The sequence below is a fragment of the Ascidia mentula genome, chromosome 4, assembly GCF_947561715.1.
Source record: "Ascidia mentula chromosome 4, kaAscMent1.1, whole genome shotgun sequence".
Taxonomy (NCBI): Eukaryota; Metazoa; Chordata; class Ascidiacea; order Phlebobranchia; family Ascidiidae; genus Ascidia; species Ascidia mentula.
Window position 1 is genome coordinate 15161963 of NC_138569.1, and position 60948 is coordinate 15222910.

At 40.7% G+C, this 60948-nt stretch overlaps 4 protein-coding genes across 7 annotated transcripts in view; 2 read left to right on the forward strand and 2 right to left on the reverse strand.

The window, feature by feature from the left end:
* Positions 1–2289, forward strand: part of LOC145897305 (uncharacterized) — a 2820-nt gene extending 531 nt beyond the window's left edge. Inside the window, exon 2 of the mRNA XM_082985537.1 lies at positions 231–2289. Within this exon, the coding sequence (XP_082841663.1) occupies positions 231–1316 (1086 nt within the window). The 3' untranslated portion in view covers positions 1317–2289. The remainder of the gene's footprint in view (positions 1–230) is intronic.
* Positions 2290–11268: 8979 nt separating this feature from the next.
* LOC145898429 (tRNA (32-2'-O)-methyltransferase regulator THADA-like) lies at positions 11269–30820 on the reverse strand. The gene is given in 38 exon segments (XM_082986873.1): positions 11269–11710; positions 13469–13599; positions 14032–14154; positions 18341–18503; positions 19299–19460; positions 19570–19649; positions 19724–19836; positions 20877–21015; positions 21552–21631; positions 22287–22402; positions 22894–23050; positions 23411–23537; positions 23722–23825; positions 23932–24049; positions 24165–24264; positions 24645–24755; positions 24961–25093; positions 25272–25381; positions 25552–25709; positions 26033–26235; positions 26376–26513; positions 26586–26728; positions 26885–27027; positions 27220–27343; positions 27406–27513; positions 27567–27722; positions 27838–27927; positions 27994–28134; positions 28324–28493; positions 28549–28699; positions 28789–28987; positions 29062–29127; positions 29211–29431; positions 29496–29584; positions 29640–29888; positions 29935–30092; positions 30466–30578; positions 30639–30820. Coding segments are annotated over 38 exon segments (5160 nt in total). The 5' UTR covers positions 30792–30820; the 3' UTR covers positions 11269–11590.
* A 79-nt stretch (positions 30821–30899) lies between these two features.
* On the reverse strand, positions 30900–31717 carry LOC145899487 (uncharacterized). Its single transcript, XM_082988282.1, has 2 exons — positions 31659–31717; positions 30900–31521 (listed from the first exon to the last, which is right to left on the reverse strand). The coding sequence occupies exons 1-2, from the start codon at positions 31715–31717 to the stop codon at positions 30900–30902; spliced, it is 681 nt and encodes a 226-aa protein (XP_082844408.1).
* A 1180-nt stretch (positions 31718–32897) lies between these two features.
* Positions 32898–60095, forward strand: LOC145898837 (ral GTPase-activating protein subunit alpha-1-like). Of its 4 annotated transcripts, XM_082987467.1 has the most exons (51): positions 32898–33102; positions 33432–33545; positions 33618–33667; positions 33728–33785; positions 34077–34120; positions 34290–34467; positions 34602–34717; positions 35368–35509; positions 35793–35970; positions 36219–36284; positions 36831–36981; positions 37379–37513; positions 37906–37977; positions 38082–38144; positions 38465–38587; positions 39261–39365; positions 39670–39867; positions 40186–40308; positions 40442–40560; positions 40827–41056; positions 41722–41883; positions 42276–42386; positions 42619–42773; positions 42970–43057; positions 43162–43272; positions 43535–43888; positions 44632–44713; positions 45017–45291; positions 45360–45434; positions 45600–45784; positions 48134–48235; positions 49137–49298; positions 49527–49652; positions 50859–50984; positions 51257–51427; positions 51489–51599; positions 51687–51755; positions 51860–51976; positions 52181–52364; positions 52807–52982; positions 53492–53545; positions 53760–53910; positions 54177–54355; positions 54494–54675; positions 55030–55209; positions 55378–55501; positions 56403–56558; positions 56909–57067; positions 57487–57614; positions 57934–58208; positions 58667–60095. In XM_082987467.1, exons 1-51 carry the CDS (start codon positions 32985–32987, stop codon positions 59017–59019), a joined length of 7266 nt encoding a protein of 2421 aa, XP_082843593.1. In that variant the 5' UTR covers positions 32898–32984; the 3' UTR covers positions 59020–60095. The 4 variants fall into 4 exon arrangements, with proteins under 4 accessions (XP_082843593.1, XP_082843595.1, XP_082843594.1 ...); XM_082987469.1 differs by lacking the exon at positions 43535–43888; XM_082987468.1 differs by lacking the exon at positions 36219–36284.
* Positions 60096–60948: the final 853 nt, after the last annotated feature.

The window sequence follows — 60948 nt, forward strand, 5'->3', positions numbered from 1 at the left end:
GCTTTAAGATTAGAGGTCCAACTGCTTCGTTTTACACAAATGTTAATGGTTTCATTTTAGTTATTGCTCAATTAAAGCAAAGGCTTGTAACATGTTGCGCATTGTGTTGTAACTTCATTTGTTAGGCTCTTGTTGCGTAACAAGCAGTCGTGAAAGGCTGATAGCTGCTTGCAGTGCTTGGATAGTAAAGAGTAACTGCATTGTTTTACCATTTTAAACATTGTTTGCAGACTTTTCGCAACGGCTTTCCCGATTTACAACGAAGTTTTGAAAAGCCTGAGCTGACTTCCAACACCGCATTCACCGTTGGATTTGCCAACCACGCAGCGCTGTCCCGCCGCCATTCCTCGTCAGTATTCGGCGCAGCCATCGCAAAAACCTTGGGAAACAACATGGCGCCCACGTTCGGCGATTCTGGCAACGCACTCGCCGGCAATGGATTACTTGAGACCGTAGCCGAAGAGCGTTTCCGCAGCCGTGCGTACAGCGAAGGATCCAACCTGAGTTGCGACCAGCAACAGCAGCAGGCTCAGACCACGAGCCGCTACAAGACTGAACTTTGCCGTCCTTACGAAGAGAACGGACGGTGCAAGTATGGCGACAAATGCCAGTTCGCGCATGGCAAGCACGAGCTTCGGCACATGGTTCGACATCCCAAGTACAAGACCGAACTTTGCCGTACCTACCACACCAGTGGCCTGTGCATGTACGGGCCAAGGTGCCACTTCATTCATAACACCGACGACGCGCCCGCTGTACCGCGGCAGAATTCCATGACCGGATTGGGGGTGCAGAACCAGCAAGTGTCTGTGCCAGTCTCAATCAACAGCGTTCTGCAGCAGAAACGACCGAGCAACCTCCAGCTGCTCTCTCAACAGCGCAATATCAATCAAATCAACAACGCCTTCCCGTATCCGACGAACAACAAAGTCAATACCAGCCCACTAGGCACGCCGCCCGGCTTCTTTGGTCCAGCTGAGCCATTGCTTTCGCCGGTGTCGCCTATGACAACCTCGCGCTCGGCCTTCAGTTTCGCCAAGGCTCCGATGTCGCCTATGGAAATTCCAAGTGCCCCGACCAAAACGTTCGGGGCCTTTGACGTGGAAAATCGCCAGGCTACACCGCCGCTGACGAGGTTTGATGTTTTGCAGGGAGCGCAATACATGGACATGTCCAATGAGGATGCTGTTTTTGAGCCACCGACGCCCCCCGATTCAGACCGCGAATCTGAATCAGGTTCTCCGCAAAGCGGTGGCATGATTAACCCCTCGCCGCAGCGCCTGCCAATTTTCAGGTGCATTTCGCAATCGGAATAAGGTGTAAACCCTGCCAACGCGGCTCTTTCCAGACCAAACAGGAAAAACACTTACTTATTTATTCGCGTACGGGGCTGCACAGCACGGTGGCTTTCAAACCCAAATCAAGAGTTGCCTATTTGTCCACCTCGGATTCCCACAATGTGCCTTTGGTCATTTGTTGTAGCTGACTTTCCCGACAAGCGACGCTTGAAAGCTGTATCTATTATCGCATATTTTGTATATAATCACGTTGCCCGTTCAACTTTGAATCGTGGTAATTTGTACAAAAACGTCACTAGACAAGCAAAATCGCCTTCATTGTACAAAAAACCAAACACAACAAACCATGCTGTGCTAGCAACAGGGCACCGCGCCCTGCCTTTTCCGCTCTTGGTGCAAATAGCTTCGTTTGTAAATTGCGCGACTACGGTTTCTGTCTGTGTTTTTTACCCCTTAAGTTATTTCTTGTTTGTCAAAGTTCACGGCCGACGAACGCGAGAGGAAAGGCGTGACGAACACTTCGTTTTGTTCTGTACTTGTCCCGACTGCTTCTTATATGCGTGCGTTATCCGTTTGCCTTCGAGCTGCGTGCACCATCGGTGCTGTAAGCCCCACGGCCGCCGCTGCTTCATGCTTCAAGCTGCCAGTTGTTCGAGTGTCCTTACAGGACCTCATTTTTGTCATGTTCTTGTGTTAATATATGCTGGCGGCTGTGTGGCCCACTGCACCGTTTGTGCGACGCGGCTTGTTAAACGTTTGGTGAAGCCAGGTGTCTTTTTGCATAAATTATTTCAGCGCGACGAGCCGCGAACAGCGCAAGCCGGGCGCGTTTGAGCTGAACTGCACTCAGGCATATTTGTTTCAATAATTTATTATGTTCGTTCTTATCGTTTGTTGTCATTTTTGTGCGACCGTTCATCGTGCAGTTCTCGTTTTTCCCTCTTTTTTACTGTTTAATTTTTTCAACCTTATTACACTTTACGAAACAACACTACGTGTACGCGAATTACTAACAGAGGCTATCAGCTGTGGTACATTGACTCTGTGCCAAAGCGCTGGTAAATGAACAACGGTGTAGTAGGGGATTTCACTTGACATAAAGCGTGCGCTGCGCAGTACCCTATAGTCTGGACAGTCCGTTTGTTGTCTACTAATTTCCCAGTATGGACAGTTTGAGGTACAGTTCGTGATCGGGCATGTCGCGCTTAATTGCACTGCGACATCTCCCGTTAAATATGCGTCACCAGGGAGAACGTGTTCAGACGAAGCAGTAAAAAGAAAACTGAGCGATGGCGAACCCGCGACATCAGCGTCCCACCGTAAGCGAAAAACTGAAACCAACTCAGTTCAAATATTTGTGCTCGGCGTGAGTGTGCGCGCGCGCGACGCGTTCGCTTTATTCCTCAGCCGTCTTTATCCTGCCCAAGATCGCCTCTGTGTCGCTGCAGATAAAGATCGGTTAACAGCGCTGGCTGTTGACGGATTGAAACGCCAACGTTTAGCTCACGGCCGCTGTGAGACCAGCAGGGAACGTTGAAAACCCAGCTGGCTAATGCCGAGGCGACCTGTCATTAATAAACCCGAAGACAAACGCCCAATACTATTGAGGCTCATTCATGCGCGTGACGTGTAGGGTGAAGAGCTGAGTGGAGCCTTTAGACACTGACTAATACAACAGCAATAAATAAACCAGACCATATGTTGAGATATGTTTGCAACCGTCGTTAAATCTCAGGCCGGGAACGTGGGCCAAACTGTATGTGCCAAACGACGCTGCGATTATTTGTGTCGAAACGTCGACATACACCTTGTGCTTTCAGCGAGTTTGGGACTTGCAGTTTGAACAGGAAAGCGCCGATGCGCGTATTCGTTTTTCGTAGGGCGAAAAATTGATAGCCAAAACATCCGCGCGCACAACTTAATTCAATCTTCCACCCACGGCGCTGAGCTTCCTCCAAACAGTTTCCACCGCGCGCCCGTGTTTAGTTAAGAACACGCTCGGCATTTGCGAAAATGTGCAGTTTGGCGCGGTTACGTGGCAACACAACCCTTACGTGTTTTTTGCTTATCAGGGCCGGTGAACTGTATGCGGGTTCATGCAACACCTGCCGCTGCCTGATTTTGACGATCCTTATTGCACCGCATACGAATAGCTTCCGGGTGACGAATATAAAAATTATAAACCGCTTTAAAAGATTCAGCGAATTGTATTTTCCGCACAAGGTGCACGTTCGATACGCGTTTCGCACAATTTGCACCTTTGCGCAAGCTTCTGTATTGGCAACCGTCAACATCGGATGTTGCACATATCCCGTGCGTTACGCGTTGATATAACCATGCAGACAAATGGACGAGAAGCCCTTTACTTGTCCTGTCGTGGCTTTGTATAAAAACAACGCATGCCGACTTGAGGCACGTAGTCAACGGCATTGTTCGACCTGTCAACAGCGGAGTGCACGCTCCATGCCCTTCTGGCTGCCAAGGGATCGCTCGGATTTTAGCCGGCTGCGATATGGGAGCTCAGGAAGCCATAAGCCATAGTTTGTCCGCTAGTGCTCCCTCGAACAGTTCAAGTAGTCGGCCCACCCTTCGCCGTGCAAAAGACATCCGGCCTTGGAGCACGGGTCGCACAAATTCGGCGTGGGAACTGTCCTCCTCGCCGCAGTTGGCCTTGCGTATCTTTTCGCGATGACTGTGCCCATTGACAACGCCAGCCATTAGGCTTGGATTAGAACCGAAATGACTGTGGAAATGTTGTGACCCTTGAAATATCGATAATGTCGCAAACACCCGCACAGCTGTGCCCTCGCTCGTGTGGTAGCGTTTGCCCGTGCATGGCTTCACACCTACGCCCATATCGACTTCATACTGGTTTACATTTTTCCGCTGTGTTTCGGCTTTCGCCAATTCCACTGTATATCACATTTCGCGCGTTTTATTGAACGAACAACCGAAAAGCACGTGTCTATACTACCCGCGCGCAAGCTTATGTGTGTGCTTGTGTGCGTGAGTTGGGAAGAAACGGCAAACACATCGCTCTTCCCGCTTAAGCAGCGTCTCTGTATGCTGCTGATACCATGTGTAACGCTTGGTTGACTGCAGTTTAATCGCGAAACCTTATGATACAGCTCAGGTGGGAGTGGCCAAAGCTCAAGTTATCCTGTAACGGGAGCTTGATGCAGGAAGCAGCTTCCTGGCGCAATGTCGCTTTGATCCTGACCTTCATACAAGCCTTCTTATTTATTTCGCGCTTTTTGTACGTTAGAATATGTTGTTGTTTTTCTTGTTATTGCATTTATTCTTATTTCATTTTATACTTATTCTATTATCCCTATGGGTGACTGTTTTGTGTGTTTCGTTCGTTCGTGCTCGTGTCACATTAAAAGAAGTCAGTCGTTCAAAAAACACGTTTTTACCATTCACCAGCATTTTAGCGAAGCAAACAAATTTAACAACAGAAGAAAAGTACATCGAACGGATCGTGAAAGTTGACATCACGCTTTAACTGGCACCAACCAAGAGCAAACTGTGCCCAGGGGCGTGTGTGTGCGGCGCAGTCTTGTAGCGGATTGGTGTGTGTATGTGCACGCCCTGCGAATGCGCCTGTTTCCTGAATAGACAAACAATCACTTGCCGGCCGTTACGCGCAGATTGGGTAAGATGTAGTAAACAAGTGGGGGGGTAGGCTGAGATTACGCCATGTGGCATTTGTGGAGTGGAGCGCCGGGGATTAATTACTTTCAAAGTTGCCAAAAACACGAAATCTCCGACATGAAATGCCAAACGAGCGTTCAAGGATATCGTTTTCGATGAAAAACCCCTATTTTTGTCGTAAATTTACCCTAACAGTTTAAAACGGTGGCCTTAACTTTTGCGAGAGAATGGAAAATTTTCAACCCGATGAGCGAACGGAAAGCTGGGGCTGTTTTGAACGGTCGTTGCGCGGCGCCTTTGCATGGCACGCACGAAGCCAGTCAACCGTACTGACCTTCTCCGTTTCCGTCCCAAGCAAAGGAGGCCCGCGCGAACCACTGCAAAAGAAACTTGTTGAAGGCAAAGAGAGGAGAACCGTCCGACAAAGCTCTTAAAAAGTGGGGCCGGTTCTGCTCTGCCTCTCCCAAGTCAAGGCTGCAGAGGCTGTCGTGCTTGGCTAAAGCCAACTGCGGCGAGCGATAACAAGCCTGACGTCAGAGCTGCATATGGAAACCTCTCGACACAGGCGGAGGTGCCTTTTTCTCGCACTCTGCAAAGCTGCGAATGAGTGGTTAGTTTTAAAGCACGGCGTGCCCGCGGCAGACTTATGCCAGTTAATCCTTCGTCAGTGAGTCGCTTTGCTTTCAACGTACGCCTGCCTTAAATAACAACTACCATGAGGCGCACCCATGTCGATTTCGCTGACAAAACCTTGTGAAGTTGATGTAATCAATCTCGGTGACACGCTTGGGTGACGTACAAGAAGGCAAATATATGGATTGGTAGCGGGCAAGCAGGAGTGATTTGAAAATCTCCCAAGCGACGGATTCTCGTCAAATTAAACCACAAAAAGTTTCAGTTACGTAATCAGCCCCTTCGGTAATAAAGTCGCGTATATCACGTGTCTTGCGCCCGCGTACTTTTCGTGCCCGTGATTCATCGCCACATCACATGACCTTTCCTCCCCGCAACACCGTCTTTAAATATTGCGCCAAGTCGCGGGTAAAGTGAATTTAAAACGAAAAGATTGTTGTTAGGAGCCCCACGTGACCGAAACAGTAAAAATAGCTCGTATTGACAAAACCGGGCACGTGAAACATGCAGTAACTTGTCGAATACAGATCTTTCCGAAGTCTAAATTTGGACACCATAAAACCAAAGAACATGGAAAACCTCCACCACGATTTCTTCCACTCAGCCTCTTGCACCAATAATAGACATACAGTCATGTTCGAAACGTTGCATAATCTTATCTAGGAATTAAACAGGTTTGGCATTTATTTTGAAAGGCCATACTCGACAAGTATTTTACACCTAACCTCCACCTTCTTCCGCGGTTTTCACCCTAGTGGAGTATGCTGCTATGTAATTGGATCGCCTATAAAAGCTATGCGTTCGACCGGGTTTTAATAATTAATGCACGTAATCCAGTCATTTAACCAATGGCCGCGATATATGCAAATACGAAGTCAAAACATCATAATTTATAGGTGCACTGATCCAGAACTGACAATCGAAGGTACGCAGCTTTACCCGCAGAATGGAATAGATATTGCGCCATTTACGCGAAATTTCGCCATAAACACAGGCAATAATCTTGGACCAGTCGTTTGCGCAATCCGGATAACGTAACCGCTATCGCTGTACAAGTGACTGCACGGCCGTCAAACTTCCTTTCCATAGCATTGTATGGCAAAATGATGTCATTAATCTGACGTTATATCTTTACTCTTTCAGTTAACTCGAGGCATCACGCCACTTGTATAGTTGACCCTCAGTAACCTTCATGGATCATCATTGTTTTTGGTACCCCGGGGTTGCGAAGGAACATAACATATTCTCTGGCCCTTAGTTCACACCCTCTAAAATACATCTTTCGATCCCTTGTGTTGGAATCTATAAAAAACTGGAATTTTTCGTTGACGTTTGGCTTATCTATGTACATATGGGGGATGGGGTGGTGGTTTTATTGAAAAATCGAAACTCCCTTATTTTTTCACCCCATGACGACCAAATTCAACAAGGAATATGGTGTCTGTTTACGACACAATGATAGCTACCTAAATGTACTTTATTTGTCAATTATACGCTCAACACAAAAAACAAACACAATTAAGTTTCAACTACAAATTGTTGGAAATGTTTGGTAGATATAATCTGGACAGCGCCCGTCTGTTTGTGGATGGTGTAAATCTAAGGGTGTGTGGCAGGGTCCTCAAACAAGCAAAACTAATCACACCAACAGGAAGTCCAAACGAGAATCGTTGAGCTGTTGACGACATGTGACAAATGAACCTGTTTACGCCGTGGTAGAATCCAGCGCTCATATCCAGCTATAGCGTATACGCTTCGAATAAACGAGGTTACGTGGGCATCACTGACTGGTATTAAGGTAGATGTTGGAAAAGAAGATGGTATTTTTGGTATGTGCTGACATTTCCGTGCATTTTCCAATTTATGCGGGGCGCTGAACCATACAACAGCTAATCCGTGTTATTTGGCCTGCGAATTTCTTTTCAATGTGAACGGCTGGTGTATAGCTATGTTCTAAACGCCCTCAGTGCGCTAACATATGCTTTTATTATTTGCAAGTTGGAAGTTTGTTCGATTAAGGAACAACAAACACGACTATATAGGTTTAACAATACAGATTTAAAGGCAAAAACAAACACTGGTGATGGATGAACGTTCTGCATCCGAGGTTGCTGCGTATAACAGCTGTTTTAAATGCTGTTTAAGGTTCGTGAGTGTCAATTTAGACACTGTCGTAACTTTTACTTGCCAGTTTTCAAAGGGAACCAGTGAAATGTACCTGGACAAAATGATGCGTTCAGTTGGGCAAAGTCTCTTGTCGTACAAACCGTATGACACCTGGGGCGACTGCAGGAGAATTAAATTTCGCAACGTGCGACGCCAATCTTTTGCAACCGGATATGCGCTTAATGCCCACACAGCCGAAACGCATTAAAAGATTTTGTGACCTCTATTCACGTTTACAGCCACATGAGCCACAGATGACCCTTTCGTGAAATGATCCTCTACTATAAGATCAAGTGGTCTGTGAAAGAAGTTTTGTCTCTTGAGCAATAGGGAAGCAATGCATTAAAAAAGAATGATTGCAAACAGAGCATTTGATCGAATTAAAAGCATAAATCATCAATCATTGCTTTTAAGCATGCACAAGCTTTATTATGTGTGCAACCAAATAGGTGTACTACCAGTGTGCAATATATTGCTGACCCCCTATCATTATCGCGTTTCCATTTGTGGAAAGCATTCATAACGAGTAAATGCGTTCCGTAAGATACGTGTGGTGCTGGGCATGCTGTGCTTCTCAGCGCAGCTTGCTACTTGCCTGACGGCACTCCAGTCCCTTTACCGTATACATTATTAATAGTCAAAGGCGAGAAAAACAGGAAGCAGTCGCAGCTTCATCAGGAACGCGTCTCTGGCCTCGTCCCGCGCTAATGTTTAATGACTCGCACATGTGTACGGCATCTCTATCGGAGCGCAAAATCTTTGCGGCATGCACTGTAACAGCTTGAAAACCAGAACATCAGACAGGCCTAAACGACGCCTCTATGCGCTTTAGGCTGTACAATAATATGCATGTTCTTGCCCAGGGTGGCCACATTTCGTAGGCTCGAAACGAAGGAACAATACTAACATGTACATTTATATCGGGCGATGTTTGTGAACTGAGTTTTGGGCAACGGGTGCACTGTTTCGTAAATGGAGAAATCGAATTCAAGTAAATCTCACATGACTGTAATTTGTTAAGGGGATACGCTTTAGCGGTCCTGTTTCGTCAGCGATGAAATATATTTGTGTGCTGGTGACGGGCACAAACGATTTAAGCAAACTTGATGTGACGCCAGACTTGGATTAATTTTTGCGTAGGTTGTTTGGTAATTGGTTGTCTTTCTTTCATCGTGCGATAAGATCAATCCCACTGCTTACAACGGGCTGACTCATCGCAAAAAGATTGATTGTGGAAGTTGACCGCGTATTGCGCCAACGAATTACAACATGGCGATAGTCTGCTCGCGGAGCGTGAATACGCCGTGGTAAATTGGCGGCCTTTTCCCAGCGGGCATTGTTGCCAATACAAATCGCACAGACAAGCAGAGCTTGGTTACAAATAGCGTCAGACCTGTGTCGCAACTTGTGTAATCCTATTTGCTGCGCTTGTGGCCCGGTTAAAGCGGATCGACGTGTTGTCGCCGGGCGTTTGCAAACCACCACCGGCGGCAAGAATGAACCAAACAAGTCTCGCTTTATTACCAACAATGCCGGTATTAGTCTCGCTTGGACCGGCATGAAGTCGTCCTCGTGTAAACCCTGAAACCACACAACATTCAGACAAAAAGAGTTAGTAATAAAACAATGAACGGTTTGGCGGCGCGTCGCTGTTACTAGACATTGCCTCATACATTTTTGTTTGTTGTCTGTCCGGGTGCTCTTGGATCCTTAATTCAGAAAGGAACCAATCCCTGACCCGGCTTTAGTATCACTAAAAGTGAACAGCGCGTGCAGCCCACTTCCGTTGGCAAATTGCCACGTCGACCAGCGGAACATACATGAGCTTGGCGTATCATCGGGTTGAGATAAGATACGAAACCGCCGAAAAGTTCCCTTGCTTTCACACAAGTGACTGATTGTATCGACAGTGGCGCGTACCTTGCATAGATGTTCCGATGTCGTGGAAGTCGCATCGCATTTTGTACTTCGACACACAAATTTAGGCCCTTTTCCCGTCATAATGGCACCCGTGGTGGCGTTTAATACGCCATTTACCTTTCACTTCAGATATTAACGTAATCCGCACTCGTTGTACTGTATGTAATACTGAGCGGACGATACTTTCGCGTGGTGTTTATTTTCATCATATAGTTTGAAACACGTGTCCCTGCAACGTAAATGGGACGAAGTCACTTCAATGAGAGTTAAAAGTCCTTGCAGGCCATCGAAACAAAAAATGAGGAAAAATGGTGTTAGCCTATATTTAGTCACACATATGATATCATCATGGAAGAAAGGAATGGTCGACGACCGACTGCGATAGCGTTGTGCCTTGGGGTTGTTTGGTTACAAGATGTGCTCGATATTCGGATCGCTAAGTTCTCGCGCCTTACTTTCTAATCAACATTCGAAAATCAATATTTTACCAATACTTCTTGTAACAGACCATGCCAAACCTTTTTGCTCCCGACTTCTGTAACTGGTTAAATTTTCGCGGCCCGTCAGGTTAGTATGACAGTAACGTTTAGATGTTTTGTTGCGATTGTTAACAACTCAAGTAAATGTTGTAGTTCGTGTGTCATTGGGGCATTGCGACTCTCAGTTTGGGAAGACTGGCTTGTAGTATAGTTGCAAGATGCGATGCTCACAATTTGTAGCGGCCGAGCGGTTTCCCTGGATGCGCAAACGCTGGGGTTCGTAAATCACTATTGTGTCAACCAAGCAGTACTCGGGGTTATCCGAGTTCGTGCTGTGTGGATGGCAGGACGTGTAAGAAGCACTTTGGCGCAAACGAACGCCTCAAATAGCACGCCAACGCACTGGACCAGGCAATTATCGAGAAACGAAATGGAGCTGGTGTGTCGTGCGGTATTGTAGATTACACGTGCATGACACTGGGGGGGAACTAAAAAAACCGCCAATTCGGTTTGTTAGCGCTTTAGCTGTCACAAATTTGCCTTAGCGCTTTCAACGACGTACGTTGTAACCTTTTGTAATCAAATTTATCCATGAATTTTAGGTCGCCGTGACACGAAACAAGTGACGTAATGACAAATTTTCGCGCCGATTTTTCTTCAGTATAGGTCAAAAGCCCCCACCTTAAAGAATGGTAAAGCCAAAATTAGAGCAAAATAGAACCACAGGGGTGCCATTGATTGGAGAAACCCCACATTGACAGCGACGCTATTCAGGTCGTACATATTTGTTTTCTTAAGCGGGACTTCGCCACCAACGCCAAATCGGGAGCAGAGAACGGGTAAAACCGCCTTGCTATATCTTCCACGGCAATCGGCCTTGCGGTTGCCGGAAAAACGCACAAGGCACGGGAAGACTTTGAACTGGGTCAACTTCGTGCTCGGCGTTTTAAATCTTCGTTACGGGAGTGTGGTTTAAGATATAGGAAAACTTGTCAAGGAACGTGTTGATGGCGTTCGCACCGCCTTGAGCAGAAACGAGTCTGTTCTGCAAGATTCTGACATGACTAACATGCCTTCGAAGATACACAGATATAAATACGAAACTATATAGCCAACAAGTTTGAACTTTATTTTCGGTGCTAGATAAATAGAGCACGATGTCGGAAATTGAAGGGGGGCTTTCTTCAAATACATTTGAAATCTGGCATATCTTTCACCACAGCACAGTGGCGGATGTCAAATAAGCCAAATACACACATCAGCATTTCACGAGCGTTGAATTGCAACTTTGTCGGGGTCACGAGCGTTATCGTTCATACAACACGTGACTCAACATTTTCAACATCGTTCACTGCATCATAATCAAAACGCCAAACCCGCCATGGCGATAAACCTCTTGGAACCGCCCACGCGCTCCTCAGCAAGCCGAAGATTGTTGTGTCACGTGGCTGCTCCGTCAGCGAATCGGCGGGCGAGGCATTCGATCACGTGACGCTCGGTGTATGTGTTTCCCTCCCCGCGGTCAAAAACCCTGGACTCTTTGGCGCCACCTATATTGTCCTGCAATGTGAAAGCAATGAAATCGCATTTACCATAAAATACTACATATATGTAGGTGAACACACAAGGAGGCTCGTCTTCAACAAACTTAATTGGTTGATACTAACGTTGCATTTGCTGCTGGATTAAGTTTGTTTGAGGCAAAACATAACGCCAAACTCACCAAAATATGCCTTATTAAAAAAACGCGACAAGCAGTAACAGTAAAGCCGTTAATTGAAAATTAGATAAAAATTTAATACTAAGGAACAGTCGACTTAGTACCGAGGGTAAGGGCGGTGTGAATGCTCAAAATGAAAACATACAAGCAGTCAATTTGAGACAATGTAGTAAAAACGTGCCCAGCGTTTCAACTACTCGCTTCAGTGACAATTGAATGCGACTTATCCGGCGTTGTCGCATTCGAACGACTAAAGTCTGGGTTAGAGGCTTGGAACAGGCCAAAACGCGACACACTGCTAGGCAGAGGCAAACACTTGAGCTCGGGCGCAAAGAGGCTTTGTTGATTAGTCATCATAACGACCCCCGACCGCTGACTAAGTTTGCAAAATACGGATGCCGGATCGGGTTTCGCCTCGGCTCGGGCCGATTTTCTGGGATGAGGCAACGCATGGACGTCTGGCACAGGCGGTTTCGGCGCAGTGTCAAACCCGACAAGGGATGCACGGTGCTTTCCGTACATGCGTTGAGGCTGGGAGTGAGTGATCGACACGATAGAAACGCGGTTTTGGCTGTGGTAAGTTTGCGATGGGTGATGCATTGCGACGGTGAAGGGCATTACCGACATACAATAATGTTACTGCAAGGCCTTGGGCTGGACGGTCGCGGTTGGCCAAGACATCATGTACTCAAGTACAATCTGTCGAAATGCCGATTGCCTATTGAGGCAATGTTGCCTGTACAATACATGATAAGAAATCTGTTTTTGGAAGACGTCATTGGCTGTTGAAGGAAAAATAAACGTCTAAGATTTCAACGAAATATTTGAAGAAGCATTCGTTAAACCGTTCGATCGGAAACACATACCTTGATTTGTAAAATACCCAACGCACTTTGGAATGTTGTTTGTGCATGGTCTATATCATTGAACTCTAAATGCCGTGCAATGACAGAGAACAGTGCAACATGAATCACAACAACGTTGTTATTTACAGCACGGCGCAAGAACCTGAAACACCACAAGGTGACAAAGGACCTTCGTTACGTCAGCATACCCACAAAAGGGGCGAATATCCAGAAACCGCGTTTTTGGATGAGCATTGCGCGATGGAAAGGTCGCGTCAAGTTTCAGGCGATATTTTTTGGGAAAACGATTTTGTTTCAAGGACAACATGATACCTACCTCCAGGCGCACGTCAGAACATAAACACGAGATAACAGGGAAAGGGCTCGCAATTTGTGTATTGAAGAATTAAGGATTACAAAACATATAACAAAATTTATTCGGCTTGCAGTACGAGCTGCACATGTACCTGCAAATACCACATGTTACTAATAGTTTAAAGATCATTTTGATTCCATTTAGTTGCAGTTGCAGAAGCATTAGTTATTTGCGTTGTCGGGTTTGGGGGCTATACCCCCGTTGCTGAGTAACGTGCCTGTACACCGAAACAAACACAGACCATTCAGGAGAACATACCGCGCGTAAACAGCTAAGTTCCCGCCGAAACTGTTTATGTCGCCGGGGGCTTGCAATTCTGACCTTTTCGCCGAAAATTCACCGAGCACAAAACAGAGTAACGCCTGAAAATAGTTTACCTCATTGACGGAGCTACAGTTGCTGACGTCACGCAGGATGTTGCGGCACTGTTCCGCATGCTTTGTGCCGAGTAATTTGAAGAGACAGTCGGCGGCCGTTTCCAGAGCCAGGGAGTCGACGAATGGAACGCCTGCGTACAGGGGATGTTTGCAAAACAACTCGCCCGGAGCCAAAAGCACCCCCACCAAAAAATAAATTCATGGTGCCTTAATGGAAGGCAAGAAACAAGTGTTGAAATGGTTGCGGGCTATGTTTAGCCATATAGCATGCGGAGTTAAACAAAATCCTATATAAATTACATTCCGTGACAATTAAAAAAGGAAGGTTTTTAAGGGTTTGCGATGTCTGCAGTGGTTAAAAATGCATTATTTTTGTTAAAACATTTATAAAATGTATAGATCTCCTGCTCATAACTTTATTTGGTCTTCGTTGCACTAAAAATCTCATAAAAAGTAATGTCTAGAAAGTTTTTTTTAAAAAAAATCGATTTAAGGAACTTTATGTCTTCCATCCAAACACAAGACAAAATCGTGTCCAATAGTGACACGTCACAAATACTTGCCTTCCTTTAGGCCGCACTGGAGCGCCACCTTGTGTACGAGAAGTGAGGCTTGCGAACGGGTCGATTCGTCTTCGTCAATTAACATAGCAAAGAGGAGACGCCACGCGACGAAAGGCGAAGGTTCTGCGAAAACAAGAGGTATTGTGTTGCACTGTGGAGAAATCCTATTTGCCAGAAAACATAAAACCGAAAAAATGTAAACAGACCGGAGTCACGACCCACAACACAATACTGGATTTAAGGGTTATTATCTACCGGTCGTACTGTGAAGTTTTCAAAGCAAACGCAAATCTGGACTACGGCGATAATTCACGTTAAATGCGCGTAAAAACATAGAAATGACTGGCTTTTAAGTGCACAAGTTGGCCACACTTTAAATGATTGTTTGTATTTTCTTGGATCGCTCGATTAAGTTTCGATGCCAACCATATCAACGTTCTCCAGAAATAGTACTTACTCAAGCCTTACTCACTCAAGCCGTGGCATATATCCTGCTTAAACTCACGAAATTCAATACACAAAATCGGGTATGGAGAAATTCACTGATGTCACCAAACTATAATAAGACAACACCCGCGTTCGTGTAAGTTTCCACCCACGCACAACTTTTCAAGGGTCGCCTGCGAATTTCTGCGAAATAAGCTTGACATTCAATTCTCAGAAGCGACCTCCGTCGAACTTCTGCGACAATGGCCTCCATACACATTCACAGCCAACAGCTGCATGACGTGATTGGATGAAAGGTTCGTCTGGACACAGCGTTTTGGCGGATTCCGGTTTTGTTCAAACAAAGATGGGATACGTCAATTAACTAATGAGGCAACTCGAGACATCCGTCCAAAAAATCATTTTGTTCTACTTTACATCCTTTTCTTCGGCGCGGCTTCCGACGTCGGCGGGTGAGGTGTCACGACGCCCAGTGATTTTGTATTCCAGGAATTCGGGCCGCATTGTGATGGATTTGGCGGGGAACGCCGCACAAAAAGAGCCGCGCTTCCGCAGTTTCCTGCTGGCGGACTCCTCAGGCTGCGGTGCCAGTAAACACGAGTGCATGGGACGGCAAGTGTCGAAAGGACATATGCTGAAAAATGATCTACGACGAATACCACGCACCCGACCTCACAGCTTTGTTCGCATTCGCTGTGTAGCATTCATTGTGGTAGAGATACGGGACATGTGTGTGTTTTTGGGCCTTTTGTTACGCGGAACAGTTTACCATTGGGATGTGTACGTGTTACTGATCACTCATCTTTTGGAATCGTCGAAAGTCACTAAGATGCTGCTGCCAGTTTTAAATACAACGAAATAGATCGTTACACGCAAACGACACAACCCACAATTTTATTCTCATTCAAGACATGGTTTCACTTTAAAATTACCCCTACACAGTATTATCGATTGCAGGAAGTCAGTTTGTTATATGAAACGCTTTCCTAAGGCCAGGAAAGTTCCCATTTACCAGGCGTAAAGACCGCGGAGCCCAAAATTAATTGTGGGGGTAATCTAAAAACATTCGGAATGCGGTAAGGAACACAACAACGCTTGTTGTGCTGTCTATAAACGCTCGTTTTGTGCGGGGAGTGCCGAAAGGACATACGCCTACAAACTATCTTTGCTACAAAACTAACCCCACGTCTCCTCGTGCCATATACGTGCGGAGGTCGAATAACGGTTTTCACTTCGCTCGAGATGGACCAATAGCGTTTGTATACAACGCAATATTGACGTAAATGTCAGAATTATTTTGCACAAAACACCACTCTGACCTTAATCTGATGTTGGGTTCTCTGGCCCAAATCTTATACGATCGATGCGTGAATGCGAGATTTGGCAGCGATAAAGTTACGGGCCGCGAAGTTTTAATTTGTATGTTAGGGCAGGTGAAAAAATATTCATCTAGGTGCGTCAAAGATTTTCAAAAAGAGACAGATCGCTTGAAAGCTTTTCTGAATTCAGCACGAACCAATACAATGCGTGTTTACAGGTGATAAGAGGACCCAACAATTTACTCAATCGAATATTGGATTCAATCGAGTTCTCAAAAAGTTTTTTTGAAATAAGGTACCTGGACCACCGTTAATAACGAGCGGATGAGGCTAAAATGGCCTGAACTTGTAATAAGCTATTTTCGGAGCAATAAATCCAAAGCCCACGTACTATATCAACAAACCGCACCTCGGTTGTTGAGTGCTTGGGACCGTGACATATGGCTTAAAATCACACAAATATACGATCGTTGTTGTCCCAATGAAAGTTTAAAATGGGTAAATATCAAAACCATGGTAAAAGTGATGAATGGTGACTCCGAAACGTCGAACGTGAAAGAACGAAAACAAGCAATTGTAAGCTTTAGATACTAAAACAATCTGTGGGCGCCGGTGCTGTAGGTGTAAAGTGAGTAAAACACCGAGAGGGTTTATTGTACGCTACATCTTGTAAGAAAATCCCGCGGCAATCGACAAAAAATAGCAAGCAAACATTCAAGAGGTTGTCGTCTATTTTTAGTAACACAACATATACGGACTTTGCTTCGAACACCAAACTGTGTTTGAGGGTAAAAAGATCCTCGCGTTGCTTTGGTTATTACGAAAGGAGATTACAGGGCTTTTTGTGTGATAGGTTGGTGGTGGAGTGGAAACAGCTGACAAGCTGTAATCCCAAGCGTCGGAAAACGCGAAATCACGATGACCATCTTCAATCGTCCTTTACAAGGGCGCGCGTAGGTAGCACGCGGCTCTGGGGAGGAGTGCCCAACGTTTGTAGAGGTTTGTGAGTCCTTAAAAACAATGGATGAAGTGCGAGGGCCGATTTGCGTCCGAAGTTCTTCGCTAAAGGATTTCGGTGACGTAACGTGTGACGCGTGTACTTGCTCCGTTGGATTGCGTTTATGTAGGGAAAGTCTTGTAACTAGCACGCGTCTGCACCAAAAACTAACAACCGCGCGTTATGTTTAAGATCCGAAAGGCAAAGAGCGGAAATCGCGCTTAATATAGTGGTTTCGTAACTATCAATGACATCACGAGTGTTAGCCAAAAAAAATCTTTAATATACAAAGGTCACCAGCTTCCAGCGCGCACACTGATCGCGCGTGATGTAATAACGCAAAAGCATAAGCCGGCAGGTATTTTGGTGACAGAAAACAGATTTAATCGGTGCAATGCACGCGCCAAGGCGATAATCCAATTTGCTATTAGATACGGCCTTTGCGTAAGCCGGCAATGGAGAAAATATCCACGAAAGGGCATTGATTGATTTCGAAGAGGCCGCGCTTGGGTGTAATTCCGTGGAGAAAAACAATGATTTACGGCGGGCTATTGCGTATACGGAAACCAACGGATATATAGGGGGTTTGCGATAATACCCAAAAACGAGTTCACGCCAACATTCAGCGTTGAGTTGATGTGCGATCTACAACACAACAACAAACAGCGTGGAAGTGCCTCTGGCGACTCGGCTACACATTCTTGTTGTTTACCGTGGAGCGGTTTAAAGCTAATCCATGGGTGTTTGTCGCCGTTCGGAGATTTCGCCGAAATTTTCCCGAGGTTTGAATACACATAACAACAGTAGCCCGTTTGTCGGTCGGTTTGTTGTCGGTTAATCTGCGTATCGTGCTGCACCATGGGAACGTGCAAATGATCGTCGAGGCATTTTTTTCTTTTTTGGGCATAGTGTGTGGTGGTATCTAAAGGCAAAACCCGTAGTAGCTTTAAATTTGTCACGCTGCAAAGGTAAGGTACTTTTGCGTAATATTTTTCTCCGGGTAAATTGATTTGTGCGCCTACTTCATCAGCCCTGTCAAGCCACTCGGTCACGAAGTTTTCAATCACATGACCAACAGGAAAAACCCGATACGACGCAATGGTATTATGTAAGTGCTGCAGGGCGCAGCAGCAACCAAGTAAACGGATAGGAAGAGCGGATGGATCGGGCACGGCGTCTGCTTACGTTTAAAAGGGCATCGATAAGCCGACGCGACCACAATTCATCAGCAAGCCGTAAACAGGCTGAAGGCCGCGGCTCGCTTCGCGGTTTCGGGTACAGCGGCCTTTGTTTAAACCCGAGCATGCGTGTGCTGTAAGTTGCCGGTTGGAGCTGTTCGCTTGTAGCTGGACAGTTCCCAAGCTTGTGGTGGGTGCAGATGGGAGCCACCTGGGGCGCTTTTGTAAGGCGCGCGCGCGAAGATCAAGTGCCACTGTGACGTCACAGAGTAACAATAGACGTCTCAGTTTGCCACTTGAGGTCGCACAAAGGAGTGGGGATAGTGTGGTGTGGGTGGTGGGTGGTTGGGTGGATCGCATGATGTTACCTTGAGCAGGGTCGGCACTGAGAAGTTGAAACGCAACTGCGTCAAAGCATCCGGTGATCGCTTGTCTCACATCCGCATTGTCTTTAATTCTGGGGTCGAAAACCTGGGTTGCAAGCTGCATCCACCGACGTTGGTATGACTCCACCACGCGCCCACGACCTTTCTGCGCAAAACATGCTGTGAGGTTTGCGAAGTGTTGGCAGAAAATACCAAAACTGTGTGTATCGGGCGGGTTCAGTTTTATATCAGTAAGCGATTTGCTTTAAGAATTAAAACTGCACTACATGTTTGGTTGGTTATTACATATTTGAATTTTGGCCATACACAACAAACCATGTAAAGTTGATCCACAAGAACAATCGCTGTGTTAATGATAGGGAACAGTGCGTTTACTTCCCGGTGCTCTATAACAACTTACTGTAACTGTAGTTTTCCCGCCTATTTTTTATACATCACATGATTTTACAAGCGGTGTTAACGTTATCCCCCTTTTCGTGTTGGCACGTTTTTTGGCGTTAGTGTGTGCTGTACCATTACCTTGAGGAAGCCTTGTTGAATAACAGGCGAAACGTCGGTGAATAAAGTTACGTTTTATCTTTGCCAGAAGAACAGATTATTAAGTTACATGTAAAGTTGTTCAAGGCACCGATCAGATAATATAACAAATATCTGAAGATTGCACAATATTTTGATACATTACCGGTAATTTAATGCAAATAAAACCAATCTATGGTTGGCCAACCGTCAAAGGAAAAGCCCCCTTACTATTTAATCAGGTTATCTCCAAAATCAAAAACATGACCCCACGTTAACCCGCAATACACATCCCAACTCGAATCGTCGGTGCAAGGGGAATTTTACGTTGCGTAAGGAGCTGCGAGGGATTTCCGCAAACCTAGACGATCGAACAGATTCGTTTTGGGCATCAGTGCAAAGTTAAAAACAAAATAAAGGCTACCTCGTTTTCTGACAGCGCAAGGTTGATGCAGCGAGCCACTGCAACAGCCACAGATGAAAGTAGACAGTTGTTTGGAGACAAATCTTCCGCAAGACGGAGCCCTCGCTCGATTGACAAGCCGCAATTCGACGCGCTTGTCAAGTGAGGTAAATTTTCGTAGGCCTTCGCAACAGAAAATGAGGCGGGAAAATCAAACCGGTCAGGGTACAGGCCGGGGCAAAGCTGTATGCAAATCGAATTGCATAATTAATGCGTAGCGCAGAGTACTTACAAGTCGGAGCGTGCGTTGGTCTTTTTCCGTAGCAGTGAGAGACGCCACGGCCTGAAAAAGCTTCTTTCGATCTGACGGATCTGCAAAGGCGGAGGGTTCATGGCGGTGCAGAAAATGACAAGAGAATAAAGATGACAAAGATACGCTTCATTACCGAGCGGGTTTCCACTGGAAGCTAGATGGAGGAAGGCTTCCAGTGCAGATATTTTGAGGTCAATTCGAGGGCTGATCAATACGCTGCAAACATCTGAAGGCGGAGACAGTTTCCTGCCAAATTTGGATGCAAATGGTGAAACGATAATTCATATTTTTGTGTGCATAAAAAACATCAGCTGTTTTTTTAAATTAATTATGTATATGTGTTCGCAAATCAACAAAAAATATTAAGACTCTATGATTTACATTGCCAACACAACATTCATACACACACAAAATGTTTCTCATCGCACTTTTGAAAACATCGAAACAAAGAGAAAAATAAAAACTGTTGTGAGCATAAAGGGACTAGCAATATGGGCCATCGGTCTCTTTTTACTCAGAGTTATGAGAAAACCCGTGAGTTGTGTTCCAAAAAACTGTTGTTTTTGTAATTCATAGACAGCCTCCGAGGCATACCACGGAATCCACGAACAAACAGTGTTATCTTTAAATAGCAAGAAACCAAGATCTCCATATGCAGGTACAGGAATGAGTATATGTCGAGACACTCAATTACGACGCTAACGAGGCGTGAAGTAAACGTGAGGTTTTCTGAAATGGAGGTGAAGTTGATCCAACCCACACAACAACGTTCCATAACGCGATGATTAAAAGAGGCGGACCACATTACATACAAACTCGACCTAACGCAGCCCCGCGGTTTAAAAACTGCCAAGTTTCACCATATCAATGAACCAGTTGGTTGTGCTGTACGGCGTGTTGGAGGTGTTGTTCGGTAAAAATTACATCACCATTATACATGTGTGCACAGTTTGCATATTTTGTATCAACACCAATTTTGCCTGAAGTATTGTGGTACTCAAGTCAAGGCGTCTGTACACAAATCAAAAATTATTTGCGAAACTGAACTTTATTACATGGACAAAAAAAATTGATTCCTCGGGATGATTTCCAAGAATCGCGTTCATGAGGTATGCGGCTTTATTCAAACCACCATATTTAATATTTAAGGCATGAGTTTCCAAGCATATTTACCCAGAGCACAGTATATGCTAAACTGAAGGTATTTACGAGAGATTTGAATCAATGGGCCTGGTTTAATCGGATCAGTGCACTATTTCAGAACGCAGTAAATTACACTCACTCACCAAATGTAAAAATACACGACAGCTCTCCCCACAGCTCGATCACAGAAACTTTGCCCAACCACCCCTCTTTCCGCAACGCAGCCTTTTACGTCAGCACGCAAATCCGACAGTTCTGACGTCACGCCGTGTAGATCGTTATCTGAACATATACACAAGTCAGTCTGAGGCGCACCTTTCCAGTAACGGGTGTGTCCATATTGGGATGCAACTAGGAGGCTCTGTACAATGAGCCTGTTGATAAGCCAGCATGGCAAGAACGCGGTTACGGCGGCTTGTGCAACTTTCGTCGCTTGGGTCCAAGATCCGAAGCAATGACGTTCGATAACAACAAACACAACTGGAAAGATCATCTCGTTCTTGGTGGTTGCCTCTGTATGGTTTTTTTGTGGTCGTGATAACTGGAATATTCTACTCTTGGTTCACCGAATCACGCCAATAAAAACATGCGAGTTGGACTTTCCCATACGTGGGCAGTTTTTTGAGTTTTGCAAGTAATGTATATAGCTGTTGTATGTATCCATACACTATAACATGATTTTCAATTTCAGGTGTGACCAAATACAAATGTCCTAACGTGAGCCAATATTACCAAGCGTTGCGTTGTGAGAAAAAAATTGTCATGCGTTTGTACGAACAATACCATGCACAAATACCTTGCATAACAATAAGTCTTACCAGAAGAGTTTTTTATGTCCTCCACGACTTGCACGAGCAATTCCAAATATATTGCGCGAGTCATCGGGCACGGGTTACGGCTGGAAATAAACATATGTCAACAAAGAAATGTCGGATCTATATTTAACCATGGCGAATAAAAAATAGCTAGCCTCACCAACCGAAACACTTGTTTCGGAAAACCAAATACGTAACATGTGACAAAAGCAGTTAGTCAAATTTTTATTGAATGGAAATTGGGTTTTCATCAGGGCGTAAGGTGTATAACTCCCAGAATATCCTTCGTTGGGCACGGGACTGTATTTACTTGGCTGTGTGTACGGCATCAGATAAACACACGTCATCGGTTGTAAGAACGAATTGCTTTACCCTCCCGTTGTGCCTACAGCGAAAATCAACTCCGGCAACTGTAAAATCAACCCCCTGAACCGACCAAGTTTTATACCAAAACACATAAATGCTCCTTTGCGAGGCACGGCGTCTTACAAGGCTGAGAGATACGAGGGTGTTGTTAACGCAGTGTACGACATGAAAGCCAAGACCGCGTGGTGAGCGGCAAAGACTCACTCCCAGCGAACACGGAGTCAAACCAACGCACTCTAACCCCACCTACAAGATTACAAGGCCGAGGACCAACTCTGCGCACGTCTTGTCGGGCGGTTGGCATCATTGGCAACTTACCACGGTTTATGGCGCTTCAGGCGAGCCAGTCTATTCACTACATCGGTCGCTTACCGTGATGCGAGCCAGCTATGCGGCAGGAGGTCGGTCAAGAATGCCAGCGCGTGCTCGGTGTTGATAGGCGAATTCTTGCACGAAGTTGAGCGGCGTTTGGCGTGCAGCTGCCCCAGCTGGAATACAAGATTTAAAAATACACAATCACAAACGAAAAGGAGGGGATCTCCCGAAGCGTGAAACGTTTCACAGTCAAACAGAGGGCAGGGAAGTGGTGAAAATCATCTCGTAAGTGACCATCAGGTCCGGTGTGTTACCCTGTTTGTCGTTGAAAGCCAAACGAGCATAAAACAAAACGCACAGATTTTTGGCGCCCACTAGCGGTAAGCGCCCGTAGTGCATTTCTTTCTGCGTTTGTTTAATTAACATACCAAGTATGGCGAAATATGTAACTTTAACCGTGCTTGCCGCTGCAGCATTAAGTTCAAACAGGCGATTTTCATGCTGGAAAGGGGAGGAGCGCTCCTTACGACACGAGAAAAACGTGATCGGGTGGAAACTCCGTGAACAGATTTAATCGGAAAAACGCGCAGTGGTTTAATATTGGCGGCTTTATCCAATTACAGTCACGTGCAAAAATATCACTATCACGATGTCGGGGACTCACCGCCATCAGACGTCCGTGCAGGTCGTTCTGTGACGAGAATGACTTCAGAGAATCGCACAAGAAGGTGATTGTGACGCCGATATTCTCAGTTTTAACGACGCACGATAGAGCGGTCGCGGCCATGCTCCTTATTTTGAATATGGAACTGCCCAGGCACCTAAAACAACATCGTTTTTTAAAGTCAGGCATTTAGGGACTACACGAAAAACGTGACAGGCGGATTGCATTGTGAAATCGATACAGGATCTTCGGATTTTACAAAATGTTTTTTTCACAAGGCGCTCTTAGACAATGGCCTTGTGTAAGAGATTTGGTAACAATACAATTGTTTCGCCTTTGTTTTAAACAATGGTATTATAGAAAACAGAATCTTAAATTTTCCGACAAAAATCTTGGCATTTAACCAGTATGAAGTGTCTCGCCTATTGCGATATTTTGGATAACTTCCAAGTCTTACTTTACGGCCATGAACCTGCAAATGACGGAAATACGCAATGCACACACGAAACGGAAGTACCTCGTTAGGCAGGGCACAAAATCATCGAGGGAATGTGGGGAATTTGAGGAAGGATAAAGACGGGAAAGTAGAAGCAAATCGGGGTAGATTCTGGAGTGCATCTCAGTGTGACGAACCACTTTCAAAGCTTAAAAGTAACATAATTACAATTGGTGTGATTTATACAACACAACATCTGTGACAAAGTCACAATTACCACAATAGTATGGAACAGACAGTGGTGTGAATGACAACAGGACGTAAATGTTACTACAATACTCATACAAATTCCTCATTTACCAAAGTTATCGAGTTTCGAATAGAATAAATACTTGAAAGGGTAGAACTTTCGTCAGCAGTAGTGTTGCGATCGAGATGATCCAAGAGGAATTCCCGGAGTTGGGGGAGACGTGTGAAGAACTCATGACTCGACATCCTGAAACACAACACACGGCGTGACGTAGAATGACTCAGGACGGCTTCTTATCATTACAATGGAGGTAATTAATCAAATAACATGTGGCGCACGAAACGGCACGCACCTGTTTTTGGCCGAACTTTCCAGGTCCTTTTCTCTTTTCACGCCGAAAATTCGGGTCACCAGCGCAGAAAAGAGCAAAGTAGACGAATTTCGAATCGACCAGACGCGACAGGCGATACCTTCAAAAAGAATACGTCGAAACACTTCGCTGGGATTACTCATGATAACACACAAGAGAAACCGTGGTCGATGACCCGTCTGATTGGGGGTCTGGTTTCGGTTTCGGTGACTCACCCTTTATTGCCGTAATCGTGTAGAGTGAGAGGTAGGGGCCGACTTCCTCGCCCAGGGAAGCATCGCGTATTAAACCTTGGGCAACGTTGAGGGCGTGAACCTGAAAGCGGTTTGCCAGTAAACCAGACACTTGAGCAAAACGAAGACAAGGAAGTGGTTTTGCATTCAGGTTTAATGGGACTACAATTTAGTTGACATTCAACGTTTTTTAATATGCGTACTGCAACCATAAAACGAAAAAATCAAAACATGATAACATGATCGAGATTTGTTAAAAAATCACCCACATTTTGTGGAAGGATATATATGAGAGAGGTGCAGACAGGGTGTGTACACGCACTGTTTCGATATGTATGAGCTAACAAAACAAAATTCTTCGACCTTTGGCACCAGTCAGATTAATTTGGAAATAAATCAATTGTTGCAAAAAAACCCAAGAACATACTGTTCGTTAAAAATTATGTCAAACTATTTTCATACCTTGGAAACAGTGTCATAATTCGAATCGCTCTCCAATACCATCAGCAGTGATGCCATGACGTGACGAAGGCAAGCCCGTATTTCATTGCCTTTATCGCTACTCAGCAGCGCCTACATGCGGCACAAAATATCATTAAATGCCTAAAACCCTGAAAAATGTTTTCATGCTGTCAAAATAACAGTTGCAAATTGAACGACGCATTATCGACAGTGGGAATTTTGTATGGATATAAAATACAAAGAAGTTAAGGGACTGTCATTGCAAAATTTTGCTAGCACAAGCCATCTAAATGTACACAACAAAGTGTTATCTCACCTGCGCCAAGAATGGCAATCCGGCACTTCTTCGCGTTGAGCAAAGTAACTTGGACTTCACAGGATCGCAAACATCTTCCACAACCGAATTCAACCATTCAATGAGGTAACGACTCAATTGACGGTTTCTCTTCCTGGGAACAACGAGAAATAATAGCAAAAAACAGTCGTTTATTTGGCCTTTATTATTTGAATAATTTTTTGTCCAACAAAACGGGCCAAGCAGCGGTTTGGTAGAAATATGATTGCGTAACATTGTCAATAACAGTAGAATCATAATGCCAAGGATATATAAAAGTGATTAGGTCTTACCTCCAAAGCAGCGGACAATAGGCCTTAAATGCCGAATAGGCGATTTCGAAAGCACCCCGGTGACGGGCGTTCATCAGCTGACGTCGTAAATGAAGTCCGATGTCGAGTAACTAGCAAAGCAAAAACCGTATTCAAAACACTGGGGTCCCATGCACTGTACATCAAACTTAGGTGTCTTCTAAAAAAATGTTATCGGTACAGACAGGTAATCGTAATGTGCCGTGTTCAAAAACAGCTCTTATTCATACAAATAGAGCTACAGAAAAAATAATATCGTTACCTGTTGCCATGACAACAACGCGTCGCCCAAGTTCTCGGTGGCGTCGCACGGACAAACAGTCGCGATGGTTTGCAAGAGCAATGACGATTCCTTCGCACTTCTCCAACACGAAACTAACACACGTTGCGCAGCCAACCGCTCGTCCACGTCACCTGCTACTGCGAAGACCAAATGTAAAAAAAAACATAACGGAAAGGAAAGAAAGTAGAAGTTACAAAAATTGTGTTTTATTCTAGTGGATATGGCCTTAGGTTTTAGCAAGTTTTCCAATATTAAATTTTTCAAAAACAAGTTTTCGGGGGAACGTTTTTCTCATGCTTTACCTACATGGAATTCTAATGTATTGACATTGTTTCTCACATATTAAAAAGATGTTTAAATGAAAGCAATATTCTAGGTTTTTATCCTAATATTCATTAAAGGAAACATATACACAGTGTTTTATCTATTTATATCAATAAAGGGTTCTGATATTATTTACCATTGGACACAAGAGTGTTGTCCACCAGTGGACGCAAAAAGTCTGGAAGATTATCCCATGAGTTGGATTCTGGGTCACTTTCAAGGACATCAGGTAGATGGCCTTCAGGAGATATGCTACCCACAACAGGGAATACTGCATCAAAGACAGCTATGCTTGCATCGATGCATTTTGAAACACATTTCCGCCATTCTGAGTTTTCCCTGGAAGATGTTGACAGTCATTAGTCTTTGTTCCTTGTAAGTTTTTATGTTAAACCAAATCCTATTTACATTATCAAACACCTTGAACCTGCTTGTAACATATGACAAAACAGCAGAGGTAAGCATTTAGTATAACATACAGCAAAGCAGTGTTGACCAGCAGCATTCGGATGCAGTATAAATTGCCATACAATGAACTCCTTGAAAGTGATTGCAAAAGATTTTGTTTGGCAAGTTGTACATCTGCTTGTAGGTTTGATAAAATCTCACCGATTATCCTGTACAAAACAAGATATCAGGTTTATGTATAAGCTTATGCAGATTTTGAATCACAAAGTGATAATATGAACCTTAACGTTTCACTTGTAGAGTCATCAGCTAATGCAATCACCAGTCGTAAGTCATATGCAGCATCTTTACATTCCTCAGGTTTATACGTTTTTTGACAAAGTTTAATGGCTGAAGCTGTTTTTTTCGCAAGATTATCTGCAAACTTCAAGGCCAGAAATGTCGTATTATTATTTTAGTAACATGGTCAAATTACAGAAAAGTTTACTGACAATAAAAAACAATGACAAATGCTATTCTATTGCCACTAACATCATTTTTAGATAAACTGCTTTGAAAAAAAACAATGAAATACACCTACATGCTTTTTAACTGCAGCAGCATTATTACTCAATAGCAAATGTAAAGCAAGCTCCCTGTTTTCTTCATAATTATCATACATCATTCCACACAATGTTTCTATCCTTTCTTTTGTAATAATTTCACTTAGGTGAGGGCATAAACCTGGTGAAATATAGGTACGAATTCAATAGCAGAGATTGAAGTCAACATATCAAAAAAAAAACATTTTTTCTTCAACAGATTACTAACTACATTCATTTGTAACATAAAATCAACGAGATAAGAAAACCATTTCTTTAATGACATGAAAATAAGGCAAAACTATTGAAAAACATAAGTCTTGTTCCCAATTACCTTTGCCAGGGAGCAATGTATCAAGTACATTGGAAAGTATGGTAAGGCAGATGTTTCGCCGGGAATAACAAGCCCCATCAAATAACTGGTTGAAGCAAGTATCAACCAGCCATCGCACAAAATCCTGTTTCATAATTTTGATTCATATGTCATTATTTCAGCAACGATCGTTAAACTTTTCTGTACCTCATATATCGACTTGACTGAGTTTAACTTAACAGAAGAAATAATGGGGGTCTTTTTAGACAATTCCTTGAAAACTTTTGTGTAGTTTAAATTGATTCGAGAAATTAACTGCAAAAAAATAGTTATGAATTGCATGCAGTTTTGTCTACATTGCATCTCACCTTCTTAAGCATGTTTAACAATTGTTGTCGAAATGCTGGACATTGTGATGTCATACTGTAAGGAAGTGAATTTTTGATAAGATCTAGTTCAACAGCAGATATTAACTCTGAAGGTTTACAGCTTTGACATATCAGTGAATAAGCATCCAAACGTAGCTAAAAATAGATGAATTTTATGAGTGGAAGCTAAACTGTTCACTAATGTGATTACAAACATAGGAATTGTCATGAGAAATTTATTGTGAAAAAATAATAAAACAGAATTGTCTACCTGTCCAGATGGGTGCACAAGTGCTTGTTTTAAAACACTTACATTCACACCAGATTTCCAAGTACCCCTTTCTGCACAATCAACTGTATCCTAAAACAACATCACAAAATCACAATTTGCAACCTTCACCATAAGTTGTTTTTATTCAAAAATTACCTGCAGCAATCCAAGTTGCTGTGCTGTGCTCAGGCACATAATTAAAATATTCAGACCCATGTTCTGGTGTGTTTTTACATTGGATATGATAAAATTCAAACCACCTGTTCCAAAAAGTTTCAGCACTTTTCTCAGACAATACTGCAAAAAAATAAATATCTTCAGAGCAGAAAACTTTTAATGTGAATGTTTTGGAGCAAGCAAATAAGAAATTCAGTTGTAGATTTCTCTATTTGTTGCCATATCGTATCAATTAAGATTTAAGATATAGATCCTGGTTCTCTGGTCTTCTCACAAGTCAATACATTATAATAATACAAGTCAACTTACATCAAGTAAAAGTCGCAAATTGTGTTCATTACTGCTCTTCAGGGCAGTCAAAATAGGCAACAAAAATTCGGTGTACACATTTTCTCTGTTATGCCCATTGTCAAGTGAGGCTTTAGCCAGACCAAGATACAGGTTTGACGCATACGGTACGAGTGACTGATCACTCATTGCTAAAACAAATACTATGAATTAAACACAAACTGGAAATTGACAACTGAAAACTACCTTCAAATAACAGGGTGACAATATCTGGTTTTCTCTGCATTATAGTGCTGGGAGCAGAATGTTTCAGGATGCAGTTTAGAGAAACATAGATAGCACGCTTGTCCCAACTGCCACTGATGACTTTTGCCAATATTTCTTGGATAAAATCTGTCTTGACATCTGTCAAAACTGTAACATAAAATGCACTTTACCGATTACATAAATTTCTCGCCAACATCCAGCAGGATTAAGTTCATAAACCAAAAGGTCCAAATTACAAAAATATGAATTGCCTTGTTTAAAGTTATGTGCAGCCTGGAGTATGTTTTGCAAAACATCCCTAGCTTGGTGGCGAAGAAGGTCTGTTGAATGATCAAGTCCAATGTTTGTGTAAGGTAAAATCCAATGCAGATAACTGGCAAATTCTTCTGTTTTAACATTGATAATTTCAATGTGCGTGCTGAAAAAATATTTCTGGTTGATTTAGTAAAACAAACAAATATTACAGAACACATACAATAGAACATAACAAACCTCAATGCTGTTGACCATTGCAAGACACATCTTCCTATGTCAATTTCATCCTGAACACCAACAACACTGTAACCATTTAACATGCTCCAAATAGATGCATTTTCAGTAAAATATATTGAACAATCTTTACATTGATAATTTTAACTTACCTTGTCAGTACAACGTTTAGCCAGTTGAATGCCAATTTTAGAATTTTATGAAGTGTCGAATTTGTGGATTCTAACATTTCTGAGTCTACTTGTGCAAGGTCTACATTTTTATAAGAGACAAATACTAAAATACCATTGCACACTGCTAGTTTTGCTGAAGAAGAAAGAGAATCCAATTCACTTTTACAAACATTTTTGTCCAATGAAAACAAAATGGTAGCCTAGAAAAAGATAAAAAAACGTTTTTCAAACGATCCCCAGAACTTTATCATTAAAATTTCATACCATTAAATAAAAGGACTTTGATGAAATCAAGAAAACAACAGTTGGTAAAAGTAATGCAGCTGCATTCCAGCAGTTTCCTCTGCAATGTTCTGCAACAAACCCTATTTATTTCAATGCAGAAAAGGAAAAAGAAATATTTTCAACCTTGAGACAACAACGTCTTGCACTCAATTTCAAGTCGATGGAGAGTTTTAACCATTTGACAACTTTTAAATTCTTGATGGCGTTTATGCAGAAATGTGTTGATGCATTTCAAATCTTCGCTTATCAAGTTTAAAATATGAGTGATTTCTGTTGATAGTTTTAGTGGTTCGGAAAGCATGGAGGAATGGCGTATAACAACATCAACTGCACTTGACACTGTAAAATAAAAATGTTAACAAAATGGAAAAACTTAAGGGTTTTAATCCAGTTAGGTTACCAACAAGTGAGATGAAACACTCAGGAGACATCCATAATGAGTTGACACACATTTGGTAAGTTTGAATAATATGACAAGCAGTAACATCAAGTGTTGTGACAGAGTTACATAGGCTCGTAAATGCCTTTTCCACAAATGAACTTTGCATTGTATTTTCATCGCACTGCTTTATTACACTGATAAAAACATATATAACAACAAAAGTTTTTACTTAGTTAAGAGGAAAGTTCATAACACTAATGATAAGCACAGCTGTGTTCAACATGACTGCTTAACAAAGGTCTTCAACTTAGCTATGATTTTCATGACCACGGTAATAAATCACAACTTAAAAAAAAATAGTAATTAAATAAGAAATAAAAAGTAACTAATTTCAAGCTTTTCTCATAAAAGTTAAGTGTTATCTAAGTAAAATCATAAAACAATAATTTCTCGGACTCCCAACTTGATGGAAGTATGTGGTTATATCGGTGCCCATGCCATTTAATTTTTATGTTTATTGTTCATGTGCATAGCAATTTTTGTGCAAAATAAAAATCATTTGATCACCTTCTTAAGAGAGTTTTGCATGGGTGTTTATTTGGAAAAAACACAAAATAATAGGAAACAGCTTCTGCTAAAACATCGTCAAGTTGAACAGTGCTGAAAACATTGGACTTCAGCTGAAAGATAAATTATAACCTCAACATTTGTGTTTTATTATCATACTGTGATTTTCAAACCATGTTGGTTGCATTGGCATTTGTATCATTTTCAAGTAATATTCTCAAAACCTCATGCTGTTTCCAAGCACTGGTAGTTGAAAAACAATCCTTTAAATACTGTCCAACCTTAACGGAAATGCTTGGAACGACAGGTTTGGTATGTGGTGCCATTTTACCAGCAAATAAAAATGTAAACCTAAAACTTTATACATAACCTAAAAACGAAACAACAACACTTAGATAACAAAAACATCAGAAACAAACAAAAATGGTTGGAATTCACTTTTCACTGCCGACCGTATCTTGACTGGCATTACCAGCTGAAACAAAACCTAAGTCAATGCTGTGACTGGCAGGAGAAGGTGGATAAGCCTCAAGAATGCATGGAATAGGATTTCCAGGAGAAAAGTTAATGGGAATAAGAATTGCAGTGGGGACTATATGACCAAAGTGTTGGAATATACTGCTTCCTTCTGCACTGCTGTTTACCTGGTCCTGCATGTTTTGAAATGGCAAAGTTTGTGTATGCGGCAGTGGCTCCGGCATAGGCTCCATGCATTCAAATTCAAACTGCTCTATAGGCTTATTTATGTCATAATTACGAAGAAAATTGTGATGCACATCTCCCAAGCTTTTAAAGTTTCTATCAATGTCACTAGTTTTTAGTGGTGTCTCTGAAGCCTCATCTTGACTGTTAAGCTTTTTCAATAATGAACTCAGAACTTCTTCTAAATGCAGTGTGTACAGTTTTGCTCGATTGACCATGGTAACTCTGTTGTATTTAATTGCAGAAGATGACAATGTTCTGTTAATTGTATCAGGCTGACTTGTACCCTCTTTGGCTGCATTCTGTTGTGGCAAAACATCTCGCAAACGATTGTAGCATGCAACTACATTGTTTCTGTAAATACGCACATGTTATTCCCTTTAAAAACAAACTACACAATACATAAATTGGATTAAAACTCTACTGGATAGTCTGTACACGTGACACTTTTGCCAACATTTTCGCTATATATAATACATCCACAGGGGTACCTGTGTCTGGCATACATTGCCCTTCTCATTTTTCGCCGAGGCGACGGAGTTTCGTCCATGTTTTATTGAATTAGGACGGCGTTTTGATTTCTTGTAGATTCAATTACACATGTGTGATTTCATGACATAGCAGTTTTGAACAATAATAATTACTCAGCAAATAATATCTCTGAACAAAAATTTCAGCAAACTTGTGGTGTCAGTTAAAATTGCAGCTGTAAAAAACATTAACTGAAACAGAAATACTTTGACTTGCGGTTTACATTATTTTTTGTTTGAATATTTTCGATTCAACCAAAATACTGTTTTTGTGTTGCATGATTTATTCATATGCATACAATTACACAAGCATGCCTTTTAAACTAAACTAAAAAATATCGTTTTTATTTAAAACTTTAGTTTTGACCCTATTAAAGGTTGCAAAGTTTTAAACAATAATACAACGCGGTTATTCTTTCTGAAGTAAATGCTATAAACATCCCATGATACATCTGCAAAGGTACCGAGGATTAAAAGGAGTTTGTAATTATTAATTTGGTTTGGTTAAAGAAATGCTGTGGCTGTTGTTTTTTCGGCGATATTATTGCTTTGTTGTGAAGCACAAACTTATCCTGTAAAACAGGATCAGGGTAAAAAGTATGAAGTTGACGACTAGAATTTGTCTTTTTTTTTTTTGAGTTTTTTACGTAGGCTATGATAACATTAGCGTGAGCAAAACCTGTTTATATTTATATAGTTGGGCGTGTTATATGCCTTATATGTCAGCTTTCTTAAGAGCTCTTATTTTCCCATACTGTTGCACCAAACTTTGGCAAATAAAACACTCATCGCTCATTTCATAAAACGGAAACCCAAACAGAATGCATTTGACCAGCTAAGTACAGAGTGTAGCAGTATAAATTTTCCCAATGACATAAAACCATGCCCTGTAGTTTTGTGCCAAACGCTATACTTATTTACAAAATGTTTCAAGTTGATTTATAAAGTATGAAATGAATTGTTTGTTATTATGCTGAGCATTAATTTAAAAAAGTGAACATTTTGTGTGGGCTATATTGATTTTTGTTATGCACAGATTACCAATAAAATGTGGTAAAAGTGTTTGGAGGGTATATCCTTATCTCACAAATTTTTATCCAATCTGGGTTCCTTTTGCTATAAACATTACTGGATGTCTTAGAATGTTTCTGAATTACTTGTAAATTGGGCAATAGTGTTTCAATATGTTTTTACAGTGTTAAGAGTTTCTGTAGATATTAAGTTATGGACTAAACATGCACATCGATGTTGTGCATTTTCCGCAAATCTGTGTTTGAATAGCTTAAAATGTTCAAGAAGCACAGGCAGCCCCAGGGTGAAAGCGCTGTCAAGAAATCCATACAGAAACTACTTGACCCAAAGAAAGATGTGGTGGCAAGATTAAAACATCTCAAAAATGTTATTAGTAAGTTTGCTCACTCTTGGGAGTTTTAATGTGCCTGCCACTTTAATAATTGCCTTAGGCTTGTCAACACAGATATTGTTAACCCACTATTTTGAAATTTCATGAAGGAAATTTTCTTATTCAAACTTCGTAATTAATGTAACCAACTTCCTTGAAATATTTTGTTTTCACTTTGGCATAGCTTTTGAATTACCATGACAACTATATACTAGTATTTCATATTGTCACCTTCCCACATGTAGATCAAATCCCATTCGAGATACCAGCCCGATGATAGACATTAAGCCAGTTTGTAGTATAATTATGATGAGTTCAAAAAATCTTTCCAGCAAACAGCCAGGAAGCTGAAATCCAGCCATTGTTTGAACTTCATTATTCACACATTTACTATATCTTCCTGGAAAACTTTCTACTCACTGAGGCAAATCTACGCTTGAAAGGAGGTAAAAACAGTGCATTTTGTGATTTTTATGTTCTGTGTTGTTGTATAACTCCGTTTGTATTTGTTTTTTCAGCACACCGAGCTCAGCGGGAAGAACTTGATTCTATTCTTGAAATTTTTGAGGTAGCAGTGTTTGCGAATGCTATTTTTATTATAATGCCTACTAAAAATATTTTTTTACAGCAAATACTCGTCAACTTGCCAGAGCTAATAAACCAAAGATGGCAATACCACAGCATAGGTAAAACAAGCTAAAATCCAAATATGGTAACTTTGCAAAATCTCACAATAAATGGGTTTAGCTTTATTTAAATTACATTGGTTTTCATGTCGGGTGTTTTGTTTATGGTTTTAATAATTTATTGGTTTTCTCTCCATTGTGAACAAGTTGTTTGCCTTTTTGTAAGTAATTCAATGGTTAATGTTGATTTTTACTCTTGTACAAATAATGGGTTAACCCATTTATTCATTGTTGGTGGCGTGGAATTTAAAGCAGCCCATACATTATGTTCATAACCATGCCTATTTGCAGACATGGTCATCAAAAGATTGCTACACACACAAAATTCTTTAAAGGTTTGTTTTTGTGGCCTACAGACCTTTACCCTTTTTACCCAATACAGTGTTTGGGACTTCAATCTATCAATGTATTGTTTGTAGAAAAATGAATCTCTTTCAAACATTTACAGACCTTATTAATGTATGAAATACATTTTTGGCTAGTACTTACCAATTTAAACACCAGGTAAGAAGAGAGGGGATGCACTTTTTCCTTCTTTGGCTGCGTGCACTTCAAGAGAATGCTTTACCTCGCACTCTGCTCTTATATGCCTGCCTCGTTCCTGGCTACCCTCCACCAACTTTCAGTGATGGAAAACCCTACAGCTTAGAGTGGCTTGTTAATATGCCAATCAATGAAGAATGTAAGTGCTGTTTTACGCAGATAAAAAAATACCTATGCATAAACATTTTATGTTTGGAAAATTACTTTTGTGTGTATTTACCATTTTGCATTTGTACTAATTTTTGTATAAAATATTCTTTTATTTACATACAGATGGTGTGCACCAGATTGAAATCGCTAGCCTTGTGCCGCCCTCATCAGGTGAAAAAACCCCAAGTGATATAACTAAATATTTCCTTGATGCCTTGCTGGAGTTTATGGTGTTAAAGGCAAGTAGAGTATGTTGTTTTTAGTTGATATATATACTAGACCAAGTTACATGTACCAATAATATTACTTAATATATGTCTCTTGCATAGATCATTTATTCTCCAGTTTTTGGTGCAGTTATCCTTGGTTGTATGTTTATATATTGCAGACAGAAAATGTAGAAAATATTTAATGATTAACTCTATTCAGCTGGGCATGCTCTTATACTTTTGATTTTGTGGATAAGGCATGTTGTCTGGTTAGGTCTTAACTCGTAATTGTTTTGGTCATAACATAGCCTGCACAACAACAGCTTGAACACATTCTCAACTTCCTGTTTTGTTGTGGCAATTGATTTCATACAAAATGAACACTTCCTTGGCTCCAGCCATTAGTTAATGGGACTTTGCAGTATTTACACCAGAACTCAAATTTGTAACTTCCGTAAGCACCATGACATGCAAAGGGTCGTTGCCAGATTTTACGCTACGAGTTGTGGCTGTTTTGTGAGGATACAAATAACAAAGAAAGTGTCCATACTAATTTTATTGCAAATATATGTTTCTTGTAAAATCAATAAACAGATACAGACTCATTGGTCCCATCGGTTCACTGTATGAATATTTCAAATTAAAATGTTCGCTGTTTACAAGTTTATTTTACCATTCAGTCACATGTACTTCAATGGAAGCATGAACATAAGATGGCTAAGCAGTCCTTCAGCTTCCTGTGGAACCTCTTTAAGCAGAACTACCTGCCTAATGCTTTTCCAGACTTCGATCATGCAACCAGCATCTACTGTCCAGTACTAAGTCAGTGAATTTATTTAGATCTTAACTGCACTGGTGTAGAGTTGAGAATGTAAATGTAAACATTACTCTAATATAAAATATTTGTCATATCCCTATTTCACCCAATCGCTGCAGACCTGCTTGTGTTAGGCTTTTTGATAATGCCTAATTTTCAGGTCATAAAACTGTATTTGATTTGTTGATATGGAGAAATTTACATTCTATTAAAGTCCGTAAATTGAGATTGTGTGAAATGCATATCTCATCCTTTTTACTCAATTAACCTCTGTATACATTGTTTCAGCTCTGCCTGAGCCGCGTGATTCAGTAAATTATGTGCTGAATGTTTCTGACTCTGGCTCAATTGACCCAAGGATTGAGGTTGCATCAGGTTGTTCTATGCTTTCATCACGCGTCAGCATCATAAAGTGGATAGTTAGCTTCACAGCCCGCTTTGAGAAAATTGAGCCTGCTGTCAAAAGGTTAGTGCTGTTCCCAACATTTCTGACATGCCCAAACAATTATGTGCTTTGGTCAACTGTAGAATTGCGTGATTTCACTAAAATAGAAGCATGCCAAAAAATGTATATACTAATCATGCATGCCTTGTTTTTGAGCTTTAAAATATAGCGATTGATTGCTTAGTCTTGTATGTGCACTTTTAGTTAACAATGACAGTGATTCAAGGTAATTCAATAGTGCATGCCAGTCACTTGTGAAATTTTCAAAGGCCTGATGCCACTGTGGAGGCTCTTCATCGACAAGTTCTAAAGCAACTACAAGAAATTCATGTCAGGTAGTTTGTCAAAACTATATTACATGCAAGATTGGGTCTGAACAATATTTTTTCACCAGTTATAGCATGCATGGCTTGTTCTTTTTTTCTTTGGAACAAAATTTTGTAGCATTTGTAGTGGAACACAGATTGCATGAAAAAGTGTAGAATTTTATTTTACTTGTTTTCTTGTGGCTGTTTCATATCTCTGAATTTTGGTTGTCTTTACGTTTTTGTGTGTCTCACTATTAACAGGATTATAATTTATCATCATGACCAATCTGCTAATTACACTTGATCACCCAAGTAAATATGCTGGATATTTCAATCTGATACAATTAGTAACATGAAGTATTGGTGATTAGCCTTTGAAGCCCACAATATAGTATCTAAATCTTACTTTCAAACAGAATTAAATTTGACCCTTTAACACCAAATGTGGTAAGTTAATATGCTTTTACATAATGTCCACTTGAATGGTTCATACAGAGATCATATCATTCATGTAAAGATATCATCTGTAATTGCCTGTCGTGAGCATGTCTTTTAATTGCACAATTTCCGCAGCCACAGTGAGAAAACTACTGATCCATCAGATATCAAAGCTCAGAATTCCATCAACATGTCCTCCTCCCATCCTCAGCACATTAGCGTGTCCTCTGTGCAACAACATGACACAGATGCCTCAAATTCCAACACCAGCACCTTGACTGAAAAAGTATGTGTTGATTTGTAAACTTGCGGCGGCATTTGACACTGGCCATTGTGATGATTGTGGATTGGAATGTTGTGCTTTTTAAAGTGATCCTGTACATTGTTTTTTTTATTTTTGGTGCCTATTAAGTTACATAGGAGGAGACGTTAGTTTTGTTTGGTCTTGTACGGTTGGTTGTTCTCATAACGTTTTTTGTATCCAGTATAAAACTTCTTTGTGTCAACTTTAAATTTTTTTTTCGTTTAATTATTTTCTAATTTCAGCTACTTATATGTAATTAATAAAACAAGTTTTTTACACTGAATTACCAAATTACTTTTCCTGTTTTTGTGAAACAGTTACATAAACCATTGAAATCCCATTAAATATACAACATGAAAAAGCTAATTTTTTGATATAGGAACCCAGCATTTCCAGTTTATCAAGTCTTGATGACAAACTTCGTTCAAGTGCCACCATAGAAGAAACTCTTGTCCGTAATGTTCTCTACTCTACGAGAGAAAATGTCAACATAGTCCATGAAATGTTTCGTCAGGTTGGTGTTGTTACATAACAATTGTTTCCAAACTTTTGTGCATGTTTCCATTTTTTCATGCTCAATAATATTGTTTTTTGTACAACTGTATTGCAATGTCATGCACCCTGTTTATATTGCCTTGAAGGAGTTCCAAACTTTATCACTTATCACTTATTACTCCTATCCACAACCCCCCATATTTGTTTGACAGTGACATTAAGATATTTTATTGCAAAGTGCAACTGTCAATTGTAATGAATAACTTAAAATCTCTGAGGAGAAGTATAGTCTTTGAAATTTAAGTCCAAGTAAATGTTATACTTTGTGACATTATATTTGCGCAACCCGTAAAATACAGCGTGCAACCCTCAGTTATGGAAACCCTGGTTTAGTGTTTACTTATGGTTTAGGCGTTTATGCTTCCACTCACTGAGGTTCCCACCATGCGAAGAGTTGTTAAAGTTTATCAAGAGTGGATTCAGGTAAATGATGATAAAAATAATTTGCGTAAAATATTCTGTTGTTTACATAATACAGCACAAGCCAAGGACCTAATACATTTTTAACAACTGAAAATATGTTTTAGGACGGAGAAATTCCTGTTTTTATGGAAGATGAAGATGATGAAGTTGATTCATTGGTCCTTGAGGTAAAATAGTCATTAAAAGGGAGGGCATAGACTGTTGATTTAAGTATTGCTTGTTTTAATCATGGTCGCACCAAGCAGGACTAAACTTTTCTCTTTTTTTAAGTAATTTTATTTCTTGTTGTAAAGATCAGTTTGCTTTGTTTATTTCAATGGCATTCTTTCAATAAACTAAATTTTTCCTGATAATGTTTGGGATTCTTCCTGCAAGTAATTATAGATTCCATACAATCATGTCTCAAAAAAACATATCAATGTCAATGGTTTAACGCTAAGTATCCCAATGATCACAGGTTTGTAATGTCCATTTATTATTTGTACAGGAAAATGAAAGCATATCCAAGCAAAACCACCTTGTTGCCCAGGAATCAACAACTTCACTTCGTAATGTTTCTTACATTAGAGGGCAACTCAATCCAGTTATTGATGAGGCTCATGGATTGCATGTAAGAATTTTCTGTTCTGCCAAGTTGATTCAGTTTTTTAAAATTTTTTGTGTTAATAGTGAAAATGTAAATGACAATTTATCCAAAAAAAAAATTACAATTTATTAGTGCAGGGTTAAAATAGATTTGTTTTTTGATAATTGCAATTGAATGTCTTTCGCTAATATCACCAGACTGTCGCTGAGGCCAATCTAATATATTCAATAAACTCATATTAATTAAGGAGATCAATCAATGTACAACTGCTACCCTAATTTGTATTGTTTTATTTAAAGTTATATACAACTTGGTAATGGCACAATGGTTATAGTCAAGTTGAAGTAATAACTTTTGTAACCAAACACATTAGTAAGAAACATAACTCACAGTTTTTAAAAATCTTCAAAACAAACAGTAAAGCCCATGTAACTTACAACATTAGTAACACTTGGGAAATATGTGCATATCAGGGATTTTTAAATGAAATTTATTGGTTAGAAATATGTGTGGTTGATCCATTGGTTTGACTGATTTTTGCCAGGATTTATGTTTGTGTGGCAGATGGCATATACATCTCAAATTTACACTGGGAAAAATTTCTGTTTGCTTGTTTGCCATGCGGTAGTGGTTGAAACATCCAACAGGAATGTGTAAACATCATCGACTAACTGTTGTTTGTTTACCCTTTTGCCAGGTCCGTGCAGGAAATCAAAGCACCTTACAATTGTTTGTCACCAACTCAGCACATGTGTTCTTAGTGGAGCCTCCTGCCAATGCTACCAAACTGCTGGAGACGCAGGTTTATTACTGCTGTTAAATCAAAGTTTTTTTGTGTCTATGCATATTGCTTGTTGTTCTCTGATGGATAACTTTTTTGGTTGTAATAATTTATCTTTAAATCACATTTTTCTCGTTCTGGTGCACGTACAATCTTTTTCGAAGTAGTAAATAAAACAATTTTTCTGATACCTGCCTAAATCAGCAAAATACAATTGGCTCTTTCATAAAGTTTACAAAACCAATATACAGTTTATGGCAACCTGTGCTAGCCATGAAATAAATGCTGCAATATTGTAAGAATTGTGAGAACCAATCTTTTTTAGGTTGATGTGTGCAAGCGTGTTCTCAACCTGTACCGCTACATGGTAATGAACGTGCCACTGTCAGATGTCACATGGCGACAATTGCTGCGCGTCTTGCTACATGTCACCCGCAGTATGCTGCAAGATGTCTCCCAGGATGAAATGGATCTGGGAAAAAATCAAATGGTGGCTGGTAGATTGGCAAGCCCAGTATTTCAGGTTATTTTTTTTAATACTGTAAATGAGAGGTAGTATTTTCTGAGTTGGCTTGGTGCCATATATTTTGTATTTGAAAATATTAGTGCCTCGAAATTGAATTCCTTTATCTGTATTATAGTTGATTTGAATATATATTATCACTCAAGTTTCCAGAATGAATTGAATAGCATTTTTATGCAAAACACACTTTATTATTATTTCGAAAATCAAAAAAAATTAATTGCACAGCTAGCTGCGCAAAACTTAATTGTGCAAAAGGTTTGAAACCTGTTTAATATTTCATACAACAAACTTCATATCCTACGTGCACTCTTAAAGACACTCATTGTCTCCTGGATCAAAGCAAACTTGTTTGTGCACGTCTCGAGAGATCTTTGGGATGAATTGGTGGAAGTTCTGTCATCATTGACACAATGGGAAGAGCTTATCACTGAATGGGCTGTAAGTTATTCTAAATCAGATTTATTTACATTTTGCCAGGGACGATTGTCAACCGTAAACAACTTTTTCCCTTGGATTTTTTTGCTATGGATGTAAATGCTGTTGTAAAAGCATTATGTATTGCATTTGGTAGAAAAATATGGAAACCATGACCCGTGTTTTGGCCCGACATGTATACAAACTTGAGCTGCAGGATTTACCACTGGACCGACTCACTGAACTAAAGCACAAAAAACAGAAAAAGGGTACCGGGTAGGTTTTGAGAGAATGTGCACAACTTTTGTTTGTTATAATTATATTTTTCAACCACTTTGTGTTTCCATTCTACGAAATTGTCACTACAGTTTAAATCAAATACAAATATCCTGTATAATTTTTGAGATTTGTATTGAGTAATACTTTATATTTAAAATTAAATCGATAATATTTGGAGTTTTATCTGTTTATTTGAATCATTTCCAACAAAAAAATGGATGTTCATAAATTGGTATTCAGGATATTATTCTATGTGTGTGCAGGGGAAAGGATGCAAGACATTACAAAGGGGGTGCAATTTTGCAAGAGAGATCCTTCAGTCGAGGTTACAGCCGAGACTCCAACTCCCTTGTCGCCACAAACCTTCCTGACGCAGAAACCAGAATGAGAAGTCGCTCAGCTCTGGTTCCAAGAAGCCAAACGGACAAAACTGCACCAACCACGAATGGTACACCTAAACTGGATGCAACCACTAAGGACAGAAGAAGTATTAGTGAGTTTATGGTTTTTGGTTCAAAAATTTAAATCTTTCAGGTTTCCAAAGTGAAAATTTAATGAAATGTTTGACCAATGTTTTCTGTCCTTCCCTAAAACCAACAATATAACTTTTGTGTTGGAGTATTTATACTCACAATTTGGTCACCATGTAATTAAGTGGACAGAAACCCAGCTATCACATTTTGCTGTCTATTGATTCACCACCTATAGTCACTGCAAAACAAACTTTGATTAATCTAATTCAGTGTTTCTCAAACTTTTTCCAATCACGTACCGCTCATTTGTTTTTTAATACACTGCGTACCATCGTATTACTATACCATAACTGTTATGACATACCACCAATGAAAAAAATTTTGCCATTATCACCAGTTGCTTGGATTTCTTTATTGTGCATTTGTGACGCAGTAGTATCAACGTAAAATTGTTGCACAGTTGAATACACGATGTCAGAATTACAGTGCAACAATTTCATGTTGATACTATTGCGTCACAAATACACAATAAAGAAAACCGACATCATGTATTTGCAGCGGTTTTGGCTTCTGCAAAGTGCGGCAAATTGTATAGAGTAGTCTAAATCGCGTACCACTTGAAAAGCTCTCGCATACCACAGTTTGAGAACCACTGATCTAATTAAGAAACTGAATTTTAATTCAGCCACCAGTTCATTGGCAAACTCTGAGGAAACAAGTGAAGAAAGTGACAAACCAGCGCAGAGAGGAGTGTCGGCGATGGAGTTACCAACCTCACAAAGTGACTCCTCTGATTCAATGTTTCAACCAAAAAGAAGAAACAGTGCATCAGACATCTCAACCCTAGGTAAAAGAATCGTGTATTTTTCTGTTTTAATTATTCTTTAGATGTGTGTTGGCAAAATTACATGAAGTTTTTCTCAATTTCAAGGCCTTTTTTTTCAAATAGTAGTAATTGTGTCATGTATGCTAGTGTGCATGTTCAATTGTCCACAAGCCATGCAATGTCATCATTGAGGTGATGATTACTGCAAACATGTGTGTGTTAGCATATATAGTAACAAAATAATGTATCTGTAAAACGTTGGGGAGTTCCTTTATTGTTTGGATGCTTCTCTTCAAAAATATTTTATTAAGCCCATGTCGTAATATGCACATGCTTTTTCTACTGTAAATCTTTTTGCCATGCCCCTGTTTTAGATAGAGAAGTCAGATAATTTATACAAAATAAACCTTTAGGTAAAGACCATTCGCTATCCTCTATGAGACACAGAAGTGACTCTGAGGGAGTGGGTAACCTTGAAAACAATGAGCGTGCCCCAACCCCACTTACTAATGGACACCATGTTGGTAAGAAAAAAAAAACATATTAGTTTTTGCAAAAAAAATAGCAAAATATTAGTTGCTTCATTTAATCTTGCCCAACAAAATATTGAACTAACAAATTTTGGGATGTTCAGTGACTACCTAAATTCTCATTTGTTATTTGATTATGACATTTACTGAGACCATTTGGGCCATTCTCTGTGTGTATTAAATGCTGTTTCTTTGATTGACAAAAATAATAATTTTGTGTCACCAGTTTGGCAGGAACCAACACATGAAGTTCACCAGTATCCTGGTAACACCGAGGGAAGCAGTTTAAATGTAAGCGTACAGAGTCTCGAAGATGACGACATGTTCGATGAACTGATACACGAGAGGTTACAAGCAGAGAAGGACAACATTTCAGATGAGGTTTAACGTAGTTTCACGGCATAAAAAATTCAATATTTCAAATCATGTTTTCTTATATATGAGTTAACTAATTCTAAAATTCAGCCTAATGGTTAAAAAAAATTATACTCCTTTAGGTTTACTAAGCATGACTGACATTTCTGACTTCTTGCGTTTAACCCTGACAATTTAAAAAACTACCCATGTCTTTTTACAGTTGAGAACGGACGTTACAAGCATTCACAGTCAGGACTCAACTGCTTTCGATCCCAACTGGATTCCTTGGGCAGACAGGGAACCACACGGTAAGAACTTTGATTGTTTGGTGGCAGTAGAGAGCCTTGCATTGTGTTAGATGAAATACTGTTGCAATCATTGATGTGCGCTAAAGCTGATTGTTGTGCTGCAGAGTGTTCAAATAATATGGATGGCAATGAGTCGCAAGAAAAACTTTCAGTGGAAATTACAATATTTGACCACAAGGATGAGCAACCTAGTTTAAGTAACACAGCTTCCACAGGTAGAAAAAAACTTTTCAAAGTGAATTTGGTGATTAGTTTAGGTATCCGTGTGTCAAACTTCTCGAGAGTTCAGTTGACAAATATAAACCTGATGGTGCATGTATTCTCATTTTTTGAGAATCAATACAAACTAAAATTTGGTTTAAGTTTGATGCGTGGGTTTGTGTGTCTGTGTGTGTGCCTAAGGGAAGTGAGAGCAAAAATTGAATGTGGAATGTTGGAATGGTATGTTGCACACCTGTTTTTAATTTCTCTTGTCAGCCATGCCGATACTGGTGCCGACACAGGGAATGTTCGCAGAAGACAAAAGCCACCTCATCTCACCCTCGTCCACGGACACCCATTCGCCTCCCCTACCATTATCCCTAACGCCCCCTGCCATACCAGCACGGGTGGCCCTCCCCTACAAACAAATGAGCCTTTTTGAAATCGATTACCTTTCAACGCATAGCGATTCATCTGAAATCACAACCCCCACATCACTTAGCCATGATTTAATCCCCCATTCCGATGCCACTTTGGTCGTGGCAGACACTATACCAGGCACTACAAATACCCATCCATTGCCCAATGACCACAATACTAATGCAGCACAGAGTAACCATGACTTCCACGGTGAGTGTTTGTGTGTGCATATTTGGAAGTTGATTAGACGGCCTCGACAGCATGGAATGGCTCAGAACAGCATGTGTGTGCATTCTAACACATACATTTGGTTGTGCCACTGCTAGACACATACTGGCTACAAACAATTCCATTATATTGTGAAATGTGGCTTGCACACGTAACAAATTCAATCTTAGCTCTCTTACACCACATTTCATTCCTTGCACTGCGGCAAAAATCTGCTGACTTGTTGCAAAGAGACAGGCGCGAATGTTGGTTTCATTGGTGAATGCGCCCAATCAAATGCATGACAAGGAATTAAAACAGTTTGTGAAATATAATTGGTGCATTTTAATTTAGCTGTAGTGGTTCTGCATGTGTGAGCACTTGGGGGTGGTAACAAGGTGGTGTGGTGTATCTATAACTAACCTTGTCTGAAATTGCAGGTTGTAAATTGACATGCACTGGCTTAACTGGAATTTTGTTTTCTATTTTATTGCTGTGGTTGGTTGGCTTCTAAGCATCCAAACAAATTTGATTTGGTTCAAATTTGTTTTTTGTAACCTTAGGTGCTGTTTTTGTGTTACTACAATCTAACAAGAAGCAAATTTAATGTTTAATTTGTCTGCATGTGTGTAGTTAACATAAGGTCTTGTCATGTGCTTAATCCTTTGTTTATATTATTTGTTAGCTTTTGTCAAAATTTTTTATTACCGATTTTCAGTACTTGATGAATTGATATTTCTATTTAGAAAACTTATTTGATGAAGTTAGAGTGCATGCACCAACCTCATCCACTCCAAGTCCTTCCCATATAAACCACACAACACAAGAGTAAGTACATTATAATTTTTTCTGCTCAAATCTACCTTATGGATACAGCAGCATTGTACTGCACCTTTTTGTGTTATTTACATTTTTGAAAGTGCGTAATAACAAAAATATTGAACAATAAAACATAATACTCCAGATGTACATGGCATGTTATAGCCTGACAAAAAAATGTAACAATATGTTTTGAATGGTGCTATCTGTATGATAGGATGTGAAGGATTTTGCCACATGTGTTTAAATAGTTAGATTTATTCAATAAATTGCATTTCCGTTAAAATACATAACAACATGATTTTCATTAAGATTGGATTCGACTGTGGCAATGGCTGAACTGGAAACATCACTTCAAACTACAGATGACACTGCCAGTTCCCATAGTAACAGCTATAGTGAATATCAAACACCTTCAGCATCAAGAGAAAGTGTTGTTATTACTGTTTCGACGACTGACAACTCCGTATCTGTCGATGGAGGTGATGATGATGCAGCTGTGGAGGTGGCAGTGGAAGAAGAACCAAGTTTATTGATTAACACGACTGATAATCTTTTATTCCAAAACTGCAGCACCCCACAACCAGGTAGTCAGTTGTTTAAGAAAATGTGCCAAAAAGTGCTGAAGTTTACGGAACAATGCATTGTTTTACAGCTACTGAAACACTGTTTGCGGAGAAATTGGATGACACTAGTTTCGAAGGGGATATTTTGCTAAAAAATGGGAAAGGTAAATTACAAAACACCATTGATTGTTAAATCTTAACCAAATGTACTTTGGTCTATCCATCTATTCAATGCAATTTACATCGATTATGTATTGCTATATTTGCATTTATAGCATTCATGTAATTTATACTTGTATAATTTAAAAACATATTGCTCTTCTCATCAGATCAAGTGATGGGCGAGTGTAGTATATTAGCCGGTGGAAACAGAACTGGTTGGTTTGCTGATGTTGCTGTTGCCTTGTGGCGCCGTCTTCTTGGTATACTCGGTGATGTGAATGAAATCACCGATCCCCAGATACATCAGTCCGTCTTCAGCTACCTCCTCGAACTATGGGGAATATTATATAAGGTTTGATATTGTTGTACTTTATTTTTATTTTAAACTACGCATGACTGTTATACATTATAACTGAAATGCTCCTATCCGTGCTGCAGAACAATTGAAATATTTCTGGAAAGCATCTTTTTCTGTCACCTCCCAAATACTAAGTGTCTGTACTTGACTGTTAAACTTCAGGCTTGAATTGTTAAAGTTTGATTTGGAGCTTGAACTGTTTGTGGTTGTAATTAAAAAGATATGTTTTGTTTTTTGGATTTATAACACAACCCCAAATACCACCCCTCATAACATAGAAAGAAAAACGAAACCTGTGTTATGTGATTCACAGTTTGAGGGCTTTCCCTGGCAAATCCAAAAGTACATGATTATAAATGGGTAATATAAATTAGCTAAAACCAATGTGTTCATGTTACGCAAACTGTAGTAATCAACTCGTATTGTAAAATCCATAAATACAATTTCAAGACCACAACCTGTTAAGAGTAAATTTTGTCTGGTACTTTCTTGTTAACCTTAGTGACGTTGTTTGGATGGTAAATATTTGGCTTGTTTACGTCAAATTCAGCGCCATGAACATGGATATGTATATATATATATATATGGTTTGCAGCCAAGCACTTAATTGTTTAAGGCTTGTGCAAAAATACCTGAGTCCTATTTAGTAGTTAACAATAGGGGTTGCATTGTGTGTCAGTTATTGTCCCTTCAGCATTGTTCTGCTCAGTGGGATCTCCTGATAAATAGTTAATGTATTGATTGCATGGTATGCTGTAATCCAGACAAGTGACAATTGTAATTAAGGGCATTTCTACAAATTTTATATTCTAGAGTTTTAAACCGGAAAAAGAGGAAGTCTTGAGGGCAGGGGTCCTCAATATTGAAACTGAGAGTATGACCAAAAAAGCTACAACCATCGTGCAGCTAGTTACAGGCTTAAAATAGAAAGGGGCCTAGTTCATTGTTTCGTGCTAACCAAGCTGTTTCATACTTGTATCCCGGTAACATACTGATGGCAGCCTGTCTCTAGAAAACTGTTTACCTGTTTGCTGCTTGTACCATCTGGTTGCTGTCACTGCACAATGATTAACAGAGTATTAAAATGCAGAAGTACACAAGAGCAGCATCATTGTACTTTGCAGGGCACAGTCATTAATTTCATAAGTGAATTTGCATGGCGAAGGCAGACACCTTTTCATTTCCTTTTAAGTTACTTTTATGCGTAGGCTGACAGTGTGTAATGTGTTAAGGCATCAATGGGTGACAGTCGTTGCAGGAATTCACTGCAGAACAGGAAAAGTAAACAGGTGTGGTTTATTAAAGGTGTTGTCAGAGTTAGTGCAGCCCTCTGGCAAGTAACCAAATTCTAGTTTTTAAGCTATCTGTCCTGAAAAAAAGCAAAATAAATGTTGTGCACCATTAAAAACTCACTATATGTAAAGTTTTTGGTGAATTCTGAAACTTTCTTTTGCATAGGCCCTTGCTTCTATGTGCGTTTGATTTACATAGTTCCTCACTTGAGACTGTTATGAAGCGCAAACTTCGAGCATTTTTTAGCACCCCTGCTGTCCCGTCACTGTTTACAGAAGATAATAATAATACAAGGCAAAGCAGCTTCTTTTCAAGCAGTTCTACAAACTTAGCAACAAGTACATCAGCTTCAAAGCTGCACAGTCAGTCAAATGACAATGTCCCGAAAAGCATGTCAGTCAGTTCAGTGGATATGCTTGGCGAAAGCAGAAGTCAACATGATGACATAAGGAGAAAATATGCCACAGAAGCAGCATATTCTGTTCCTGATGCTGATTCCGATGTATTTGACGAAGATTGCGATGTTGTTGATTCCGCTGATGAAATTGAGTTTCCTTCTCCACTTGAAAGTGAATTGAAATCGCCTACTTCACCTGTTGGTTCATTGCCATCGTGGTTTAACAGACAAAGCCGAACCTCTATTGCCAGGAGAGAAGCCAATGACATTCTTGACAATGTAAAATACTGTATATATAAAAGTGTGAAGTGTATTTCTTATACCCAAACAAAGTTTGTACACATACAGGTTTCACATAATACTAGAGCAAAAATGCTTGTTCAAATTTGCTTAAACCAATGTAACATATCCAAGCTTTGTTGGCAACAATGGCAGTGTTTGTAAAAAATATTTATTTATTTAGAAATACATTTATAATCACACACCCAAAGACAAACCTTATGTCACGGAAACATCTCAACGAGCTTTACTCATGCCTCCCGCCATTATGTTGCTGAAGTGTGGGCATTATGTTAGCTATGCTTCGTTAATAATTTCCTTACAATGCTGGCATGCATCATTTGCAAGTGCTGACAGGGAGTTTGTATGTGTAGATGCGTCAAAATCTCGGCTTGAACGGTGAGAACAGCCAGCCTTCAACTGACACACCTGAACTTGTCCCACCCCTGAGAATTCTGGCACCGTGGGGTTTCAAGGTGAGTGATTTGTTATTCTTACCCTGCAGTCATCAAAAATGTCATGTCAGTGATATCAGCTGTTTCCTTTAGGTGTTATATCTGTCTCCCATACTAAATTAGGATGTACTGGATACAAAAAACCCTTGTATGCTAAGCTGTTTACAAATAGGTAGTTATTACTCTTGTACCACAATATCCACCTTGCTTTTGTCAATATATTGATTATTTGTTGGTAGTCATCGGTTGGGCTTAGTGATTATAGACAGGCATTCAGCCAGAACAGGAATTCCATACCCCATAGCAATATAACATGACATGTGTAGTTAGTTGACACTGAAAATGGAAGCATTGAAGACATTGTTTTCATGGGTAAGTTAAAATGCCTCTTTTTTAGGGAAGTCCAGGTTTGTTTGTGATAGCAGTGCAGTGTGTGTGGTGACTGTGCATCCTGTGGTTGTGGCAATTAAATTTCTCTGAATATCGAGCGAGTTTTTGTGATTAAAGGTTTACTTAAAGCCATTAGGAAGCCGCTGGATTTTCTAGTAAATTGTTGTTTTGTCATTTAGAAGAAGCAGATGCAAATAGTGTTATGACATATATATTTCAGTGATTGACTTGGTACATTGAAGTTAAGTGTAATTATACTCAGGTGAAAACATCACACAGTTGAGGCCTTTTTAAAAAGATTGTGCTAAAGATTGTTGTTAATAAACGAGTGATTTATTTACATCACAGAAATAAACAGAAATAAAGAGTTTCTAATCGAATTGTGTGTTAAAGTTTTTCTGCTTTATTTAGACGTTTTAAGTCATTTTTTGAAGAAAATGTGTTCAGTGTCTTTGGTAATTAGCTAGTATAAATAAAACACATACGAAACTTTCCATAGTCAACAATGCTTAACAACAGTGCTTGTTACCAGGCAACCATGGCCCTGCCAGACAGCCACAAGGGTGGAAAACTTCATGCCTATCAGCTTCTATGCAAGATGACTGTGCAGAGAGAGCATGACACCCCACTGGAACCTGACCACCTTGCACAGTATTATGCAATTCTTCACGAAGGACTCCATTCCACAGACCAAGTAAATGCCTTTAGATTAGTTTACATCATTCAGTTTTATACATAATTGGCTGAGAGCCTCACTCATGTGCTTTTTTTTATCTGAATATGTATAATATGTGATACAAATGTGAAGTTAGGTTTTGTGTGGTTTTTATCTCCCTTACATTTAAAAACTATATAAGAAAACCATAAATTTTTGCATATTTGCAACAAGTAAAATATTTGCATTATTTCTGACTTGTTTCAGGACATTGTGAACGAGATAGTGGGCAGTTGCAGTCAGTATTTCTCTTGTTGTCTTCCTGCTTCAACTTTACTTTTACTCGATTTTATTTACGCCTGCCATGCTGTTGCTGCTTCTCAAAACCTCAAGGTAACCTGTCTTTGCAATAATAAACCTCACAAATTTGTAGTCTTAAGATGTTTCGGTGCCGCTAATTGTTTGTTTTTTGTGTATTACACATAAACAGTGGCGGATCTAGAAAAAATATGAGGGGGGTGTTCGGTTTCGGTACCTAATTAATGAAGCCGTTAGATGCGATTAAAATTTTTTTCGGACATTTATCATGCTGTAATGTTTTGTCAAAATCTCGGTGGAAACCAGTTTTGTTGTTGATCACGTTGCCAATATTACGCATGTTGAAAACAACTGCTAGCGCTCGCATAGGTGCAAAGAGGAATATAAGGCAACCGCATGCAACATAGTTTTTATTTGTATGTTTTTTTGATAACGTAAGCCCACATTTAATTCCTTTTAGATAACACGTATATTTAAACCTTTCTTTCAAAGTCGTGGTAATGAAACTACGGCGCAAGCACTACCGCAAAAACTCGCATAGAGTGTTCCAAGTGTTACGCAATTGCGTAAGCCAGGAAGCCACCGTTTATGTGACGATTCGCACCAACACTGGCGTTCGTATTTTGCAATGCTCGGCCACAAATAACCTTAGTTTACAGCGGAAAATTGGGGAATTCCCAAACAAATTCCGCCCCCCCCCCACTCTAATAACAAATCTGTAATGGTCTAGGACGTGGTCTTGCACCACCAAATACACATCGATGTTTTAGCACTAGATAATTTGCGATAGATATAAAAAAAAAAACAGACGAAATACAAACTACTCGTTGTATAGAAATTGTAGCAGAAATGAATAAACTTATAAGGTCGCGCTTTTAAAAACAGTATTGTTGACGGGTTATTGACCAACGGCACAACAAACGATTGTTTCATAAGAGTCATCGCCGCGTGAATGCAGCGCGCGCGACCGAGAAACAAAGAAACAGCGGAGACGAACACTTCACCGAAATTAACCGCACTTTCACACCCCACAAAACAATGTGCCAAAATGCTGAGGGGGGTGTTCTGACACCTAAACACACCCCTAGATCCGCCACTGCACATAAACATCTTCGCCCAAGAGGGAATATCTTGCAGCAACTGCTACAAAAACTGCATTATGAATGTGTTTATAATTGGGAATGTGCGAATGTAATATTTTGCATATATATGTGTATATGTACATATACGTCCCAAATCAGTAGACTCGCTTTAGCGTTTAACCTGCTAATCTGTTGCTAGGCTCCGCGCGTTGAAGCCCAAACAATACTTGGGTCGACTTTGTGTTTTGCCAACCTCTATCATGACATTCCTGTGCTTAAACCCGACTCCGTCGAACCCACTGCTACTGTGTGCAATAATATTAAGGTGAGTATATTTATATTTGTCGCTGGAAAGTATGGATGTTTTTTTGCGTAATCGGACGAAAAATAACTGTAATACTGTTATGATTTTTGACCCCTTTTAGAAGGAAATGAATTCGGTTTAAACTTGTAATTTTTCAACAAGAACTGGTAAATGTTTAAAAAGAGACCAATGTTTTGCCTTCGCTGTTTGAAAAGTGCCTTGCAGAACAGTATCATAGTTTGTGCATCTGTACATTTGTATCAAAGCCACTTGCTCACTTAACTATTACGCAGGATTATGTGGTTGACGCTCTCCTCACTTCGGGCAAAAAAGAACCTTCCTCATCTGCGCGCTGCGTGGCGCTGTCGAGCACGGGTTTGTGGTTGTATGAAGAACTCACAATTGACCAACCCCGACATAGTCGACTCAAAGAAGCAATAAACGTTCTTCTCGTATCCCTGAAGGTAATCGAACGTGATCGTTATTCGTGACAACATGTTTTTTAATGGTGGTTTGTTGCTGTAGTTTAACAACCGCATGGTGGCGTGCGTCGCCTGTTCCCAACTTCATCTTCTCACCCACTGTAGCGAGGAATTACTCCGCACGATGCCAGACATGCCGCCGCGAATTATCGAGGTAAACCGATTCGGACCGGTTGAAACCGGTTTACTTAAATTTTCTGACCCATGAATTAATTACCAACCTCCGTATGGATGTTTTCAGGTGATGTCGTTGAGCGTTTCGGCGTTGTTGAATGACACCGAAGCGAAAAACACCGACTCCGGCCGCCAGGTATGTTTCAACTTAAACTACGTTACCGCGACTTTATTTAGACTGTTCTGCATTTGTACAATGAAAATAAAAATATAATTTGCAAAAAAACATCGTTTTTGCAGCTGCTGGTGGCGTTGCTTCAGTGTATACTGGATTGGTGCATGTGCGTACCTCTGGAACTCCTCGTTAACACTTACGGGGTCAACACAGACAAGAGGTTGATCAGAACTGTATTTAAGGTGAGTATATTTATGGGTTGTGTCCTGTGTTTACACAAAGAAAACTGATTTCCCAATTTTTCCTTGTATTTTTTTCCATAAAGTTGATTCAATTCAGTTTTTTTAAATTCAAAAATTGTACAAAACTGAAAAATTATAGAGTGTTCACGTAGTAGAAACAGCACAATGTTTTTTTTTAAACCGACGTTTCTTGTATAACAACAGGCGATGCAGACCGCGGCTCTCGGCAAACCAGGACACAGCGCCAAGCATAGTTACAGTTTATCCGATCTCGCTTCCAAGGATTTCGATCCCAACCTTCCATTGGACAAAGTGCAAGATCCGCCAACCTCGATATTCGCAAACGCGAGACCAAAATCCATCACCCGAAGCAACACGGCGAAACTAGGCAAGTATATATATTCATAAAGGTGGATATATTTCCGCGTTCGGTTAAATTTTGGACAACTTGAGCAAATAACTAAAATTTGGATTTTCAGAATATTTCGCTAAACGTTTGATTGTTGTTGTTGGTAATAACTTAAGAAAAACTACTTGTTATTTCGAAGCAAACCAATGAATGTGTCTCTCACTAAATATGCTATTGTTTTGTCAATGATATATGTTGCTGGAGTTTGTTTTATAATGTGCCTTGAGATGTTTTCATTGAAAACTGTATTGTTTGTAAAAGCACAGCTGAGAAAACGTAGTTCAAACAAATAACGTTTATTCCTTATGTTAGAATCCAACCAAAAGCCGTGAATGCAGGTGTGGGCATTTTAAAATAATCCTAAACCTCTACGTGGGCTAAAACGCGAGCTCTGTTCAGAACCTAGTCATTGTTATTGTAGGTAAGAACGGAGCGGTGAGTCTGGTGGCCCACACAGTCCTCGCCCATCTTACAAACCACCTCGGTCATTTCCCACTCGCCAGAGGGACTTCAGTGTTGTCTTGCAGAGTGAGCGAACACCACGATGTCGAGGACGGCGAGTTCTCGTCAAAGCTTTTTCAATCTCCAAACGTCCAGGTACACGTGTGATGGTGTTGTCCTGACAACCCAGAAATGTTTCACTAAACCCGCATGATTTATTACACTGACGTCAAAATCGCAGGGCTGCGCATCGCAGTCTGGTAATCTAACCTAACATTTGAAGTCCAAACCCGACAAAAACGTTTCAGAATTTGAATTAGGATTGAAAACAAACTTGCGACGCAACTATGGCCGAGTGTAAATCCAGTTGTTTCAAGCAGTTGTGATCTTATGGGAATTTGTCTGTGTAAAATGAGTACATGACGTTGTTGACGTCACCAAATGCATATTCGTGTTAGGGCATGGAATTAGGACGCAAATGACGTTGGGTTCGATTTGTTTTCGAAACGTTAAGTCCGACCTGACTCTCAACCCTGGCAAACGCACATAATTTCTGTTTCATTGCACAACTACAACCTGTAACGGTCACCAAAAGCGGTGTAAATGCTCGTCAAAGCATTTAGTTTGCTTTTCAAACTTTACCTTATCTTGTTTTCGATTTTCAGTTCCTCATATTCAACGACAGTTGTCTGATGTCTGTGGTGGAATTGCCGGCGGAGGTAAGTTTTATGTAAGGCAGTTACTTTGTTTGCTAGTAAATATATTTTTGTTCCACCGGGATTCGAACCCGGGTTATCCTGACCACAAATCCCGACCAGGTTTTTTACCAGGGACAAGGGCCTTGGCCCGTGTTGCCAATCGCCCGCCCGAATAAATCCATTTAAATACTTTTTTTCATAAAGCAATTTACGTAACAGTGTATTATCCTCGCAGGAGAAGGGCTCTCCCAGTGGCGACCCGACGGCCAGAATGACCTGCTCGAATCGTTGTGTGCGGTTTATAGTGCGTGACGGTGGCGGGAAATATTGTTGGGATTCTTCGGTATTGTACGGACCACCTGATGTGGACAACATAACGCGACCTGGTAAACCACTTGTGGTTAAAAGTTCTGCACCTTTTTTTGTCAAGCTTCTTTACCAAAATAACAGCAATTGTCGTTTGTTTCGTGTTGCGTTCGCATTTTACCGTGACTGGTGCGTTCGGAGTGAAACTATTTAAAACACTTGCAAAATATGTCATTGTATAAAAAATGGACACCAAATGCATGCAAAATCTTGATCACTTTTCACACATTACGACATAAACCTTTTTGATTATTATAATTGTAATTGACCAATGACAATTTTCCAGTTCATTGCGAGCCCATCTCCACACTGGACGCCGAGATAAGTTCGGCGGCGAAAGCTGCTTGTCGATCTTATCTCAATTACGCCGCCGAGGAGGTAAAACGTCAACGTAAGGTGGCGCCAACTCCCCTTCCCGCACACGACGAGTCGCTTGCAAATGATGCCTGCGACAAGCTCGACCAGGTAAAGAGTGCCATTTGCTATGTCTTTGGTAAGCTAGTGGTTAATCATGTGCGTTCCATCTATAGTATATTTGGAAATACTGTAGTATTGTTTCTTTCCCACCGCTGTAATATCTAAAATAATTTCATTTGTACACAGATGTTGCAATACATCGGCTGGAGCAGTCCCGAGTGTCAAGCAAGAATCGGTTTGCCTTTAAACATTCCCTCTCCCGCCCCCTCATGCGTGACGGATGACGTACAAACGAGGGCCACCAAGTGTTTGCTAGGCCATCACGATGATCTGGGAGGAAGTTACGCTGAAAACGCATGCGCTACAAGGTACGTTATATAGTTTGCAGATTTCCTTCAAGCATAAACGGACCTTTTTTACGTTTAAAACGATTTAGTTTTAGTGTGACATGTGGAATGTGAATGTAGTCTTAGTGTCAAAAAGCTTTGCCACTGGTGACATAAGAAAAATCCAAGGCACAAAAAAAAAACTTTTTAAGAGTAAAAACAGAATGATGTTTGCTAATCGCCGAAACTTGGCTCAATTTTTGCGTTTTCCTCCTTTTCAGTGCAAAGGGCAAAATATTATTGCGTAATAAATATCCACCAATTATCCCTGTTCACTTTAGATTACAGCAAGTTTTTTTTATTTCTTAATGAAAACAACACCACGTTCTCGCGCAGCTGGCAAAGTGCTCCAATCCAACCCCGACAAACTGTTCCTACTCACTCTCCGTTCTACCACGCACGAATGCTCTGCATCGAGATGGGGTTCTTGTCACGTGACAACCGTGATAGAGTGAGCTTACTCAGGAAGAACGAGCGTCTTTTGCGCGAACTGAAGAATCTAGACTCCCGACATTGGTACGACTTGAAATTTTTTTTTGCTTGGAAAAATTGCATTTCTTCAAATCTCGAGTTTGAAAGCAATTTATTTTGTGTAAGCTGTTTCTATTTTCGGGGTAAAGCACGATTTTTATGTGGTGAATTGTATGTGAGCGTGCACAGTCACAATTTAATCTACATCTGCAGCCGGGAAACCCACAAGGTGGCGCTCTTCTACATCGCGCAGGGACAAGAAGACAAACTGTCGGTACTATCCAACACTGGGGGCAGTAAAGAGTACGAGGACTTTGTGTCCGGTCTCGGTTGGGAGGTGAGAGCAACGGAAAGTAGGCGAGAAATTCTGCAACTGTTAAATTGTGGACATTTATGGAAAGATATATTTCCGAGGTTAAAATCTGTTGACTTTCGTGTGAGACAAAAAAATTCGCTAAAAAGCATCGTCAGTGTCTTATGCAAATATAATCTCTATTAAACTGTTAGATTGTAGTTACGTAATTGTATAAAAGACCAGAAGCAGTAGATAAAAAGGTAATTTTTCCATTATAGTTAAAGCCTAAAAAAAATCCTAAAAAAATCCTAAAAAAGCTGTACTGACGAGACCTTTTAGGTCGAAACAGTGGCCATCTGTCTGCAGCTTATACACAGTTCATATTATGGGCTCCACATTGCTTATCCAAAAAAAATCATTTGCGAAATTGCGCAACGTCGTTGTTCTAACAAGATAGGTGGAAACGTGTTGTTGCTTTCTGAACATATCTGGCACAGGAAACAATCGATTGTGTGGACAGAGCATTTCTCCCAACTTGGTTTTAGCTAATTGCATTTCGTTACTCCGCCCGTTTTATGACTTAGTAAATCATCGGAATGATCTCTCCTGGCACACTTGCTTTCATTATTGATATGACAGCGCTCGTAAAATGTATTACCAGGCAATACAAACAGTGTAATGACGGCCTCCTTTAAGAAACTGAGATATTGAAAAAACCCTAATGGTTTGCGGCAAAAAAGCTTAAAATGGAATTTTAATTTGACCAAAATCTTTCTCTACCACCTCCTGAATTAGTACATGTTTTACATACTAAGTAAACAGATAATGAAAAAATCGATGCGAATTTTAATTTAATCTCGTAAATACCTCATTTTTAGCCCTAAGATGAAAATATGCATATTAAATTCCTCACATCTTGTATAACTGAGCCTTTTATATCCAGGTCGACCTGAGCGTCCACACTGGATTTAGCGGCAAACTTCAGACGGACGGAAGCACGGGTCGGACGGCTCCTTATTACGCGACATCAAGCATAGAAGTAGTCTTCCACGTTTCCACGCGTTTTCCCTCCAACGACGACGGAGCGAGAAACAGAAAGGTTTAAATTGTGTTTTTTGTCACTTGAAGTTATCAATAAAACCTTGAAACAAGTTGAAAACTGAATATTGATTGATTAGTGATGACAAAGGCTTGATTAAGTTTTTGGCTCAGCGTCTTTTGTCGTAACCTGGCAGATCGAAAAACACCCCGCTTTATTATTTTTAACACTCATTCGTTTTTTGTTAAAAACTTTATCTATAATAGTATGGCGGAGAGTGTGTGGGTGCGTGGGCACTGAGCAGTTTTCATTTCGTCCATATGAGTGCACGCGACTTGTCATCGCGATCCGTCCGTTTTTTACTCGTCACACGTCACACGATCAAGAAAAATATCAAAATGTTTATTCAGCTGCAACATCTGGGCAACGACGAAGTTCACATCGTTTGGTCGGAACATCACCGTGATTACAGACGTGGAATTATTCCCACCGAGTTCGGAGACGTCCTCATCGTCATATACCCCATTCGACATGGCCTCTATCGAATACAAATCATCAAAAAAACGGAGGTATGTGCTGCGGATGAATGATAGAAGCATGTGCGGACTATGACTCGCTGCTAATTTTCTGACAAAGATGTGGGTAATGGTATAGACTGTAAATGAAATCCTCTTCTAACAACGTATGAATGTATTTTCTTAATTGCTAACATAAACCGACGTGATCGTTTGAATTATTCGTAAATTATCATAACAATCTATTATTACTATGTGAAATTGAAGTTTCACTTGTATCATGCCAAAGCGAAGCGTTGCTGGTTATAAGTTAATTTCGTGAAGTTAAAACTTTTTCAATGTTAAGAAACTTCCGACAATAACAGCATCCAAATAAAGGAAAGAAACCAGGATGTAAAAAATGACTTTCGACTGTGATTATTCAACCTTTTCATATTTTCCGCCGCATTCTCATTATTACAAAACATTCGAAGGTTCCGTATTTTGGTCCCTTGTTCGATGGAGCAATTGTGAACGGTCGGGTTCTTCCTGTGTTGGTGAGAGAGACTGCGATCAACGCTGGGAGAGCAAAACGCTCACAGATTTCCCTCTACCAACCATAGTATCCTTTCAAAAAAGACACCCAGTTATTTTGTTTCTTTGTAATGAGTAGAGACTGGACCTTGTTGGTTGATTTACGTAAAATGGTCCTTAAACGTCGCAACGCATAGTTTGAGGACCACCAATTTACGTAGTGATAGCATGGAATGACGTCAGAATGACGCTTGTTTGAGTTTCATTCCATTTAGGCGAAAATTATACCAACGTTATCTTTATTTGCCAGTAAAGTAATCTACACACCTTTTTGACGTATCACTCCACAACCAATGTAATATCTTCCATGTTTAACCTATTATTCCTTAACCTTACCCGTAACCCAGCTACGAGGAACGCACGCGCTACCTTCGCCAGATAATCGAACAGTTTAAAGACGATACTACGTTCGAAGACTACAGCGCCCACCTGTTCTGTCCTGTACCCCAAACGCGGGGGGCCCGAACCGAGGCCGCCAAACAGGCCGCACCTGGACCACCGAGGAAGCAGCCTACGATCGTTGCATCCGAGGTGGCCAACACTAACAGCAACAACAACTCCGCGGAGGTTCGAACCGGCGACCTCGAGACTCTCTCTGCGAACTTTGCGTTTATGCCCTCGGGTAAGTTTCCTCTGTGTCTTGAGTGAAGTTCTTCTTATAAACATGTCCAATTTCCGAATGATAATTTAGATTCCAACTCTGTTTTTCAAGGAATTTAACTGCATCTTTGTGTCAGGAAATATAGCAGAAACTCATTGTTTCTGTGAAATAAAATTTGTCTACATTTGCAACAGGTTTAGCCGTTTTATTAAAATTGAATAAAGCCAGTTAATGATTGGTAACATGAACTTTAAAGTGTTATAAGAAAACGTATTTTTAAACTCTCTTAGTGACCCGAATGTGCACACTGCGTACAATAAAACCTTTGCAGTAGCTGAAGAAGCGAGATTAGGCTCGCGAAATCTCGTCCAACTAGAGTTGTTTACCAGCCAATTTGTTATAAACAGTGCACCAGCAAGTACTCGAGTTACACAACCTTTGTTACTTTGGGTCAAACTTTTATCATTGACTCTTAACAGATGCAATTCAAATGGACGGATCCAGCATGGAAAACTCCGGACACCAAGTTACCAAACCAACCTCAACCACGCAACGATTTGCTCCTCCAGCATCTCGCTACATCTCATCCTCCTCCCTGCTTTCAGCTCCTCCTTTCTACTCGACTATGTCTACTTCTGCTCCCTCTGGTGGCAGCGGAGGAAGATCGGGTCGTCACGCTTCAGGAGGAAGCAAGCCCCACGTACACTTTCGCTCCAACTTACTCCCACGGAGTGTAACTGGGGGTTCGCAGCCCCATCTGCCCCCTAAGGATTTTGCGGAATTCCCCACGCCGCCCGAGAGCCCCCCTTCTCACCCCAATCAGATATTGTAGCGGAATTCGAAAAAAATTCTTCCGCGCACTTGATTCCATATGCAAGCCGCTGCTGGTCATGCGCCAGTAGTGGCAACGACAATCAACCAATCGCGCACTGCCACGTCACGACGCGGGTCGGGTCCCCCTACTTTCCCACTTCGGTACGAGTCCGCGCCGGTGCTTTTTCGACCCGCCCGTCGCATCCTGCTGGTGCCAGTCGCTACAATGTTCCTTTTCTAACTCTCGCGATCTTTTTCACCCCGCTGGTCGGGGAAGGTCCAATTACCCTGTTGAGTTGTTCACCGACCATTCGCGTTTCACCCCCAACCTTATGCACACGCTCACTCGGCGACACGTTCCTTTATCTCGCCTCGCTTCAACGAGAAATCATAAAGACATACACTATTATATGTAAGTTGTACACCGCCGTGCGATTAGGTGTATACCCTTGATTGTCGTCACCATTTTTCATATTGTATGTGTGTATTTCGCCCATTAGCATTCGTGAAATTCCTACAAATGAAAGCTTCAACGCAGACACTGGTCATTGCAAATCATTTCTCCCCGAGGATGTGGCGTGCATATTGTAGCTTAAATCCCCGACCGCTACCAGACAAACCATCGCATTTCGGCCAATTGTTTGTTGCTCTTCCGTCGATTCGAGGCCACATTCCGACGTCATTCCTGTGTTTTCAGGTGCGGCACAATCGAGTCGGGCGGGGATTGGAGAGAAATTGCCGTCGTGAAATTACCTCGCGACGAGCCGTCGACCCCTGGGTGGTAATTTGATTTGCAGTTGAGAGCAATAATCCGCATGCGAACACCTGCAAAATGCGATTTGCCGTTTTAAGTAAGCCCAACGTTTAAAACTGCGAGCTACAAACGTAGAGGACTTGAAACGAAAACTTGTTTTTTCGCGATTACGTCATGCAAAAATGCCATCGTGTTGCGAAACCTACAAAATATGATTGTCCGACTCACACACACACATACATACATACATACATACATATATATATATTTTAGTACTCGCACTGATCGCGCTTGAAATTTTAGCTTCTTCATTGTCGCAAACTAGAGTAGAAATAAACCAATCGAACTTATTCCTTTGTGCTGGTTTATGAATATTGACATGGGAAACACTCGATTGTCAGACAACTTTGCAGAAAATTCCAAGGCCTCGAATTTAGTCATATCATGCTGTCGCCAAGTATTGCGGAGGCAATTAATCCTGCTTAACCAAACAGAATGAGTGAGATGGAATTGTTCCCGGGGTGTGGGTTACTTTGTGGAGCCGTACCCGATATTACAATGTAACATTTCTGTCTGCTAACAAATAAGCGTCGTAGTTGCTTTGAAAGAAGCGTTGTAATTTCAGAACTTACAGCATTATCGATTCAGACCCACTGCATTGACGCGATTGCAAGACATAACATAAAAGGCAATGGTTTACTGAAATTTAACTCCTACTTTTAAAGATTTAAAAACTTTTGAAAAAGTTCACAATAATGTTAGTTGCTACACCTTTCTATTAAAGTATATTTTGAGAATATAAACAGTCACAAACCAAAATTAGAATAACTCATAAATTAGGATTGGTCTCGACTCCAGATAAGATGAGCTCAAATCGATGGATCTGGAATTTACACCGGGTTGACACAAACAATATAATTTATGACAGTTCACGTTGAAAAACACTTTCGGCCTATATATACCATGTATTTCTGTTTAATATTTCTCAAAAACTGTCTGAATTCGCAGTAATCATTCATTTAATTATTACTGCATGGGTTATCCATGGGTCCGGATAAACAATCAATTCGGAAAACAGTCGCGTAATGTTTCGGCCTGATTTGGTTGCGCAAATATTTAGTCACGCGTCAATCGCAGCAAAGGTATGGCGGCCACTCGACGTCTTATCGGTATTCTCATGTGTGTATACACGTC

Coding starts and splice junctions, on each gene's coding strand:
- LOC145899487 (XM_082988282.1), bottom strand. CDS start 31,717: ATGGACGAAACTCCGTCGCCTCGGCGAAAAATGAGAAGGGCAATGTAT. Junction 31,522..31,658: donor GCAATGTATGCCAGACACAG/GTACCCCTGTGG, acceptor GCGTATTTACAG/AAACAATGTAGTTGCATGCT.
- LOC145898837 (XM_082987467.1), top strand. CDS start 32,985: ATGTTCAAGAAGCACAGGCAGCCCCAGGGTGAAAGCGCTGTCAAGAAA. Junction 39,366..39,669: donor CCAAACTGCTGGAGACGCAG/GTTTATTACTGC, acceptor AATCTTTTTTAG/GTTGATGTGTGCAAGCGTGT. Junction 56,559..56,908: donor ACGGAGCGAGAAACAGAAAG/GTTTAAATTGTG, acceptor ATGTTTATTCAG/CTGCAACATCTGGGCAACGA.